The sequence below is a fragment of the Spermophilus citellus genome, assembly GCF_964194105.1.
Source record: "Spermophilus citellus genome assembly, chromosome: 2".
NCBI lineage: Eukaryota > Metazoa > Chordata > Mammalia > Rodentia > Sciuridae > Spermophilus > Spermophilus citellus.
The window spans coordinates 245,525,097-245,597,185 of NC_138183.1; the positions used below are offsets into that span (position 1 = coordinate 245,525,097).

The window sequence follows — 72,089 nt, forward strand, 5'->3', positions numbered from 1 at the left end:
ACTCCATGCAACGAACTTTCCTCTTAGAACTGCTTTCATAGTGTCCCAGAGATTTCAATATGTTGTATCTGTGCTCTCATTCACCTCTAATTTTTTTTTAAATCTCCTCCTTGATGTCTTCTGACTCATTGTTTATTCAGCAGCATATTATTTAGTTTCCAAGAGTTGGAATAGCTTTTATTTCTTATTTTATCATTGACTTCTAATTTCATTGCATTATGATCTGATAGAATGCAGGGTAGGACCTCTACTTTTTTATATTTGCCAAGAGTTGCTTTGTGGCATAGTATATGGTCTATTTTAGAGAAGGATCCATGTGCTGCTGAGAAGAAAGTGTATTCTCTCATTGAAGGATGAAATATTCTACATATGTCAGTTAAGTCTAAGTTATTGATTGTATAATTGAGTTCTATAATTTCTTTGTTCAGCTTTTGTTTGGAAGATCTATCTAGTGATGAAAGATATGTGTTAAAGTCACCCAAAATTATTGTGTTGTGGTCTATTTGACTCTTGAACTTGAGAAGAGTTTGTTTGATGGACATAGATGCTCCATTGTTTGGGGCATATATATTTATAATTGTTAAGTCTTATTGGTATATGGTTACCTTGAGCAGTAGGTAGAGTCCTTCTTTATCCTTTTTGATTGACTTAGCTTGAAGTCTACTTTATTTGATATGAGAATAGAAACCCCTGCTTGCTTCTGCAGTCCATATGAGTGGTATGATTTTCCCAACCCTTCACCTTCAGTCTGTGGATGTCTTTTCCTATGAGATGAGTCTCTTAGAGGCAGCATATTATTGGCTCTTTTTTTATTATTCAATCTGCTAGTCTTTGTCTTTTGATTGGTTAGTTTAGGCCATAAACATTCAGGGTTATATTATTGAGATGTGATTTGTATTCCCAGCCATTGTTGTTTATTTTTGGTATCTAATGTAACTTGGTTTCTCCTCTGATTAAATTTTCTTTTAGTGTAATACCTCCCTCTGCTGATATTCATCATTGTTTTTTATTTCCTCTTCTTGGAATATTTTGCTGAGGATGTTCTGTAGTGCAGGCTTTCTAGTTGTAAATTCTTTTAACTTTGTTTATCATGGAAGGTTTTTATTTTATCATAAAATCTAAAGCTTAGTTTTGCTGGATATAAGACTCTTGATTGGCATCCATTTTCTTCCAGAGCTTGGTATATGTTGTTCCCTGATCTCCTGGCTTTTAGGATATGGGTTGAAAAATCTGCTGAGATACAAAATGGTCTCCCCCTATATGTGATATGATTCCTCTCTTGTGGCTTTTAAAATTCTATCCTTATTCTATATGCTAGGCATTTTCATTATAATGTGCCTTGGTGTATATCTGTTGTAATTTTGTACATTTGGTATCCTGTAAGCCTCTTGTACTTGGTTTTCCAATTCATTCTTCATGCTTGGGAATTTTTTGATATTATCTCATTGAAGAGATTGTGCATTCCTTTGAAGAGACTGTGCATTCCTTTGGTTTGAAACTCTGTGCCTTCCTCTATCCCAATAACTCTTATATTTGGTCTTTTGATGCTATCCCATAATTCTTGGATGTTCTGTTCATGGTTTCTTACTATCTTCACTGTGTGATCCACTTCATTTTCCAGATTGTATACTTTGTCTTCATTATCTGATGTTCTTTCTTCCAAGTGGTCTAGTCTGTTGGTTATGCTTTCTATTGAGTTTTTTATTTGATTTATTGTATCCTTCATTTCAAGGATTTCTGCTTTTTTTTCAGAGTCTCTATATCTCTCTTGAAGTAATCTTTTGCTACCTGTATTTGCTCTCTTATCTCTTTGTTAGAGTGATCAATTTTTGCCTGTAGTTGCTCATTTAGGTCATTCTTTAATTCACAGATCATTTTAATTATGAACCTTCTGAACTCCTTCTCTGACATTTCATCAACTTCACTGTCCATAGGTTCTGTTATTAGCATGTCCTGGATTGTTTGGGGCACTTTCTTCCCTTGTTTTTTTATGTTTTCTATGTGTCTTCCTTTCTTGCAGTGTGGATCTGAGATATTACAGTTTTTTCCCTATATTCTTATAGTACCCATTCAGATTGTCTGTACCTCTTCTTGATGTTGGGTTTCTAGACCCTGCTGGTGTCCCTCAATGTGTGCTACTACAACTAAAGGTGGCAATAGCCAAGGTAACTCAAGATAATAGTTAAGGTGCCCCAAGATGGAAGCAATGTCTTACAGAGATGGGGCTGAAAGGGTGGGCCTCACACTCTCTTTAGACTTGTAAATTCTGAGATGCACCTGCTTCTATGCCCTGTCTGTTGTCACAAAGTTAGGGGCTACTGTGTGGGGAAGGCTATGGCAATGACTACAGTGTCCCAAGATGGAAGTGGGTTAGGCTTAGGCTCCCAGGTGGGGTGGGGGGAGCAAACTAGGATCTACCCTGGACCTGGGTCCAGCACAAATCGCTGTGGGTGGATCTGGGCTGGGCCGGGCTCCCTCAGTAGTCTGCTGGTTGGAAGGGGTAGCCCTGTGCCAGAGGCTGGGTTCAGGCATGTGCCCATCAGTAGAGGGAAGGACCCAGGCCTACTGTGAGCCTGGGTCCTGCACAGGCCAGTGTGTGAGGATCTAGGCCTCCTGGCTTGACCTCCCCAGTAGTCTGCTGGTCAGAAGGGGTGGTCCAGTGTGGGAGGGTCAGGCCTACTGTAGCCTGGGTTCTGTGGTGTGGGCACATCTGAGCCGCCAGGCTTGACCTCTTGCCTAGTTACCCTGTTTTAGAAAGATATGAAACCTATTGAGAGATTTCCATCCAAAAATGTTGACAGGAAAAAATGTTTGTATGCTTAAAGGATTAATGCTCACTTTTTCTACAGAGCGTAACTCAGTTTTGCAATAAGGGTATGAAAGGTGTCACAACCTATATAAAAGTGGTCTTTGTGGTACTTTATTCTTCAGCACTAACTAAATGTATGATCCTGGGAAAGTTACTTTTTTGTAACCCGCTTTAAGAAAGTTAATTGAGAACTAGGTCTGTCAACTTATATTTCCTTAATAAATGTTAGCTGTGTTACAATAACACAGTAGTAATAATAACAGCAACATGATTCCACACCCCTTCTTCGGTTGGAGGTTCCTTACCTGAAGCATCATTTTCATGTATCTCTAGAGATCTTTTCCAGTCATACAAATAGAACTCCATAGGATGTACCCAAAGGTATCACTTTTACCAGCTAGTTAGTGATATCACTAAAGGTTAAAAAAAAATTCTAAAACATTTATAAATCCTGGTAGCCCATGTCTCAGAATTCTGAATAATGAGTTCCATACTTGTTTAGAAGAGTTTTCTCTCATTTTTTTTTATAAAAAGAAAGTAAACATTTTGTTTAAAATTTAATGTCAAATACCCTTGGTCACTTTTCATTAACATTTAATTCAGTTTTACAAGTAGGCTCCTATGCTAGTGATACAAAAAGAGATTGTGGAATGATGCTATGTCTCCTGCCCTTTTGGAAGCCAGAAGATGGCTGAAGAAATAAGAGTCAGTAAGGCAAAAGAGACCTTCAAGTCTAGAATGGGTTTACCTCTCCAGCCTATAGAACAGAATGCAACAGGAACCCAAAAGCTAGACCAACCTCATTTTGATCTGGGTGCAGAGACAGGCAGAGCTGTATTAATGAACTTATTCCATTAATTTAGTATATGTTTATTGACATGAAAAGGTGTTATACATTAGGTTAAAACAGTATTTTATCTATATACAGATATACACATGCATATATGGTATAACCTAATTGGACAAAACCTTGTCTGTTAAATTCATATTTAAATACTAAATTTACAAGTCTAAATAGAATAATATTATTAATTATGTTTAGTGTTGGGATTGTAGGTCTTTTCCACACCCCCACCCCCTTCTTAAGTTTCGAAATTTTGCTGTTTTGTTTATTTACTTTAAAGGAATTAAAATGCAACATGATATTCCACTGAAGAGTGTCAGAAAGCCCGGGGGTGGGGGGCTGGAAAAACGAAGACTGACCTGTTGGAAGAGTCAAAACAGGCTTCTGGCATAAATAGGAAGAGAGGGTGACAGTGGAACATGTTCCAAAATGTAAAAAAAATGGGCCTGTGCATTCAGTTGGGGTGAAACAGTGGGCAATAAAAGGACTTTGGAATTTACACAAATATGTGAGACAGGATGATTAGAAGCAAGGAAGTAAAAGGTGCTTATAAAATCCAAGTAAATATCTTGTACTGGAACAGAGCGTGTGTCAGAGACCAAGCGAGAACACAGAGGGGCCAAGGGAACCGAGTTAGTCCTCTGAACAGCTCTGCCTGTCTCTGTGCCTCAGTCACATCACCTAAGGTAAGGAGCCTCTGCCCCGGGGGGTTCTCAGCTGCATGGTGTGCTGCAACTGCAGAGGGCCAATTCTCGACTCTCTGCTGAGTCCAATAGATTAAATGAGCAGGACAGAAACGATGAGGGAAATGGAACAGGACAGAGTGAAATGGGAGAGGAATAAAAAGGAAGTCAGTTACTGACAGATAAAAGGTATTTAAAGAAAAAAATGTCAAAGACTTGTCAAAAACACAGCAAGTTCAGAAGTATGCAATTCTGTGAATATTTACCAACAAGGGGAGGCATTTGATGGTAATGTGGCTATCACAGTAGAAATAAGGTAGCACTTGGGTTTTAACAAATTTTTTTAACTAAGATGCTGCTTCTTTCTGGAAAAAAAAATTAGGTGGAGAAAACCATTCTTTTTCACTAGGTCAGCCTGTTTACTTGTGGAAGTTCATAGACTTGTCTACTTTTGGATGTACTGAGTGACTCTGTGGGAACGATTTGGTGTGCTGTTTCACCATATACTGTAATATATTCTAAAAGATAGGAATCCTTTTCAGTGTGTTAAAAGTAAAGTTAATACAGAAGGGGGGTCAAAAAAAGCTAGAAAAAAGTAAAATTTTGCAATTTTGTTTGAAATTATTTAGACATAAAACAAATTGGCAAGTTTTTCTCCTCTTGCTGTGGCTGTGAACTTTAATTTCATTAGACCTTATAGTTGTATGTTCCCTGTGCTTAAAAACAACTGCAGTTGTTCTCATATTAGAAGAGAGATAACTGGAGGCAAGTATCTTGACTTGTCAAGAGAAAAATCATGCTAAATCAGTGGCTGAAATACACAAAAAGAGTCTCTTCGTTGGCTTCCCTTTTCTTTTCATCATTTACGGGATTACCCTCATTTCAATTCCCCGAGCATTTAGCTATTTGCACAGTAAGTCGTTAGGACATAAAACAAAGGTATCAAAACAGGCTTTTTAATCTTTTATCTAAAACCATAACTTGGCCTGGCAAAAACACATTTTGAGACTAACAATAATCTTTATAGAGCCAGGTGTTAATAATATAGGTCTAAACAAAATGTATAGGTCTTTGTCCAGAAACTAAATAGCAGATAAAAAATGAGAAGTGGCTGATAAATGAAAGTCTTAAATTTTTCTTATCAATTTTCAGAAAGAAACAAAATAAAAATGGTCAACAGCAAACAGGAAGGTAATAAGATCCCATACACAGGGAAACACAGGAAAACCACTTAATTGTACATTTATTAAAAGCTCAAGATCATTCTGATTCTGGTTAACTACTGTACCCCCAACACCATCTCCAATCTCTTTCCTCCTAGCATTGACCTTCTGAAGTTCAATCGCTTAGGAAAACTTTTCATATGCACAATCCTCTTCTTCAAACAAGAAAGAAGATTGTAGATTCTAATAATAAAATAATAGCTTAATACCCTTAATCAAACACTTCTTCTATGTCTGCACTGCTGCAATGGTTTTATGAAAAGTGTGATTATTTGATCTTTGCACAAGTCTTTTCAAATAGCATCATCTGTCTTTATACAACAGAGACACGAGAACAAGGATTTAGTTAAGAAAATCTCTCACAGCCCCAGAGTTAGTGAAGTAGCAGATTGCAGATAAGAAAAGAAAGAGTTGGAGCAACATTTATCCACAGACTCCAGAACATCAGGATTCATAACTCGTATTCTCAGCTGTTATGTGAGAGTTAGAGAGACTCCAAGAATCACAGTGTGGAACTCTTTTTTTTCCTTGTTTAATACATTTTTTTTGTGTATTATAATTTGTTCCCATTTTCAAAAAGTAATCTTTTTATAATCAGACATTTCAGAAGTGTGTTTGTTTTCTCCCTTTCCACTGATTTTTCAACTTTTTTTTTCAATTTTTTCTACCATATGAACAGCTTATAATAAGGACTGTGAAAGGAAGCAACAGGTAATTATAAAATCCAGATAAATTTCTGAGATGGGAATAGAGCTTGGAGCAGAGGAAAGGAAGAAAGGGAGGGGGTAGGAGAGAAGGAGGGAGGAAAGAAGACAGACAGACGTGGAGATGCCAAGGGAATGGATAAGTCCATTATATTCTCTCATTGTGAAATAGGAATAATATTATTATCTACCTATGGGGTTTCATAAAGAAAGAGAGAATAAACTGTATGCACATGACATAGCAACAATAATGCAGCAGCCCATGTAGCTGTGATTCTATGAGTCCATCGTCTGAGTAAGTGACCCTGTTCAAATGCCAGTGGTGACGTGCTTGAATAGGGCATAATAGGGATTCCTTCAATTCCTACCTCATGCCAAGGACAAAGACATTCCTTTCTCCTGTTTTCTTGAATCCATGAAGTACAAGAAAAAAGTTTGCAGAGAAGGTCTCTGAAAAGGAATCTAAGGCTACCGAAGAAGAGTTTTTGGGTGTCGTGATTGTTTTCAAGAATTTTTAATCATGACTTTTGTCCCTGTCTAATTATGTTGATTTATTTTCAACAAAATTTCCCTCAGCTACATAGGGACTGAGATGCTCTAGGCTTTATTTCTTGAAGAACAGAAAAGAAGAAAGAATCTCAAGAATATTTTCCTTAAAGAAAAGGAAAATCAACATGAGCGTCCATAAATGAGTTATCTACTTTTCCAGTTATGGATCATTTTAACCCTAGACTGCCTCCCTTACCATACAGCTGCATACCATACAACTGGCCCTGTATAGTTTTCTAATTGTTAGTGTAACAAATTATCACAAAGTTGGTGGCCTAAAACAACGTAAAATTTTATCTGGCCTTTCTGTAAGTCACTGGGTTATCAGCAAAGTGTCTGCAGATCTAAGGTTTGTTCTGGGGGCTCTCGGGAACAATCTGCTTCCTTGTTATCCACCTTCTGGAGGGATCCATCTTCCTTGTCTCATGATCTCTTCACCATCTTCAGAGTCAGCCTATCACATCCTGCCAACCCTACCTGCATCATTGCTCTGTCTTTTATTTTTTTATTTTCTTCTGCCTCTCTCAATTTTAAGGGTCCTTAAGACTGGGCCCATCCAATCTTCCTATTGCATGGTCAACTGAACAGCCCTACTTCTATTTGCCACCTTACTTCTCCTGTGCCAAGCAGACTAACATATTCCCAGATTCCCACATTAGGATGTGGACATCTCTAGAGTGGAGAAGGGACATTACTCTATCGACCCCAGTCCCTCCCCTCCTGCTATTCTTCAGAAGCAAGGAACTCAGGAAAAGCGCACGCGTGCACGCACAACTAAATAGAAAGAAGTACAAAATATATCCCTCTCTTCTTCACTTCCTCCAAACCACAGGACATACAAGATTCCAAAGTCAAATGAGAATCTCATTTATGTGAGCCTCGTTGCTTGTTTTCTGCTGATAACTTGCCCTCTTCCATTTAGATAGACAATTGACATTTGACAAGGTGTCCTTCAATTTCTTTTCTGCATTAATGTATTACTTATGTGTGTTTTGTAATACTTAGGACATAACGATGTCATTCCAGGTAACAATGTACCCTGGAGCACGTGAAACCAACCCCAATCCTTACCCATCAAGCAGCTATGGGGCTCCTGGGTCTCAGCAACATCAGAGTCCAATAAACCCAGGAAACCAAGCTCAAGGTGGGCAGCCTTACTTCGTTGCATCTCCGGGAATCATCCCTAGCAATCAGCTGGGTCAAGGAAACGTACAAATGATAAGTCCAGCTACAGGAACAGCACCAACAAACTTCAAAGAAGCAAAGACACTGGGGGTGAGTCTATTTGCTACCAGAATTCTAATTTTGCATTTGCAAGGGTTGGTTTGTTTTTATACCTGTACGCTGTAGATGACTTACCATTCATTATTAAGGAACTCTAAACAGTATTCTGGAAACTGTGTCCCCTTCAGGTAGAAATAATCAATCTGCAAACAGACTTTACCCCAAGTCCACTTTATTCCAGATTCAAGCAAGAATCTAATGGTTGACAGAGGACCCTCCCTCCCTAGCAGGGGCACTCTGTAATATTGATACAATGGGAGCATCACTACTTCTAACTTGATCTCACTTTGTTAAAAAACTTTTTAGACAATCTCACTCTGACTTCTGGAATGATTACAAGCCTGGTGTTTGCATACAGGTGAATTCACTGATGGTAGCTGCCCCAAAACGAGTGGAGTTACTAACAGGAAGTCCGGGGAAAGCTCAGGGTGAAAGAATTAGGAGGCGTATCATCTGCAGTGCTTCCCTCACAGTACCCTTGAAAACGCTATGGCTTAACTGATGCCTTATTTCTACAAAGGTTACTTTGAACTGAACACCCACAGTCTTATTTCCATAGACTTCAGAAAACATGCCCTACTTGGAGGTGAAGATTCCACCTGCTTAGGTAAAATTGCTAGTCTTTTTGCCAAGCATTCCAGAGACCTCTTTCAGACCCTAACACAATCCCACCAAACCGCATGGAATCTCCCGCTGTGTGCAGCTCCAACCTCTACAGCTGGAGTTGTCCATAAATAAAATTAAATCACCATGGCGTGCCAGAACTCCTCTAGCCATCTTACTACCTAGTTTAAGTCTCAGCCATTTTAAGAAATTAATAATGAGCCTCAGTCTCCCTCCGGCAGCCAATCTAAGCTGAGGAGGTGGCCCCTCTAATGCTCCTCCTGCCAGATGGAGGAAATTCCCTTTTCCTGCTGAACAGATGGGACAAACCAGCACCCCACAGAGGAGTTGGGATTATCATCCTCATGGAACCTACCACCTAGTGGGGGAAATCCGCTGCACACCTAATAAGGAAGTGGAGCATGGAGTGTGCTGGAAAGAGATGAAGGAAACACAGAGAATAAAGTGCAAAAGGGGTCAGAAGTACCAGGAAATGAGGGAGGAGCTATTTCAAGCTGGCCAGCCTGGGCTTTCCCTAGAACATGATATCTGAGCACAGACGTGAAGTTAGGGGTGAGCCGTGCAGATATCAGGGCAAGAGGGAAACCAGTATAAAGGTCTTTAGAGGAAAACGTGTGTGATGAATTTGATGGACAGGGAGGAGGCCAATAAAGTAGAAGAGAATGCAAGGGAGGGAGCGGTCAGAAGGAGAGGCAGAGACACGGTAGGGGCCAGACCTGGTGGGACCTGGAGGGCAGAGGCTTGGGCTTTTACTGAATGGAATGAAGTACCACTGCCTGGTACCAAAGAGGTGTGAAATAAAAGTACTTTTTAAAAGCGACGGCACTTGGCAGAAGCTACATCTCCATGAAGATTACACATCTGTGTCACTCGCAGCTCCATTCATGACAACTATTCAGGGGCCATGGCTGGTGGGATGAACAGCATCCACACCAATCAGCTCAGAACTTTAGGTGGTCCTGTGGCCAAAAATGCAAAGTGAATTGAAAGCACAAAGGTGGTTAAGTTTAAGGCGATTCTGATCAGTACGTGGTACAATTAGGATGAAGATGGGAAATTTGTAGACTATTGGACTGATGAGAAGAACTTGTGGAAATCAAAGATAAAATCTCATGCAGGAGTTCTTCAACTGAGATGTATCATTCACTAAAAGAGGCTTATCATCTCCCTGAGCTATGGGTAAAAGTGTGGCATACGTACATAGACGGGCAAGACTGAAAGGTTCATAGTTTTTATGAGAATCTCAAAGAAATTCATTATTCAAAAGTATTATCAATCTCTTAGCTTTGCTTATGAAACGTTCCAATTTTAATTTAACTTAATTATATGCACTATTTATTGAAGACATAAACACAGAAGTGTCTGTGTTTGCAGTCTTCCTGGTTAGATAAGACATGCACATTGGGAAGAAAAGAATCATAGTATTCCATTGACTTTTGCACCAATCTAGCAATTGTCATTTCTCAGAAGTATATGCTTACTCAGGACAAAGAAAGGTGTGACAAGAGGTACAAAAAAGTACAAGAGGTGTCCCTTGCCTTTGTATATATGTCTCTTGTCTGATAAGAAAATGGTTGCACACCTGAAATTTTTAAAAAAAAGATATAACTGACTAGAAAGCCAAGTGAAAAGGTGTGTTTATATCTTAACATGCAACAAAAATGTTTGGGGGAGTTGAATTTATTTATTGCTTTAGATTCACATGACAGTAGGGTGTATTCTGACATATCATACATACATGGAGTGCAATCCATTCCAATTTAGATACCATTCTTGTGGTTGTACATGATGTGGAGTTACACTGATCATGTATTCTTCTATGAGCATAGGAAAGCTCCACCCAATTCATTCTATTGTCTTTCTTAGTCTCATCTCCCCTCCCTTTCCTTCATTCCCCTTTGTCTAGTCCAATGAGTGTCTTTCTATACTTCCTCCCTACCCTCCTTGTTATGGGTTAGCATCCATATATTAGAGGGAACATTCGGTCTTCAGTTTTATGAGATTAGCATATTTCACTTAGCATGATAGTCTCCAGTTCCATCCATTTACTGCATATGCCAGAACTTCATTCTTCTTTATGGATGAGTAATATTCCATTGTATATATTTTCCACATTTTCTTTATCCATTAATCTGTTGAAGGATACCTATATTGGTTCCATAGCTTAAGTATTGTGAATTGAACTACTATAAACAATGATGTGGCTGTGCTGATTTTAAGTCCTTCCGGTATATGCCAATAAGTGGGATAACTAGGTCAAACAGTGGTTTCATTTTAAGTTTTCTAAGGAATCTCCATACTGTTTTCCAGAATGGTTGCACCAATTTGCAGTCCCACCAGCAATGTATGGGTGTACCTTTCCCCTCACATCCTAGCCAACATTGAATGTTACTTGTATTCTTCATAATTGCCATTCTAACTGGGGTGAGATGGGATCTCATTGCAGTTTTAGCAATTAGACAAAAGAAAGTAAAGGGATACGAATAGGAAAAGAAGAGCTCAAACTATCCCTATTTGCTGACTATAGGATTCTATACTTAGAACCAAAAAAAAAAAAAAAAACTCCACCAGAAAGCTTCTTGAACTCATAAATGAGTTCAGCAAAGCAGCAGGATATAAAACCAACACCCACACATCAATTGCATTCCTATATACCTATGATGAATCAGCTGAAAGACAAATCAGGAAACTATCCCATTCACCTCAAAAAATAAAATAAAATACTTAGGAATCCATCTAACAAAAGAGGTGAAAGATCTCTACAATGAAAACCACAGAACACTAAAAAAAAGAAATTAAAGAAGACCTTAGGAAATGAAAATATTTCCTATGTTCTTAGATAGGCAGAATTAATATTGTCAAAATGCCATACTATCAAAAGGGCTATACGGATCTAATGCAATTCCTATTAAAATTCCAATGATGCTCTTCATAGAAATAGAAAAAGCAATTATGAAATTCATTTTGAAAAATAAGAGACCCAGAATAGCCAAATTAATCCTCAGCGAGAAAATTGAAGCAGGAAGCATCACAATATCAGACATTAAATTATACTACAGAGCCATAGTAACAAAAATTGCATGGCATGGGCACCAAAACAGACATGTAGACCAATGGGTACAGAATAGAAGACCCAGAGACAAACCACATAAATACAGACAACTCATACTGGACAAAGGTAGAGAAAAGATAGCCTCTTCAACAAATGGTGCTGGGAAAACTGGAAATCCATATGTAGTATATTGAAATTGAACCCCTATCACCCACCCACCCTGAAAAAAAAATCAACTCAAATTGGATCAAGGATCCAGGCATTAGATTAGAGACACTGAACCTACTAGAAGAAAATGTAATCCCAACTCTCCATTATGTCAGCTCAGGAACAGACTTCCTCAATAAGACTCCTAGAGCACAAAAAGTAAAATCAAGAATCAATAAAAGGTATGGCATCAAACTAAACAGCTTCTTCAAAAACAAAGGAAACAACCAATGACATGAACAGAGAGCCTACAGAATGGGAGAAAAATCTTTACCACCTGCTCAGGTGAGCATTCATCTCCAGGTCATACAAAGAACTCAAAAAAACACCAACAGAACAAATACTCAATCACGAAATGGGCAAAGGAACTGAACAGGCACTTCACAGAAGAAGAAATACGAATGGTCAAACAATATATGAAAAAAATGTTCAATATCTTTAGCAATTAGAGAAATGCAACAGAAATTGAGAAAGAAAAGACAGTAAGTCAATTTGACAGGTGTAACCAAGAAGGCTTAGTGGAAGAGATAGACCTGCATTGAGCCTGGGGGTGGGAGGAGTCAGTGCCAAAGAGTTCAAATGTGAGCTCTGGAGTCAAATTGCTGCAGGAAATTCCCAAATATGTCCCTCACTAACTGCCTGACCTTGGACACCTAACTTATTTATATTTCTGTGTCTCTTTCAGCTGTTGGTGGGATTACAAGGAACAATAAGTATAAAGTGATTATAACATTATCAAGTAGAAAATTAATTACTCATAACTGATATTATCCAAGCAGAGAACTGTTCTATTTGCAAAAGAGAGCCACTAAAGTCACTTGTAATGGTATTATTTTGTTCTGAGTGTCTTTGGCTTCCAGAAGATGCTAATGGATGCATCAGTAGTTGCGCTCTCTGAAGTACTCTCCTACAGCCACCCTGCAAGCCACCTCCAAAACCTCAAGCAAGGCTTTACACTGATACTTTTGCTCCCATTATTCTCGAGTCTATCAAAACATTCACATCCAACCCCTGCTTTACCTACATGCCCAAGTGATGCCTATGGAACCTGGCAAAGTGGTGGGTAAATGAACAGGAGCAGCAATGACCATAAGGTCTCAAAGGCTGAAAATGAAGAAGTAATTGTAAAATTCCTATTTTCTCTTTCAGGGAATCCAGATTGTGATTGGATCAATGCACATTGGCTTTGGAATTATTTTGGGCCTTTTGAGCTACAGTACTACACAATATTGGGGTTTTGGCTCCTTCACTTTTATTAGTGGATATCCATTCTGGGGTGGAATCTGTGTGAGTAGATGGCTAGGACCCCTGTCCCTACCTGGGCATCTTCAGCCTACATGTAATATTAATATTATTAAGTTTTTAATAATCCAGGTATCTGAGGGTGGGAGGATTTAGAGAAATAACATCTCTGGGCTTAAAAAAGAAGGGGAACATTGTTCCCCATTTTTTATTTGAATCTTAAAGTTTACTGAGCTCAAGTAATCTAACCAAAGTTTTAGGTCCCTATGACATTTTAGACAGAAAACGGTGTGTTGGGTGGAGAGTGGCAAAAGGAGATAATTGGAAACATAATTTTTTTTAAAAAAAAGCAACATTTCAGGAAACAACATTAGGCAATAATCTCAGGAATCTTTTAATAAGGAAAGCTTTCAGGAAAATGAGTTCTTTATGTGCAAGAATCTTAGGGGTGGGGAAGAGTCAAATCATATCACTCATAGTTACTCAAGAAAATTTTGAAAAAAACAACAGGCAATTTTGAGAACAAAATTAGGTGAACATAGATGGACCAACCTTCCATGTAAGGAGAAGTTCCCAGGCACAATCAGAGAATCCACCATTTGACAAATAAATTTTTCTATTTCTACAGTTCATTATTTCTGGATCACTCTCTATAACAACATTCAAGGAATTTTCCCCTTGCCTGGTAAGTTAGAATGTTTCTACTTTTTAAACCCCTTTAAAGATGAGTGGAGAGGAACATTGAGGAGGCAGATTCAGAAAGTGTGAACAGGGGGCTGGGGATGTGGCTCAAGCGGTAGCGCGCTCGCCTGGCATGCGTGTGGCCCGGGTTCGATCCTCAGCACCACATACCAACAAAGATGTTGTGTCCGCCGAGAACTAAAAAATAAATATTAAAAATATTCTCTATCTCTCTCTCTCTCTCTCTCTCTCTCTCTCTCTCTCTCTTCTAAAAAAATGAAAAGAAAAAAGAAAAGAAAGTGTGAACAGATGCATTTTCTCAAAATATGTGGAAGAGTGGTCCACGCCATTTGCCAATTTAGGCAAATTGGAATGTGAGAGCTCCACTTCCTGACTCTTGAACTCACAAGGATGGGAAATGGGAAAGATAAGGGTGGCTTAAGTTTTAACCTAAAGACTTTTTGCTTCAGTTGAGTCAAACTTCACCAGCAGAAGGCCACCCCGACACACACAAAACTCCAGGAACCAGGAAATACCTACTTGCCCCTCAGTAAAAAGGTTTTGGATGTTTACTTGTCTATTCTCAGCTCTGCCTTATGGTTGTGTGTGTGTGTGTGTGCAGATGTGTGTGTGTGTGCATGTGTGTGTGTGTGTGTGTGTGTGCAGATGTGTGTGTGTGCATGTGTGTGTGTGTGTGTGTGTGCGCGCACACACACATATTTCTTCTTGAGATTGGGTTTTTATTGTAGAATTCTTTAAATCAGGATTAAAGTAATCTAGCTCAGAACATAAGAAAAACTTATAAAAAGATCAATGAGGCAGGGCTTTCAATTCCCTTGGTCACAGCATACCAATTTCCTGATTGAATTACCAACCAGAAGAAGGAGACTGACTTACCAAAAACCAAAGCAGAGATAGTTTCAAGATCACCTTAATTATGCAATTAGGCACAAAGAGAAAGAATGGGAAAGTGGGGACATAAAATCCATTGTTCATGTTCCTCTAGACAAAACCAAAACACTATAATACAATTGAAGCTAGCCTCAAACTGATCAAACACTCTTTTTGTAATCCAGAAACAAAATAAAGCATCTTTTACGTGCCTCCTTAGCAAGTCAGCTGAGCACTGGTTTCACAGTTATTATGTCACGTGTCATCATGCTATTGTTAAAGCTAGGGCAAGTTTTTCACTCTGTCCATGTGCCAGTACTCACAAAAATCTAACGGGTTTCTCCTTAAAAACTTGGAGTTCATCATCTAGTCACTAGACAACTGTTGAGGCTTTCATTAATCCTTAAATCTATCAGCAACAATTTTGGAGGTATATACTTTCCCTTCTATAGAACTAGATGCCATCGTACTACCTCATGACATGGCTGTAAGATTTCAATGTGACAACATGATTTTAAAAATTTAACACAGTGCCTGTCACAGAACAATGCCCATTTAAAGTTTATTTGTAGCTGGGTGCAATGGTGCACGTCTCTAATCCCAGCGGCTTGGGAGGCTGAGGCAGGAGGATTTCGGGTTCAAAGCCAGCCTCAGCAAAAGCAAAGAGCTAAGCAACTCAGTGAGACCCTGTCTCTCAATAAAATACAAAATGGGGCTGGGGAGGTGGCTCAGTGACCAATGCCGCTGAGTTCAATCCCCAGTACCCAAAAACGTTTATTTGTCCTTCTGTTTTTTTAAAGGGAAATAAAGTTGTTATTAAGCATGAGGTTTTTATACAAATAAAATATATCATTGACATTTTTTTACAGCTCTTTAGAAGGAACTGACAATGAGGCTGCAGAGTGATTTTGGTGTTAATCACCCGTAAATGCAGTAAAAAGAAACAATTCAACTTCAAAAATTGCCACAGATGTCAAAGATCAAGAACTATATAACTGAGATTATCATTTTGTTTAGTTTTATTTATCCTCTAATTTATTTTTTCTGTTGTCTCCATTAGATAAAAAGCAGCCTGGGAATGAACATTGTGAGTTCTATCTTTTCCCTAATTGGGGCGATTCTGTTGTTACTGGACCTGTGCATCAATGGCCTCGTTTCTCAGGCCTACTGGGCAGTGGTGAGTGTCCCGTGATCTCCACATTTATGCTTTCTGTTCCCACAGAATGAGTCTATGTCTTTGATCTCCTTGTCCTGTAGGAACACCAGTAGAAATCTCTTCTTCTATCCCAGCCCCATTCCTAGAAATGGCATTGCTGGGATGATAAAGTGGGAGAGGTAAGCCTCTGCAGACAGACTAGAGCAGAAAGAGCATTATTGGCCCATCCCACTGTTAATTCCAGGAACTCAGGGGAAGGACCTGGATGGGCCTACTTCTCAGAATACCCCCAAATTATTTTCCAACAATTTTAAATTCTGTATCAACAAGAATGTGAAGCTATTGACTGCTTCTTTATTTTAGGTTAAAATGAGGGACAGGAAAATAACAGTGACAAGGACATCCAAATTTTACTAAAAAAGCCCAGAAAGTGAAGCCATTTTGAAATGAAGCATATGTCTCTGAATGTGTTCAAATGCAATCATCCATTCATGATCTTTATACAGACCAAGCAAGGACTCTGACCCTAGGAGGAAACAGGTGGTCGGAGGGCCAGAATGGTTGCCATAGATAAGGAATGCAGCAACAGAGTAACACAATATATTTGTGTTTTGAATTCATTATTGTCTTTTGCAGTATAGAGAAAGGCATATAAGGCAAGAATAGGTAAGGTGATATCTTAGTCTGTTTTCTGTTGCTATAACTGAATAAATGAGGCTGGGTACCTTATAAAGAAAAGATGTTTCTTTAGTTGCTAATTCTGGAAGACCAAGAGCATGGTGTCAGTATTGGCTTCTGGTGAAGGCCTTTTGGAAGATAGCATGGGAGCATGCATCCCACGCATCCCGTGGAAAGAATGCACAAGAGACAGACAGGCAAAAGGGCCAGGCTCACTCTTTTATAACAATTTGCTCTTGTGAAAATTAACCTTCTCCTAGAAGACCTAATCCACTCAGGAGATGAGCATTAACACCCTCCTGAGCCAATCACCTCCCACTAGGCCCTACCTCTTCATGTCCCACCACCTTCCAGTGCTTACCCCTGCCATATAAGATTGGCCCATGCCTCCAGCATGTGAACCCTTGGGGTACAAGCCATATCCAAACCACAGGAGGGGACCTCTTGGTAAATAAGGTAGGCTTCAGCAAGGAAATGAATTTCATATTTTACAATGTCAAATGAAAGGAACAAAACATTACTGAAAATTCAGTTTCAAACCTGGAATCCATGTACAGAAATAAATCCAATGTGACTCGAGATGGTGGAGAAAGCACAGCTCCTAGTCCTGGTTCTTATCCACTCCCCAAGAATCCAAACTGAAGAAAGAACAGAAGCCAAGAAATACAAAGAAGCCTTACCAATGTGCTCCCATCTGGAGTTGGAAAGACTGAGGTGGACAGCCGTGAGTTCTGAGAAGGAAGAAAGCAAATGATTTATGGGAGAAGCCCTCCTACAGCACTCAGTAATCCACAGGATGGAATCCCCCTCTGGCCATGGGGCAGGCACTGGAACCAGTCATTTAGCAGAGTCTCAGAGGAGAGAAAGTGAAGTTCATGTCTTAGTACTAGCTCAGCTCTCTATTTCCCGGAAACAGCTGCCTGGTAGGCATTCAGGGGAAAAAAAAAAAAAAAACAATTGTGCCTAAAACAATTGTAGCCTTCAAGTCAAAGGCAGCAACAAGCAAAACAAATTGGATTCAAAGAGTGGAAATACAAATCAAGGAAAATTCACCCACTCTCCCTCTGAACAAATACAAGGCCCATATGGATCTGTTCACTTTAAGAATGAAAGGTTGAGAAAATGGCAGGAAATTAACCAAGCCCATTAGCGTGATTGAAGGAAGGAAGGAAGGAAGGAAGGAAGGAAGGAAGGAAGGGAGGGAAGGAGGGAGGGAGGGAGGAAAGAAGACCGAAAATTCGATCTGGCTGGTGAGTCAGTGGAAACCCACAGACACACATTATCCATTTTTAGTAAAGGCATAATCCAGCTCATTAGGACACTAAACACATCAGATGATAAGAGTGGATGTGAATTCAGATGTCTTCCTTCTTCCTCATAAGATGTACCTTGGTTTGATGAGGGTGTGGGTCACATAAACCACATGGAAAAAAAAACCACTGAGCTTCCTCATTCTTGTGGTTTAAATCCAGGAAAGCTATATCCACCATTTCTAATCCAATTGCCACTCCCAAGGAACAGCGAAAGTACTCGGTGACTATCACAGGACTCAGACCCAACATCTTGGTTTCCAGGCACCTGTGTTAGGTTTTTCAACTGAACATAGAAGCTATAAACAACAAAGTGGGATTTCCATGTGGCAGGCTGGGCTGCATCATGTCCTATCCCAGCATGCCCATGCTACCTCTTCCAACATGGAAGGAGAATCAGCCCACCCTCAGGATGATTTCCCCATGTACATTTTATGCTCTGGAAAATCTAACTGAAAATAAAACGACAGAATGAAGTCATGTACCCGATGTCAAATATCTACTAAAGACATGAGAAATGGCCTCAAATAAAAATGGTAGAGAAACAAAATGTGAGCACAGTAACTGGAAAGACGGCCAACGTGGAACACAGGCAAGTCTGGGCCAACCTCATCACAACTGGACTCTCTGAGGTAGAGAATCCAACACATAGTACAGGGGGGAAAAGTATTTATCAATCGTGAAAACATTCCTGAAATAAGAGAAAAAAAATTGAACATTATAAACAAATAAGAAAATTCTAGGAAAACAGGTGTAAAATAATTGAGATAGATAGCTATCCCCTTGTTAAGCTATAAGGTATAAAAAAAAAATAATTCCTTACAGCTTTAGGGAGAAAAATCAAATTGCCTACAAGATGAGGAAATCAGGTTGGCTCAGACTCTACCACAGTAACTTTCAAAGAGGGAAGACGGTGGGGCCATGTTTACAAGGTTTTGATGTAAACAAATTATGGACGCCAGAATACCATATCCAATCAAGGTCTTGTGGAGGTATAAAGGCAACAAGAAGATACTCCCAGTAAAGGGACAACACACGGACATTAGAGCTAAAAAAAATTAATGTAACATTGAATCACAGATGAGTTAACTTAAGAATTCAGAATGCAGCACTTAAGTGGTCAACTAAGACTCAACAACTGGGGAAATTTCAACTACAGAACTGATTATATATGCTTCACTGTTTCACCCAAGTTAAAAAAAATATATGCATATAATCACCAAAAACTGGGAAGTGAAAAGAAAAGAGGAAAAGATAAAATCGCCTTCATTCTTCGTACTAATTATTTTTTATTGATTTTTTTAAAAAATAAATGACAGCAGAATTCATTACAAATCTTATTACACAGATACAGCACAATATTTCATATCAGAATAATCATTTTAATCCTGTCTAAAATGGAAATGTGTAGGTTTCAAATGACTTCATCTCCTTTATAACTATCTTTTTAGTTTTACAGGTTTAACTTGACTTCTTTTTGTTCTCTGAAAGTTAAGTAGACTTAATACTTTAATTTCAAAGTAGAGAGTATGAATTCTTAGAGCCTCTCTCTGACTCTCCTTGCCTCTCTTACTCACTATTTTTCCTTTCTTGCTGTCTCTCCATGAATCCATTCTTCTCTTTGCCTTGTGCCTGTTCATACAGAGCCAGAATAATAGCCACCCGTGCTAACTTTGGTCACTTCTAAACAGCAGCATTTGAGATAATGGATTAGTTGCTATATTTCTGGCTTTTTGTGAATGACTGTCTTATTAAAAAAAAAGAAATAAGGAAACCATTGAAGGAAAAAAATATCTCTTTTCTAATATTTCTAAGTAAAGCAGTCTACTGGCCAAAAGAAGTCTTTTGGTATTGTAAAAAAAAAAAATCGAAATAAATCCATATTCCCCTGAAATAAGCACTTGCTGGTAATGGGAAAATCATTTTCAGTTAAGCATGAGCAATATTGCATTTAATGAGCAATAACTTGTCAAAGCCCATGTGAGGCCCTCCTGATTAGTATTTATTTGTGGTTTCAGATTTCTGGGAAAGGAATTTCAGCCATGCTGATGATTTTCTCCCTCTTGGAGTTCTGCATAACTTGTGCCACAGCCCATTTTACCAAGCGAATGGTCACCAACACCAGTGGGGTGAGTTGGGTCTCTTCTTTGTAAAATAGCCTGTAGACGTGCTGGAGAGACACAGACTTATTTACAAGGGCACTTTTTGTCCCTGAGTTGGACGGGGCTGGAGAAGGCTGAATAGGCTTTACTAACCGCACTGCTTGGTTTATACTCATTCTTTCTAGTCTGTCCTGGTCATTCCAGCTGTGTATGCAAACAACCCGTGACACAAGAGTCTTCCTCAACTCCTCCGAGAAATGATGGGTACCCAGTTTATGCCTCTGAATATTAAAGAAAATGGGGGCACTGGGCCGATATCATGGGGGTAAAACTACTCTGCAAAAACTGCTTGTGAAGCTGGTCTTTACTGTCTACGATAATTGTGAATCTTCAGAGACTGCATTTGAGATTTGTGCATCACTAATGACAAGCATATCTCCCCGTCACTGTCTTGTACTTACCAGTACCCCACACTGGCAAGGGTGAAGGACCAGAGAACTGAAAAAACAACCCTTCAACTCTGGAAGCCAGATATTTTCCTGTTGATGTTACCTTTTCTGCAATAAAATGCTATTATGAACATAATCCCTTGTTTGTTTGTTTTTAATTGTCTGATCTCGTACTGGTTGTATAGTCACTCTGACAAAACCCTGCAAGGCAGACTGGCAGCGCTTTTCTGATGATGCTCTGCAGTGTGTCCAAGTCACTGGAGATTCTTCACTCCTCCCTGCCTCCCCTTTCTGTTCAGAATGGACCAACAGCCGGGCAAGGCTGACGCATGGGGTTGGTGCTATTGTTTCTATTTTGGTCTTTTGGTTCTGAAGTAGAAGAAACATTCACACGTTTAAAAGCCAGTGGGAGCCAAGCACAGTGGCGCACACCTGTAATCCCAGCAGCTAGCTCAGGAGGCTGAGGCAGGAGGATATAGAGTTCAAAGCCAGCCTCAGCAACTTAGCAAGGCACTTGAGAACTCAATGAGACCCTGTGTCTAAATAAAAATTAAAAAAGGGCTGGGGATGTGGCTCAGTGGTTAAGCACCCCTGGGTTCAACCCCTGGGTTGTGAACAATTAAGGTAAGAGAGAAGGGATAAATGACCGTTTTAAGACATCAAAATCACAGGTGGAGTCCACCATGCGACCAGCGCACTGGTTTCATTAATGAGGTTCTTGGCATAAAAGTTAACTAGTGAGATCGAAATAAACACACAGACTCAGTTACCTTTTTCTATGACCAGGTCCGAGACGGCTCCCCCTCTGGCTCTCACCTTGAACCACCCGGTAGGGCAGCAAGGCTTATTCAGGGCTAGCAGGAGAGAGAGAGAGAGAGAGAGAGAGAGAGAGAGAGAGAGAGAGAGAGAGAGAGAGAGAACGCCAGGGAGTAGCCTTTTATTGGGGAACAAGAAATTCAGGGGAGAATTCCATCCAATGAAGGTTAAGGGGGGCCGCACTCCAAGGTCAGGGTCAGTGATAGGCCCCCGGGGTCAGTGGTCAGGCACACCCCCACACGGACAGGCTCTCTCACCAGGAGAGGGCCGGGAAAGCTCCGACACAGTTTAGCCAGAGCGCCTCAGACCCAAACCGGGAGTTGCCCAGTCACGTGTGAGAATGGCTCTCCACAGTGGAGGACATGACCTAAGCTGTAGAAGGAGGAAGGGAAGATGTGATTGTTGCAGAAAGCCACAGGTCTGCATGAGGTAGTGAGTACATGAGGAGCTTCCAATATCATGGCTCTTGTCTTCTCTGTCAAAGTAGAAGTGAGCTCATGTCCAAGTGGAGAGCATGAATAGAATCAGAATATCCAACAGAATGGGTAATGACAAAAAGTCATAGAAGTGAAGACTAAAATGGCAAGAGAAACAGGAGGATTGCCAGGCTGTGCTGAAGGCATGTTTCAGAGGATGATCACAAACTTAGAGTTCAAACAAACTGCCCCCCAGAGCTTGGGTGCCCAGACACAGATCCAGAAAAAGCACTTACCTAGCATTAGGATTTTTCTAGAGAGGATAATAAAATAGCAAAGAGACAAGAAAGCCAAAGACATCATTTAAAATATTATTAAAATAATTCCATGTGAAATCTAAACTTCATAAAAGTGAGAAAAATAGAAAAGAACAGATGAACTGATTTTTTAAAAAATGAGATATCTGCCTTTATCCTGTAGAGTTGTTATGAAGGACAAATTAGGCGTGAGGAGAAAATGGTTTGACAACAGCCAACTATTATCCATTTTTGAAATTCTAAATTCAAGAAGTCAGATGAGGAAAAAATATACAATGAATGAACAGGCCGAGAAATAAGAATCATTGGAGAAGCAGAAGAAAACAGACTTTTTGCATCTGAGAAAGCAAATATATTGTGTCAGGGGAGAGTCACACCATTTTGAGGTTCTAGCCCTGCCTGGATCGCCAGCAGCTCAGCAAAAGGGAAGGCATGTATTGTGGTCTTAGGGTCTAGAAACTAAACAGTTGCCTTCCCAAATGTCTGGGGGCATGGTATGTTGTATATCCAAGCACATAAAGCAAACAACTATAAAAGGAACACTTCCTTTAGGGACTATGTTTATTCACAGCAAAGTTATTTTTGAGATAAATTTCTAACAAATATATCCTATTTTTCAATTTGTTTAAGTAATATAGTCAACTATTTAGCTCGCTCTAGGTGCCAGTCACATTCCAAACACTTATCTACATTAACAAATTTAATACAGCAACCCTGTGTGGTAGATGCTATTATTAGCTTCATTTTCAGATGAGGGAATTTTGACAGGTTAAAAAACTTGACAGGAAGCTGTCAAAGAATACAGACAAGGATTTGAACCCCAAAAGTCTGATGACTAAGTCCAGGCATTTCCTACTGTCTCAGATATCATCAGAGATTTTTCAGCTTCCAAACAAAGACAAACAAAAACATATTTATCTATAGTAAACTTTCAGTCTGTTTGGAAAGAACTGCCTCACTCCATGATAGGTGGTAAAAGGGTTAGTAATATAACAATAACTGCTTTCAACACTTGCTTCCTGAAGGTTACCATTACCTTTGAATCACTCCTGGGAATCCCCTAACTGCACTTCCAGAGTGTCAAGTACTTCCTGCCAAGGACCCCCGCCAACTTCTCCTGTGACTAGATAGTCAAAAGATGCTGAGTTGGGCTCAAGCATCCAAAATTTTTATTTGAGGCTCTTTGGAATGCAAAAACTAAAATCACCTACTTTAGCAGTTTAAACAACACTATAAGCATAACATTTTTAAATAGTGGACTCATGTTAAGCAATGGAATCAACTAGATTTTTATCCAGATAAGAACAATATTCATGCATTATTCTGTAAATATTTGTTGTCTACTCTGGACAGGGCAGTGTTCTATGTTCTTGAGAAAAACAGATAAAGATTCTATTTCCTGGAAGCTTATATTATTTAAGTGTTAGACCTCCTATTAAAACATAAAATCCAATGTTTGACTTCAAAGTTTAAAACTTGTAAGTTTCCTGAAAATGTACCTATGATCTGACACCTGAGAAGGTGACTGAAATAGAAACACTAGCTCAACATAGAGGTCATGTGCCCACTATTGTTTGCGTTCTGACACATTTTTAGAAAGTGTTTATCTATTCATTAATTTCTCCAAAAAGTACAGTATACTACTCTTTGGTGACCAAACATTATTAGACTATTACATAAAATTTAGACTTTGAATATTTTCTGTTTGGAGTAATATAAGACATAATGGAGTAAATGTTAATGTACTTTTTTCTCCACACACAAGTAACTAAAGCTGGATTTGAATACAAAATCTTCACCCAAAAATTATGGCTTAACCTACATACACATGTACTCACATACATTCAGAATTCAAGTATCCTGTATTTAGTCTCTTCCTGCCTCAGAAAAGTATGGATTATTATCAGAATTCTAGGGTGTCTTCCAATTCTAAATTTTAAGACTTTAGTGAAGGTGAGTGATTCAGTATAGAGTGCATGAGTTCAAGAGATATCTTTCTAGAAATCATAAATATATCTCAGATACACGCATATCTTTGATTCATGCTTGGCCAGTACAACATTTATGAACACTCTCTTTCCAAAAGTACGTTTTGCGTTTGTCACACTCCTCTAATAATCAATTATTCACAACTTTTCACTTTTCCCAAAGAGCGGATGCTGACCAAACTTACCTTGAGTTTGGATGGTAGGGAGTGGGGTGCAGGGTCTTAGACATCTATTTGCAGGGGTTATTTACATCAGGGGAAAGATCCTGCAGAAATTTTAAGTTCAGGTATATGGAGCTCAAGCTGAAAGATCAAAAATGAAGACCAGTTTCTAGTCTGGCCTCAATGACCAGGTCAGATCCCTGTGGAGAAAGGGGAATACATTTGTGCATAGACTCCAAACAGTCCCCACTCTGTAATAAAACATGGAGAAAATGCAAGGCTGTTTGAAGACTTCCAAAGCTTTGGAGCTGGTGGACACAACCCTGGGGCAAGGCAGACTTTTCCCAGAGAAGCTGTAGCAAAGCCTGGGACAACTACTATAGGATGTACCTAGGTGAAAAGTGGTGGGCCCACATGCAGCAGGGGCTCAGCAGAAGCCTACCAGAGAACAAATGTGCACATTCTAGAAACCCTCGGAAACACTTTGGGATGTGGGGACTTGAGAGAACAGATCATTCTTCAGCACATATGGGTGCAAGCCAGGCAAATTGGCCGAACATCTTATATGTCTTTCTAATTTCCACAGGCTGAAAAGACCTTGGATGCCAGTGTTTTCCCACAACTGTCTGATTTCTACCTTTCCCCCTTCGTTTTGCACGTAAAACAAAGATTTCCTCTCTCTAGGCTATTCTCTTCATGACAATAATTTTTTACTATTTGTTCTTCTCTCTTAACTCCTCTTCTCCATTTCTCAGTACCTGGCTTCAGTTCTTAAAAACCAATGGTTGTTTATGAAATTCTTCTAGCTTGATAGTGCTTGGGTTCTTCATTCAATCTCCTTCTCCATACATGTACCCAGGGTGTCTCTATCCAGTTCAAGTTTTGCTTACCATTTGATTTTATAGTTCACAACTCTTTCCATTCCCCCAAGTATTCAGCAACCCTTTAGACGATGGCGTGGACTTTAAGGCCAAATGTCACTTCATATATTCATATAATGCTACAATGTGTAGTTCAACATCCTCACTTTACAATTGAGAAAATGAAGTCAAAGAGTTGTACAGTGGAGTGTATGCAGCCAGAACGGGAATTGGGAATCATCCCTAGACCTTTTGACTTTTTCAATAGCAGATATGTTGTAAAGTGGAAATAAACAATTTAAGGCACTCAAATGTTGCCTCAAGATAGTAAATTTAAAAAAGAGAAAAATATTTTTAAACTATTAAGTAGAATTTTATTAAGAACAGTATTCAAGTGATAATGGTAACTTTATGAAAACTAAAATCACTGTATATGCATATATGTCTTGATATGTATACATATACACACATACATTATACTCTGTACACACATGTATACACATACATTTTAACAATTGCATTTCTACAATAACCCTAGTCTACACGGATTAATTTCCATTTTTCTTACTAGAACACACTGGTGCTTACATGAAGGAAGTATCTGTTTTTACACATAAATAAAATGAAATTCCTCAGAGGGATTGGGACATGGTATTTATCAGGCTCAAAGCCAATGCTGATTACAGTATTGCCTTAATCATCTCCAACAATGGTTTTTAACAACATTATAAAAGGCATGGTATTTTCAGTACATTTCCTCTTACTGTCTCTTATATTCTGGGAACCAATTCAAAGAAAATCCATTCAAATAAAAAACATGATCCACATGGAGGATTACTGAAAATTAAAAAAGAATAAAAAGTGAGTCATACTGGATGCCAAACTCTGACTGGTTGCTTCATCATTACTAAAGGATGGACACCATAGAAAAACCAAATGAAAAAAAAAAGTTAAAAAGAAGGGAATTCTAAATTTTTCCAATCCAGTTTATAGGTATAGAGAAAAATCAGAGTTGGCTTTATCAGAGGAATGAAGAAGTACCAAGGAACTGTGCTTGTTGCAGTTTGACTTCACTATTTTATTCCTGTCTGTGCTCATATGGAATCCACATTTTGGCCTCTGTAAAGAAAATGATCAAATCCATGTTAATTTCCAGAGACTATTGGCTGACCCTTAACTGAAAGACAAAGATATCAGTCGTAGTGGCCAGTTAATACAAAGGGTTATCCCATTAGAATTGGCTATTTCCACTACAAATTCTATTATTATCCACAATCTTGGATTAATCTTGACCAGGCATTCAATGTTGTTCTTTCTACAGCACACAGAATGGCTAATATTGTCCTAAACTTCTCTGCTCATAGACAAATAAACAATACAAATATAGAAAACAAAGTGTAATGGTACTTAAGAATAAAGTTAATAACTGCAATGATACACTGACCAGTTTAAAATGTAAAGTCTATAAAGTGCCTGGGCATTTTTTGTTTTTTGTTTTTTGTTTTTTTTTTTTTTGTTTTTTTCCTTTAATTTGAAAGGACTTTGGAGTCCCAACATAAGGAAGTTAACTGTACAAAAAAAAAAAAAAATCCACTTTTGAGTTGACTTTTCAGGCTATAAAAAAGCTCACAAAATATCTTGACAGCTTTAAATACTACTCATTTCTTTTGGTAGATTTAGCTACTACAGATGTTGGAGTTACTTAGAAAATTTCTTTATAAGAGAAAATATTTCTTTCTGATTGTTTGACTCTCTAGCTTTCACTGAATATTTACATTGCAAGCCAAAATGTCAATTTAAAATTTCCAGGAACACAAATCAAAGTTCAAGGTATTTAGTAGCCTACAGAATGTCTGATCTCCAGATACACCTCATTAAGTCACCTGTAATTGCTTAACAAGATCTGTACTCAAGGGGGCTGGGGTTGTGGCTCAGTGGTAGAGGGCTCGCCTAGCATGTGTGGGGCCCTGGGTTCAATCCTCAGCACCACATATAAATAAATAAAATAAAGGTATTGTGTCCAACTACAACTAAAAAAAAAAAAAAAGATCTGTACTCACTAGAGTACATTGTTTGCTTGAACCCCAACCCCACTCCAACTTCCTAATCCACCCTTCCAGATCTGACTCTTTTCTCTTCTAGCTGTGACTTCTACTTGTCTTCATAAACATTGTTTTAACTACTGCCTACATCAAATAGAAAACTGACACTTTGTAGATGAGCTAAAATGCACCCAGCCCCTTCCCCAGCAGGTTGGTAAAAAAGCTATTCTGGCCTCTTGCTATTTTTTTTTTTTTTAATAAGGTATGGAGTGGGGGTAGGGGCATGGGAAAAATGGAAGAACTCTGAATGCTATTTCTTTTGTTACTCATGTTTGCCTGAATGGGAGGTGAAACGTAAACTCAGTGATTTGCCTTTTCCAAGTTTTACATCTCATAAAGTACATTTGTGATCAAACTTTTTGAGGACAGAATGGATGAAGAGCTGACTTTTCACCAACGACCTGGCCACTTTGCCGCGGACACGTTTATAAGTGACACCAGGAAGCAATACCTTGGAGCAGCCATTGCTGGAGATTCCCAGCAAAGGTTGGCAGGTGGACCGATCACGTGGCACCGGGCGCCTAGTGGGTCTGCGCACGCGTACTCCCTCCGCCCCGCCCGCACCCAAGTGTTCGCGCAGGCGCTCGAGGACAGCGCCAGTGCCGTTGGATACCCTAGCCACCAGAGGAGCCTGAGGACCGGCTCAGGGCTGGACTCCGGGCTACCTCTTGATGGCCACGCAGCGGCATCTGGGGACCTGGCGCTGAGGCCGCCCTCGGCCGGGATCTGCCTCTTCAGCGGACCCGGGCGCTGGAGTGAGGCCCCGGACCAGGGTGACGGCCCAGGGGGGGAAACCTTATCCTGGGCCTGGACCGGAGAGGGGGAAACTCGATCTTTGGGACTTTGAACAAGTAAAATGCGAGGTAATGATGTCGCTTGCTTTGCTTTCCGAAAGTGTCGGTAGCCATAAGGGGACAAGGAGTCTGAGGCCCGCGCCCCACTATGCCTCCCCGCTGCAGGTTGGGCCTCGTCGCCCTTTGTTTGTCACTTCCTCCAGCTACGGTCTCTGGGTCCTAGACCAGGGCATGCAAAAATGAATTCCTTGGCTTCTGGGAGTTCTTGCTGACTTAGGAGCCAGCCCTGAAAATCAAAAGTAGGAATTATGGGCAAAATATTAGGAAAACAAGAATATCTAACAGACCTGTCAGTCACCGCAGGCTTCCCAAAGATTCCTGCTGCAGCCCTTAGACTGAAACCAGGTAGTGGCCCCCCGGGAGGTAAGGGTGAGCTGGCTGGTGAAGGGTTTTTGAAAATTTTGGACATAAGTGGTGTTTCCCCACCCTGCCGCCCTCAATTTTTCTATTTATTTATTTGGGTTTTTTCCTAAAGACAATGAGGGTTTGCATCTCTACCGAAGATGTTTTACTGAAGATGCTAGAAGTGGATTCTAGTACAAGCTCTGTACTAGAAGAGAATTGTTGTAGAATTTCTGTATAAAGCAATCCTGGAGTAAGAGATTAGGGTTTGGAATATGGACTAGCAGACTTGTTCTTTGTCTCCTTTTGGGTTCATGATGGAGCCATCAGATAATAAAGACAAATAAATGATTATTTCCATCTAAATAAACATGATACATAAGTGGATTGTAGAGTAGCCAAATGTAGAATTTTTTTTATAAAGAATTCCAATCAGTTGTTCCATGAATGTTGGAGTATTTCTTTCTTCCATCAAATATGCTGAGGATTTTAAACACAAACACACATACACACATTCTTTTTTCTCATTAATATTTATTTGACTATTTCACTTGGGGTGGCTTAAGTGGGGGTCTGATAGAGATTATAGTGTTGCTAAATATTTTACACCCAGAGTCACTTCATGTCTCTTCCACTGTTTAGCAGTGAGTGTAAAAAGAATTCCTCTAAATATACAAAAGGATTTATTTTTATTTTCCTCTTATCTGAAAAGTAGCAAATAATGATTTTTCATCATTATTCTACGTGAATTCTATAATTCTGTGAATTTTATTTAATTGTGACACAGAGATTTAACTTGGTTTCCTATACATCCAAAGCCGCCTTTTTTACTTATCTCAAATTGAATGTATAAAGTTTGCTTCAATTACTAACATATTGTTTTTTATCTTTTGTTATCAGTAGCTCTTATAAGCATTAAGAGACATTGAGAAAATAAATTTCAGAAACAAGGATTAATGAAAACAATCAAGCCATTAAATTTTAAGGGTATGGGATCATTTAGTCAAAACTCCCTTCTTTCTGAAAAGATCAAGACTGAAATTTTAAAATCATCAGTCAGGTGTCATGACTCCTATGTGACATACTAGCAGATGCAGAATTTCACTTCTACAAAAGGATACAGTCCTACAAGGGAATGGAATTATTAGCCAAGTTTTTATCTTAATACAAAGATGATCTAAACACTAGGAAGACTAAAGGGGAAAAAAAGAACAGGAGCTACTGTTAGGATTGCAGAGCAACTTCAGTAAGTTGTGTGATAGAAGAAAAGATTATAAAGAGAGAAGAACTAGATAGGAAGTATGTGTCCAAAAAAAAAAAGCACAGTTGGCCAATTCAAGTATATGAAGTTATTTTTAAAAATGCAAACATGGCATTATGAATGATATTAAATTGATTATGAATTGCAAATGAATTGTTGAATGCTTTACCGTAAATTCTCTAATACTGTTCCTTAGATGTCCCTTCTATTAGGTCACCTATAGACACTACTTGCCACTAAAAGGTGATATCTGTAATATACCAGTATTTTTTAGTCACAAAGAGGCTTTTCAGTCATGGAGGCTGTCATTCGGAAGAGGTGGATAATGCTGATTCTAAGAATTGAAGCATAGAAAGTACAACTGTTACTTCTAACTTTAGGAAGATGATTAAAACTATAAAAAAGAATTAAACTTATGTATTTTTTTCTGAGGAAATCATGTGTGTGTGTTTTGTACTGTTTTGTAGAAGTTTGCTAATAAAGCTATCACCAAAGGTTAGAAACAAAATCAAGTAGAAGAAATGCTTATAGTATGGCATGTGGGAACACCTCTACAGCAGATAGTCTTGTGTTAGGGGTAAGTAATATTTCACTTTGACTAAATTCACAGTCGTAAATATTTCAGTTTTGAGAAGTATTCTTGGATCTGGAAAGGGATAGCTTTGGTTAAATCAAAGGATAAGAATTTAATATTTAAAAAAATGTTGATTGTCTTCTACAAATGTCGACTAATGTTACATTCCTAAACATTGACTAAACCAACACACACAGTATTAGAGAAACCCAAGGAATAAAGTTTTAAAAAGAGAGAGGGTATGTGTGTGTTTTAACTTTAAGAGAGACTATCATTGATTTTTTTAATTATTATACAGTAGGATATGGTAATTTTGTCTTATTAAATTATAAACCTGTGAGGTTAAAAACAGTTTACTCTTAATAAATACTAAAGATTATGAGGATCATGCACTTTTACATCTAAAAGGAAGAAAACTTTTCCATTGACTGATTCTTCCTCTGAATTTGAATACTGTGTATGCCATTGTTTTAAGTCTTCTATCAGATTGTTAGCAGAGATCTTTAACCTCTCTGGGGTCATAGACCACTTTGAGATAGAATGAAAGCCTGAGTCTTCTCCCCCAGAACCATGGATATATGGCTATTTTTGTACTTTTTTTTTTTTTTTTTAAGTTGGAGAGAGGGAGTTTGACCTCCTGGAACCCACTTTTTGGCTCTGAATTAAGAACTTAGTTTTTATTTTCTCAGTTCTGGGGATGAAACCCAGGGCCTTCCACACATACTGGACAAGTGCTGTACCACTAAGCTCTATCCCAAGCATTAAAAGCCATTTTTAAATAAGAAAACCTGCCTGTTGGCAGAGTTCTTTATAAGCTTTGACTATGTAGATATTTCCTAGTTTTCTATAGAAAAGCATCCAGTCATATACAAAGAGACATTATTTTTCAAGCCTACTCCTTTTATCCCTGGCAAAGTCACATGGAATTAGTATGCTTGATACCAGTATGCTTATACAGGCGGTATTCACTGGGTACCCACTCTGTGCTGGGCACCTAGAGACTGATGATGCAAGAAGGAAAAAAACAAAGTCCAGGCCCTCAGGAATTTTGCAATCTTAGTAGGTAATGTTTCTCCTCATTAAGTCCAAAAAACTCTGAAATGATATCATTCTTGTAAATATGATGCAGTTAGAAAGCTTAAATTCTAAACATAAAGAATAGATAGGATTGTTATCAAAAAGGAGGTATCTAAAAAAAGAAAAATACATTCTCTACTAGCTAAGTGCATTGTGTTCCATAGACTACTTGCTTTACAAAGTACAAAAACTCTTAAAACATTAAATAGCTTCCTATTAAAGTTTATATGAAAAATGAAAATAACACTCCATCATTTTTAAAGATTAATTATAAAAATGTATAGTATATGAATTATCAGCTCACATAAATTTGAAAATAAGTTTTCTGGGATAATAATTATATTTTTACAAGTTAAAGTTAAATAATAATTCTCTCCTGCTCTAACTTGTCATTTATCTAATGGAAGAATCTAATGCAAGAAGATCTGCCTGAGATATGCTTTATGTTATTGTATGGATTATGGTTTACTCTAGCATGCTTGTGAAAAAAAATCCATACATACCAAGTATTCCTTGAAGGAAAAGATAAACCTTTCTAAGATTCAAAAGAACAAGAAAATGTCAAATATATGGCTTCCTGCATCCAAGTAGATTAGGAACCACATTTTCCTACATACTGTCAGTATTCTTTCCTTATACCATAACTTGACAGGTGGTATAATTGAATTGTTAACTTTCTTATGGGAGAAGTGGTCAGAGCTACTATTTTTAAACAATCTTTTGGTCTAGTATGGCTGATTCCTAATTGAGAAACCTCAGTCCTTCCTGATCAGGGCCTTCTTTCTGTACTAACCAATTCAGGAAATACATGGGTAGGTGTATTGCTGTTTTACCATCATCTTTTGTATAGGTGTTGAATATTTCTTATAGTTAAAATTCATTGGAATTGTGTGTTAAATTACATTGTTTCAGTACTAACAACATTCTCTTTTTACAGGCTATCCAGATTATGATTGGCATTTTTCATATTTTCATGTGGTATTTCCTATTGGTTTTGTATATGGGACAAATTAAAGGAGTCTTTGGGACATATGAACCTATAACTTACAAAACAGGATGTGCTTTTTGGGGAATTTTTGTGAGTACAATACATTTATATTGATTTCATTATAATATTCATTTCAGTACTAGAAGATAGAAAAATAATGATAAAAACATTTAATTTTCATATAAAATCTAGATAATGATGCATGGTTGATAAGTGATGTACTGACTCATTAATAAATGATACACTACTTATATATACCAAAGCATTGCCTTGGAAAAAGAATAAGAGAAAAATAATGAATTTTCAAATTAAAAAGCTTCTGCACAGCAAAGAAAACTAGGGCATATGGAGAGAGCCTGCAAAATGGGAGAATATCTTTGCCAGCTACTCTCTGACAGGGGATTAATATCTAGAATATATAAAGCATTCAAAAAGCTTAACACACATGCACACATACATACAATTAATAAATGGGCAAATGAACAAAGCAGACTTTTTCAAAAGAAGTACAGATGACCAGCTAATAATGTAAAAATATGTTCAACATCCTTAGCAATTAGGGAAATGCAAATTAAAACTACATTAAGATTTTATCATACTCCAGTCAGAAATGGCAGTCATCAAGAATACAAATAATAAATGTTGGTGAGAATGTGTGGAAAATGGTACACTCATTCTTTGTTGGTGGGACTGCAAATTAATCCAACCACTTTGGCAGAGCTTATGGAGGGAGATTCCTCAAAAGACTAGGAATGGAACCACCATATGATCCAGCTATCCCACTATTTGATATTTATCCAAAAGAACTAAAATCAGCATACTGTAGTGGAAAAGCCACATCAGTGTTTATAACAGTGCAATTGAAATTCACAATAGCCAGGTTAGGAACCAGCCTAGGTGCCCATCAACACACGAATGGATCAAGAAAAGGTAATAAAACACATACAAGGGAGTTTTACTCAACCATAAAGAAGAATGAAATTATGGCATTTGCTGGTAAATGGATGGAAATACAGAACCTCTTCTAAGTGAAAATAAACCAGACACAGAAAGTCAAGGGTGTAATGTTTTCTCTCATCTGAGGAAGCTAGGATAAAATAAGGGAAAAAGGTGGTGTGAGGGGGAATCCCATGAAAATAAAAGGGAAATCATTAGAGTAGAGGAAGGGAATTCAGGGAAGGCAGGAAGAGGAAGGAGACTCCAAGTACATTTCACCTTTATGTCTATCTATAAAGTACCAATTTAAAAAACAAATAAATGGAAGATCAGTAGAGTAAAGGAAGGGCAAAAGATAGAGAGAGGAGGATAAGGAAAGAGGAAGTACTGGGAACTGAAATGGAGCAAATTAAGTTCCATGCATATGTGATTATGTGAGAGGGACATATTGCCTAAAAAAAAAACTTTTAAAAATAGCATATTAAACAATACATTTTCTAGAATTTCAATTAAATGTAATTCAGTAAAAAAATTTTCAGGTTGCAAATTTTGAAAGGCATTTTATTAAGCAAATGACTTAATAATCTAGTTGGAGAGCACTCTCGTTTAAAATTCACAAGATAGTTTCACTTTGATATCATGTTAGTTTTTCTCTTCACCGTCTACCTCCTTAGAAATCTCAGCTTTTGTTACAGAAGCAAGTGTAGAATGTGTGATTTAAATTTACTCTTGTGGGATTTATAAGTTTCAAATTTTGACCTTCTTAAATAAAGGGTGTTGCATGAATGCTGTTTTTTTCCTAAAATTAGCCTTTGCTAATAAAACTACTAAAACAGATAAGACAAGGAATATTTCAGGGGGTTGTACAGATCACTTTCGAACAATATGGTATTGTTTTCCTGTTCTTGGAAATAAATATTCTCTCATGAAATAATGGGATCTCTTTTTGAAAAGTCAAACAAAAGCTTAAATAGCATCTCTTACCCTAATAATTACTATAAGAGTTGTATTTTGTAAATGACAGTGTGAGATCAACTCACAAGCCATGTTTTCCATATCTGGACATTACTCAGCCAATGCATCATCTCATTAGAAGCAACAGCACTAGAAGAAATAACTGAGTTATATGTGAAATATTTTATGCACATATAATCAGACTTGATCCCAGATTCAGAACTGCCACAGTCCACATTCTGTCCACACTCCCTTATATATTTCTATTACTGGTGACCCTGTGGTTATTTTTTATAACCTTTGGATAGCATCATTACTTCATGATGGATACTTATCCTGACCCCTTTAAGTTTTTTTTTATTACTGTTTAGTATTCTAAAAATACTTGACTTAGAAATTTTTAAAAATACATTTTAAGTTGGCAATCATTATCAATAAATACTTATGTTTTTATGTTCAGTATATTGTGTCAGGAGCTTCCACAATAAGATCAACACAGAAATCGAGTCAATACCTGGTAAGTTGAAATGTTGGGATATCTCTAGAATTGACTATCATATGCTTAACAATAGGTCTTAATGAAAAGATGATTCACAATAATGAAGTAGTCTACACACCCTATAAAACAAATTAAGAAATTAAGTGAAAATCTAGGATCACATAAGTTAATGGAGACAAATATGTTGCAGTACTTAAAGTCATGATTACCTTATGTAAAAGCTTATAAATTATAGTTTTTAGGGTTTTTTGTTTGGTATTCTACCTTTTAACATTATATGAATATCATGATTAGAAAGCATTTAATAGAACCTAATGCCTTTATATATAGATATTATACTGCTCTAAAAAATCTCATTTTCTGAAAGTCAGATTGTAAACAGGATTGTATCAAAGTTGGGCATTTGTCCAGGAAAAAGATCTATCTGTGATATAGGATAAATAAATTTGATATCTGTTTAAAGTTATTGGTAAATATTTCCAGATGATTAAAACCTATGATTAAAACTTAACTCCTTTTGATTGTATTTCCACAAACAGTTTTCATTTTCCATTACTTTTTTTTCCTTCTCCTTTTTTAATTTTCCTTTCAGTGGAAACCCTTTGGTTCAAATCATGTTTTACAATCTTCTTACAACTGATTCACAAGATTGTAAAATACAATATTTTTGGTCCCCAATGGAATTGAAAGATTAATGCTTTTTATTTTTATTTTTTTTAAAGAGAGAGAGAGAAAGAGAATTTTAATATTTATTTTTTAGTTCTCGGCAGACACCACATCTTTGTTTGTATATGGTACTGAGGATCGAACCTGGGCCGCACACATGCCAGGCGAGCGTGCTACCGCTTGAGCCACATCCCCAGCCTAGATTAATGCTTTTTAGTTCGTTGATAATTTAATGTTTTGTCTACATTAACTGGGTTTTATGTAAACCAGAAATATATTTTGCATGAGCAACAAATGTACAAATACTTCTAAAGCCTCACAAACTAGATCAAAGTTTTTAATTAGATGACTTTGTTTTAGCAAGACAAACTGTTTAACCAAAGTATTTATTCTGAATATAATAAATTTACCTTATGTCTCCTTTTCAGACGATATGGGCTTTGATCATGAACATCTTCTCTGTAATTACTGCATTTATTGCACTATGTCTAACAGTATTTGAGTTGTCTACTTTTCATAGTGTGTCATATAGGAATTATGGACAAGCGGTAAGTGGCCTGTTGTATAGGAAAACCTTAATTTAAAAATTATTATTTTCAGTGATTTTGAAGACTTAGGATATAAAACGAGGCTTGTATTGTTCCTTTATATGGCAGTGAGGTCTTGATTGAAAGAGCTTAATTTTAAAAAATGATTCTAAGGTAATATTTTTAGTGCATATTAACAAGCCATTTGAATTCTTGATTTTCCCAATTAAAATAAAGCAAGTAAAAAATATAAAGACTTCAATGATAAGTGTCTTTGCGTTAGGAACAAGGTCTCTGATGATTCTTTTCATGTAAGAAAAGCATAATCCTGGACCATAAAACCATTCCCAAAATCAACAAAAGAATTCTGCTTATGTATGTATGCATAGTTCAAATTTTAAATGCCTAGTGATTTCTCATTACACAGAACTTTTCATAGCAACCTATCTTTGCATCTTATATGAATTTTGATTATATGAAATCACTATATTTCTTCCTAAGATATTAACTACATTTATTCCAGCTGTTCTGGCTTTAAATTTCAAATCACAAAATTAGTGCTGCAAAAGACTTTAGCAATGCTTATAAAAAAATCTCCCATTTAAAATGAGGAAAGGGGCTGGGGATGTGGCTCAAGCGGTAGCGCGCTCGCCTGGCATGCGTGCGGCCCGGGTTCGATCCTCAGCACCACATACCAACAAAGATGTTGTGTCCGCCGAGAACTAAAAAATAAATATTAAAAATTCTCTCTCTCTCTCTCTCTCTCTCTCTCTCTCTCTCTCTCTCTCTCTCTCCCCTCTCTCACTCTCTCTTTAAAAAAAAATAAAAAATAAAATAAAATAAAATGAGGAAAGGTTGTAGGAAGGGCTGGCCAACAGAACAAAAGAAATAACAATTAAAATAATGACTATAAGAGTTACTGTAGGAGAGGGATATGACTTTCTCTCCTTCCCTATAGACTTCCTCTCTTTACCTGCAATATAGTATGTAGAGGATCATCAGTGGAAATAATTCAGAGAATAGAAAACAAGACTGTCTGGCCGGGTCCAGTGACGCATGCCTGGAATCCCAGTGGCTCAGGAGGCTGATGCGGGAAGATCGTGATTTCAAAGCCACCCTCAGCAAAAGCAAGGTGCTGAGCAACTCAGTGAGACCCTGTCTCTAAATAAAATACAAAATAGGGCTGTGGATGTGGCTCAATGGTCAAGTGCTCCTGAGTACAATCCTCCGTACCCCTCTTCAAAGAGAAGAAAGAAGAAAGAAAGCAAGACCGTAGAATAATAAGAAAATAATTGAAAGTACAGTAATACCCCAAAATAGATGGTGTGTAATAAATGACTTAAATAAACATGCCCAGATTTTCCCTATAAATTCTAAGAAAAATCTCCAATATCTGGTGATTCAATATATAGATAACTTCAATTGTGATTTTGTTTGCAGAGAATAAGAAGGGTGTACTTAAGTACATTCTTATTCCCAAATTTATAATCATCAATTTAAGATAATATTGCATAATTGTCAAGACCTTCTATATTAGTCTGTTTTTTCAAAGCTATAACAAAATAACTGAGACTGTATACTTACAAGAAAGAAAGGCTGAAAGTCCCAAGATAGGTAGCCCTGTTTGACCTCTAGTAAGGGCCTAATGGCAGATAATATCAAGGGAGAAAGTACCTGACAGGGTCTACAGGTAAGACATGAAAATAAAGACTGGGAAAGGCTCAGTCTTGCTCCTTTATAACAATGCTTTCACAAGATTTAGCTAGAGTCTCATGAGAACTACATTAATTCCTTTTAAGAACAGCACCTCCAGTGACCTAACAATCCCTCCTCCCATGTCCATTTCTGAAAGTTCCCTGCCACTTCTTACAATTACCAAATGAGAACCAAGTTTCCATCACATGAACCCTTGAGGGGCACACTGAAACCTTGTCCAATCACAGCATCTGTCTTTTGCAATAAATATTAAGAACCACTGTTGACTGTACTTATCTGAACTCAGTACTAATGATTTTCCCCAAAACCACAAGTTTTATCTTTGTTTTCTGTGATTAGTTATACAAAATGAACTTGTACATTAGACATACATTTCTTACCCACTGGCTTTTCACGGTGGCATTGTTGAGTTATGTCTACATTTATTAAGATAGCCAACATTTTACAATATTTTCACATGCCCCTTTTATAGCATAAGAAAGGTGTTTGGCTACATAAGAAAGTCATCCAAGTAATCAGTGTTCCCAGGAACACTATCATCTGTCCCCCAAAGTGCATACCTCTGAAATATGTCTCCCATATAACAACATGGATAATGGTATAGACTCCAGAACCAGATTGCATTGTTCAAATACTATCCTTATACCTGCTAGCTATGTGTATGCTTTGATGAAGTTTAGCTTCCTGTTCCTTAGTATCATTATGTGTAAACAGGAAAATGTTCTAATTCATGCCTGTTAGCTAATTGTTTTGTTCTTTCTCTCAAACTCCAAGCCTATAATCTGGTGGCTAGCTTGACTTTTTTACTTGGCTATACTTTTATCATCATCTCAAACTCAAAAGATATAAAATAGAAATTGCTTACTTACTCGAAAGTACAGTACTGTAAGACCCCCTTGTTGAAATTTTCTAGACCCCAAATCTTAACCTTGGCTGCTCTCTTTCTACTGGCTTTCCAAATTACCAAATATCATTTATTCTTTATTTAACATTTTAAAATTAGATTTCTCTTAGGTTTAAGTCTAGGAAATATAATGCAAATTGACCTTAGCAAAAAAGAGCCCTTGCTGATTTAAGCCTGGTTCATAAGCATAGGTTATATTTCAAGAACTCATATTCTCTCTCTTACTTTGCTATTTGAGCTGCTCCATCAGACATCTTGCCGCTTTAAGGGAAGAGATTGACAACACCACCAACTTACAAATAAAGGATGTAGGCAGAGTGATTTTTTAACAGTCTTGCCAGTGAAGAGCCCACAAATAATTTCCACCTAAAATTTTATGATTTTGTATTGCTGCCAACAAACATAAATTAGAATTAAATCCTTCAATCTTCCTAATCTTCCTGTTCATGTCATACATGATCAAACACTGTTTCATTTAAAACTTCTTTATCATTCCTCAAACATGTTAGTTTCTTGTGTTGTTTGCTTATGTAAATACACTAGGTCATTGTGATACAACTCTATTATTCATTTTATTTTATTTCTCTGTTAATTATTTTGTCACACTTATTTGGGGGAGGCTATTTCTCTTTTTTCCCACATTTTTTAAATTGGTGCATTATGGTTGTACACACTGATGAAATCTGTTGTTACGTATACATACATGCACACAATACACAATATAACAATATAATTTAGCCAGTATCACTCCTCTGCACTCCCCACCCGCATCTCCCACCTCTTGGCTTCTTTCCTCTACTGATTTCCCTTAGATTTTCATGAGAGCCACCACATCTTTCTTTTCTTTTCTCTTCCATAGATTCCTCATGCGAGAAAACATGATGACCCTTAATCTTCTGAGTTTGACTTATTTTACTTAACATAATTGTGTCTGTTTCCATCCATTTTTCTACAGATGCCATAATTTCATTTTTCTTTCCGACTGAATAACACTCCATTGTGCATAAATGCCAACATTTTCTTTATCCATTCATCTGTTGACGAACACCTAGGCTGGTTCCATGGTTTGACTATTATGAATTGTGTTGCTAAACATGAGTATGCATATATCACTGTGGTACGATGACACTAATTCTTCAGGATGAATACTGAAGAGTAGTAGAAGAACTGGGTCATATGGTGGCTCCATACCTAGTCTTTTGAGGAGCTTCCATACTGATTTCCATATTGGTTGTACTAATTTACAGTCTCACCAACAGTGTAAAAGTGTTCCTTTTTCCCCACATCCTCTTCAGCATTTATTATTATCTGTATTCTTGATGACTACCATTCTGAGAGGTGTAAAATGAAATCTCAGTGTAGTTTTGACTTACATTTCCCTAATTGCTATGATATTGAACTTTTTTCATATACTTGTTGGCTATTTGTATTTTTTTCTTTTGAGAAGTGTTTGTTTAAATCATTAGCCCATTTATTAATTGGGTTATTTGATATTTTTGTTGTAAATTCTTTCTGAAAAAAGACAGGTTGCAATGAAACAAGTAAATAAAAATTGAAGCTGCCTAAAATTCTGCTTTCTCCTTCCTTTTTTTCTCAGCACTACCCTTATTTCAAAGATCCTATCTCTTTATGAAGCCTTTCTAGATACTAGTGGCTTTGAGTGAACCTCCTACTGCCTATAATTATTAAGCATATTTTTATCCATTTTGACATATTAACCTTACCATATGTGACTTATTCTCCGTCTTTTCTACTTGATTATAAACTCTGAGAAAGCAGAAAGTTTTTATTTGTCACTGTATTCTCATTATTTAATCCCTAACACTTAACATTTTTTCACATATAAAAGATATTAAATAGAACCAACAAAGAAAAAGGAGAAAGAAGAAGAGGAGGAGGAGGAGAAGAAATTGAAGGGAAAGTGAATTATGTTGCTATTTCTTTTAGGTTTGAATATCCTTATTTACATAGCCAGCACAAAGACTGCTTATTCAGGAAGAGCTCTGTTATGATTTGCATAGCTCACCCATAATGTATGTAGTTGAAAATATTTCCAGTAACATCAGAAGAGATCTGTTTTATTTATCCTGGAAGTCACAATCACTTGTGTTTTCAAGTAAAATGTTTGTTGAATTCTTTTTTAATTTGCTCATCATTCTATGCTATTACAGCAAGTATCTCTGAGAAATTTTTATCACCACAAATGTAAGTTTAAGTAAATTTGTAGTTACTAATAGCTGTCTTAATAAACAAAAATAGCTTGTTAAAAAACCTCTGGGTTGCCATCTAATCCTTAGAAATAGAAGGGCCAAATCTTACTAACTGGAGACCTTACATAGCAAGTTGTGCCAGGGACTCTGTAGTGAAGACATAAACATTAATAAAAAGTTATAAGAAGTGTAACAAGAATGCTAAGTGATGAAGATCAAGGACGAAAGCCACATACAATGAATTGGGAAGAAGTGTAGCATGAAAAATTAAGAAGAAAGCAAAATAATAAAAATGTCTAGGGAAATCACATTGGGAAAAGGTCCATTTATTGTTTTCCTTCTTTTCCTTGGTTCTTATACTACAAGCTCCTTCCATGACCTTGTTTGTGCTTACTAAAAATAATAATGTAAGATTTCTCCCTATTTCCTGATTACAGAAACTAGGGAGGGAAGTTTCACGTATTTTATTGGCCTCGTACCTCTTGGAAATTGGTATTGCACTTGCACATTCAATCTGCTGCTGTGCACGGTTGGTAAGTGTTTACTCAGGCAAATCAAGAGATGTTAAGTTTCTAGAAAGCATACTCTGTAAGGTGATAAAGCACACTATCCAGTGTTTAGAATTAATAAAATGGAATATATTATTTACTTTTCCCCCCTTCATTTAATAAATAGAAAACATAAAATGACAAAAGCAATACATGAAACTACATATCAAAAAGTATAGAGTGATTTTTTCACTTAATATAATCTGCATTATATCCACACATCCAAATCTACATAAAATTTTTTTTACTAATTGTATGATCATTTTCTCATCTTGTTACATGTCTTTTTTTGCAACTATCATAAGCATCTTTTCATTAAAAAACACATCTAAAGAAAGCCTTCTTATAACTTATTTTTTATATATTTTGCATTCCCTTATTTACTGTATATTTAACTTTGTTCCCAGTTTTCTTAAATTATAAACAATGATTCAATGAATATTTCAATACAAATATTTTTGCAAACAGACTTATTTCTGGAAGTGGTAGATTCCTAAAAATGTGGGTGTAGGGTCAAGTTTAATATTCCAAAATGCTGAAATAATTCATAATACCATAGAAATATATGAGAATGTCTGTTTTCTCATAAGCTTAAAATAACTAGATACCTAACATTCATTCATGGTTTTTGCAAATATTCATGAAGAATCTACTATTTGCTAGGCTTTTTAATAGGCACTAAGGATGACTAACGAGACACTGTCTCTGTCATCAGGGAATTTGCATTCAAGTGGAGAAGAAAGATACTTATATATAAAATGGTCATATATGTGTATATATACTATATATAATCATGATAGTAAAATGTTATGAAGTAAAGGCAGAATAAGGAGATTAGGCAAAGGTATTTTACATACGATGATCAGGTAAGACCTAGGGACTGACTGAAGTACACAAACTGAGACCAGAAAAAGGTTTTGGGCCGTGTGTGTGCGTGCACATGTGTGCACGTGTGTTGATATATGTCCACATTTATAGAGATAAAAAAAAAGAGGACTAAAATTTTTGAGAGAAAAATGTTAAGGAATAATATAATTAATGTAAAACCATATGTATATAATCCACATAGATATGTTTAATTGGTGTGTATTATATAGAACAGTGGGTTTCATCGTGGCATACCCATACATATATGTGACATAATTTGGTCAGTTTCACTCCTCAGTATGTCCCCTTGCCCTCTTCTCCCCAGGATCCTCTTTCTCTATTCTAATGGCCTCCCTACTTTCAAGAGATCTAGTTTTAAAAAAATACAGAATGAATAGGACTTACAGAATGACTAAGTAAGCACATAGCAAATATTTCTAAAAATATTCTGGAAGTTGATCAATGTATACAACAAATTATGAAGTGTTTGTGAATATATACTGGATCTAAATAAAAACTCGTTGTCTCTGATATGTTAGCTTGGGGCTCACTTTGATTCCTTCAACCTACTTGGTTTTGTTATGCAGAAATTTACCTTGGTGATTCACACTGTGAGGACCAACAGTTTGCTGCTTGAGAGTTAATTTTATTTGAGGCACAACACAGAAATTTCCATGACTAGCGTAATTAAACCAATAGAGATAACAGTCACTCCTAGATTGACTGAGATTACAATATTGTTGGTCAATAAATTGACTAGCAACCAGCCAGAAACTCAACACAGAGATTCAGAGAACAAGACAGCCAACATGGGATATTTACCTTGATAACATTATGTTTATCCCTTATGATCTGGAAGAATACAAATATGTGCAGGAAACTGGAAAGAGCTCTAATGAGCTACTCACCTCTAGCTAAAAAAAAAAAAAAAAAAAAAAAAAAGAAGCCATGCAAAGTAAAGTAAAAGCTGAGATAGACTTATAAGTAGCCTAAACTTTGGAAATATTCTTCAATTCAGAACGAAACAGAAGATCAGAGGATCCCACGTCGTAGCAGCTCCCTGAAACTGAACAAAAAAACCAGTTCTGCAAGGGCAAGTAAAGGTAGGAAGGCTGTAGAATAACATTTACCCCTTATTGTCTGGAAGAATATAAGTATGTGCAAGGGTATGCACACTATGGAAACTGGAGAGAGCTCTAGTGAGCTACTCACCTCTAGCTAAAAAAAAAAAAAAAAAAAAAAAAAAAAAAAAAGCCATGCAAAGTAAAGTAAAAGCTGCAATAGACTTATAAGAGGCCTAAACTTTGGAAATATTCTTCAATTCAGAACAAACAGAGGATCTGAGGAAACCACATTCTCGTAGCAGCTTCCTGAGTCTGAGCAAAAAATCCAGTTCTACAAGGGCGAGTCAAGGTAGGAAGGCTATAGAATAACATCTAACCCTTATGGTCTGGAAGAATATAAATATGTGCCTGGATATGCACACTATAGAAACTGGAGAAAGCTCTAGTGAGTTACCTCTAGCTAAAAACAGAAGCCATGCAAAGTAAAGTAAAAGCTGCAGTAGACTTATAAGAGGCCTAAACTTTGGAAATATTCTTCAATTCAGAACAAACAGAGGGTCTGAGGAAAACACATTCTCATAGCAGCTCCCTGAAACTGAACAAATAAACTAGTTCTACAAGGGCAAGTCAAGGTAGGAAGACTATAGAATAACATCTCTTATGGTCTGGAAGAAAATAAATATGTGCAAGGGTATACACACAAAGGAACTGGAGAAAGCTCTAGTGAGCCACTCACCTCTAGCTAAAAAAGAAGCCATGCCAAGTAAAGTAAAAGCTGAGATAGACAATTAAGTAGCCTAAGCTTTGGAAATACTTTTTGATTCAGAACAAAATGAGGATCAGAGGACACTAAAAACTCATAAGAGCTCCCGGAAAGTGATCTAAAAACCAGTTCTGCAATGGTAAATTAAGATAGAAAGACTGGGGAAACACTGGTAGACAATACAAAGCAACCAGATGAAAAACTGAAGTACTGGTTTCTAGACTATAAAAAGTTAATAAAAGGAGGCAGTACTGGTGGGCATGGTGGCTTGGTGGTGGAGGGAGCTCCCCTCCAATAAGCTGAAAGACATTCTCCCATCAGTTTTAGAGAGGCTGAGCTGGCATGGGAGAACCCTCAGCACTCTGCAGAACAAAGTTAGTGAAAACGGGGAAGTGGCAACAACTTTGGAGCCAGAGACTGGAAATCCCTGTAGTTTACCTTTATTTTCCATATTTCTCTATTTTTCCCTTTATTGCCTTGTTCTAGGCATACTTTCTTTATATTCAAGACCAATAAGTCACTTAAGCTTTATTTTTCACTGGATCATTGGGTACCCATGCACCGTGCTGTGAGTCAGTCTGGGCACAGGAAGGAGACTAATATCTGGGAGAAACAGTGATTGAAGGAGCCATGACTGCTTTTCTAGGGCACTTTAATTTGAAATTGACCCTCTGAACTCTGGATAATGAACATGGCTGACAAGGTGGAACTGGGACTGATCATGGTTAGGTAAAAAGCAGCAATTCCATGACATCCTATTTTGGACCCTGCACCACCGCCCCCATGTCCAGAAGGATATAGAGAATAAACTGGTACATTCCACAACTGCCTACACCCCCATCCACCCACCCTCTTCCCACAGACTGATGTTCTCAGACAAAAGGGTACAAAACAATACAGATTGGTCTACAGGTACATGGTTGAAAGGGTTAGCCAACAGAGCTTACAGATTTACATTCCCATCCCTGGTCACAATGGCAACCATTTTGAGAATGAGATCTGCTCTGAATCTTATGGTACTTCACTAATCGAAGCTATAGGCAAGGAGGGAGTAGACTTGAGTACATAATACTCTTAACAAGTTTAGCCATTTTGACTCAGAGCTGACAAAAACAGAACAATAAGTCTATCAACCTTCCTCATAGCTGGGAGAGTCTAAATTCAAAACTCTGAAAAGTCAGGTCTCCAAATTTAAAATCTCAACAAAAAGAAAAACAAATTCTTTGTCAATTAATTGGGTCCTCTCTCAGTACTTCTTTATTTTGCTCTTATCTCATTCTCTTCTCTCCTTCATCCTTTATTTATCTTTTGTTGCCCCAACATACTTTTCTCTTTTTTCTTTTTTCTATTTTTTATTCTTTCTTCCACTTCAATTTAGTACACTATCATTAATGCTTAATATTTCCAGAACATTCTATATTATTTCTCACTCTTCTCTTTGGTCAATACATTGTAGAGATCATTTAGAATAACATAGGATATGTTGATATAAAGTTTACTTTTAAATTTCCTCTGTTACTAGCAGTTATTCTCTCAAAGTTGTACTGGTGGTTGAACTTAACACTTTGATTATGCTGAAGCTAAGATATCCCCAGCCCAGGGATGATTATGAGATAACTACTCACTAAAGGACCCCCACACAAAAGGAGAAGAGGAATTCAACTCAATGGATGTACAAACATATGATCTCAGAAAACATAGTCACCTCTAATAGTTTATAACCTTCCGATAATTAAATTAAAAATACTGAAGTAGATGAAATTCTGAAGACATTTTTTTAAAAATATTTAAATGATCAAGGAACTATAAGAAAATCTTAAGTAATGAGCTAAGGAAATACAGAATATACAGTATGTGAAAGAGCATTTCAATAAAAATATAAAGAAACCGAAAAAGAAACAGAAATCCTGGAACTATGAGACTAAAAATCAAATGAAAAATCTAGTTGAAACTCTCATTAACAGATTAGATCATGTGTAAGACAGAATTTCAGACCTTGAAGACAAAATATGTTAACGTGAACTTTCAGTAAGAAAGAAAAAAAATATTAAAAAAAAAGAAAAAAAATAATCATGATCAGAATATATAACAACTCTGGGACAACATTAAGAGACCAAACATAAGAATCATTGGATTTAAGGAAGGAATGTAGATATAGACAAATAATAATTAAAACATTTTCAGTGAAATAATAGAAAAAAATTCTAAACATTGGGAATTAGATGGGGATCCACATACAGAGCATTTAAAACCCCACACAGAAAAGATTAAAAAAGAAGGTCTCCATGATACGTTATTCTTAAAATACCAAATATATAGGATAATGATAGAATTTTAAAAGGCTCAAGAGAAACACATCAGATTATATACAGAAGTAATCCAATCAAAACAACATCTGATACCTCAACAAAAACCCTAAAAATCACGAGGGCTTGGAACAATGTGTTTCAAACCCTGAAAGAAAAATCCTTTAAACCAAAAGTGCCATATCATGCACAACTACCTTCAGAATCAAAAGAGAATGAAAACCTTACAAGATAAGCATAAAGAATCCATGACTACTAAGCCATCATTATGGAAAATACATGAAGAAACCCTGACAGAGAAAGTTAAAATCAAATACCAGAGCTCAGGAAAGGGTGAATCTCACTGGAAGAGTAGTTAATTAAATGAGTAATAGGTTCAAATTAAACATATTTATAATAACACTGAATGTAAATAGTCTTAATTCTCCAGCCAAATAACAGACTGGCATATTGGGTTTTTAAAAACAAGGTCAAACTGTATGTTGTTGGGAAAAGACATACCTCTCTCAAGCAAAGACATCCACAGCTGAAAATGAAAATTTGAAAATTGATATTCCACGCAAATGCAGCCCATAAGCAAGCAGGAGTAGTGACTCTCATATCTAACAAAGATGACTTCAAATTAGAAGGGATAAAGAAGGTCACTTCATACTGGTGAAGGGATTCAAGTCAACAAGATGATATAAAAATAGCAAATATACCGGAAACGAATGAGAAAATGGCTCTCATAGACCCCAATAGAATGATACTAGGTGATTTTAAACGCTTTTCTTACCAACAGATTGGTCAGCCAGGTATAAGTTCAGTGAAGACACTTCAGAAATTAAAATATAAATATATATATATATATATATATATATATATATATATATATATATATATTACAAATTAAATGTACCCAACACATCTGTAGACTATTTCATCCAACAACAACTGGGTTTACTTTCTTCTCAGCTGCTCATGGAACTTCTCCAAAAAAAGACCACATTTTAGGTCACAAAGCAAGTCATAAGAAATATAAAAATATCAATATAACTAGGGTCTATTTTGAAAGCTTGTATTCCAATAAATTGGAAAGTCTAGAAGAAATAGACAAATTTCTAGACATGTATAATCTACCAAAATTGAAACAAAAGGGGACAGAAAACCCAGAATGGTGACAATCAGTGAGATTGAAGAAAAAATAAAAAGCCTTTCAACAAATGCCCAGGATTAGATGGATTCACATCTGTATTCTACCAGACCTTTAAAGAACTATTGCCAATGCTTCTAAAATTACTCCAGGAAATATAACAGGGGATAACACCTAATTCATTATATGAAGCCAGTGAGTTCTTGATATCAAAACCAGATAACTACACATTAAAGAAAGAAAAACTACAGGTCCCTAATCCTTAATAAAATACTAGAAAATAATATTCAAAAACACATTGAGAAGATTATACATGACTGAGTTGGTTTCATTCCAGGGATACAAAAATGGTTCAACAAAACAAATCAATAAATTTAGTTCACCACATAATAAAATTAAGCACAAAAGTGGGCTGGGTTGTGGCTCAGCGGTGGAGTGCTTACCTAGCACATGCGAGGCCCTGGGTTCGATCCTCAGCACCACATAAAAATAAATAAACAAAATAAAGGTACTGTGTACAACTAAAAAAATAAATATCTTTTTTAAAAAAGAACAAAAATCACATGATCATCTCAGTAGATATTTTTTAAACATCTTTGGCAAAATTCAGCACCCATTCTTGATAAAAACATTAAACTAGGAAGACAAAGATCTTACCTAAACATCTTAAAGACTACATGGGAGCCACTATAATACTAAATGGGGGGAAACAAAGCATTTTATCTAAGATAAGCATGTATATATACCTTTACCTCTCCTATTTAAGATGGTATATGAAATTTTAGCCAGATCAGTCAAAGCAAGAGAAGCTTAAAAATGGGGTACCAATAGGAAAGGTAGTTAAATTTTCACTGTTTGCAGATTATATGATCCTGCACTTAGAATATTTATATTACTCAATCAGAAAGCTTCTAGATCTGTTGAACAAATCCAGCAGTGTAGCAGGATATATAATCAACATATGAAAATCAATAGCTTTTCTATGTACCAATAGTGAATATGCTGAAAAAGAAACTAGGAATCAATTTCATTCCCAATAGCCTCAAAAAATAAAGTATCTAGGAATAAATCTAACCAAGGAGATGGAAACCCTCTACAATGAGAATTATAGAATATTAATGAAATAAACTGGAGAAGACACAGAAGATGGAAAGATCTCAAAATTCTTTTTAGGCAGAATTAATAGTTAAAATGGCCATGCTACCAAAAGCAAAACACAGATACAATGTAATCCCAATCAAAATACCAATGACATGTTTCACAGAACTAACTAGAAATGAACTTTCTTAAATTCATATGGAAGAATAAAAATACCCAGAATAGTCAAGACAATTCTGATCACAAAGAACAACCATAGAAGCATCACTATACCCAATTTCAAATTATGCTACAGAGCTTGAGTTATAATAACAGCATGGAACTGGCATAAAAATATGTGTGTAGACGAATGAAATAGGATAGAAAACACAGAGACAAACCCACACAGATGCAGTCATCTGATTCTTGACAAAAATGCCAAAAACACACATTGGAAAACAGGCAGGCTTTTTAACCAACAATGCTGTAAAACTGGATATCCATGTGTAGAAGAATGAAACTAAATTCTTATTTATCACCTCGAACAAAAGTCTATTCAAAATGGATCAAGAACCAGGGATTAGTACAGAAGCACTGCAACTGCTAGATAAAAACTTAGGGTCAACACCCCAACACCTTGGTGTAGGCATTAACTTCCTTAATAAGACTTGTCAAAGCTCAAGAAATAAAAACAAGAATCAATAAATGGAATAGCACATCAAAGGAAACAATAAGAATGTGGAGAGCCTACAGAATGGGAGAAAATCTCTTCCAACTGCTCAGAGAATTAATATCCAGAAATTTTTTTAAAACTCAAAAAACATCACCTAAAAAATAACCCATTCAGATGTATGCTTTTTATCATATGTGGAAGCTAGAGAGGAAAAAGGGTTGGGGCTTGGGGACATGTGGTTAGATCTCATGAAAATCAAAGGGAGATCAGTAAAGAAAAGGGAACAATAGGTGAGAACTGTGGAGGGAGGTGGAGAGTGCTGGGGAGTGATATTGGCCAAATTATATTGTTATATTGTGTGCATGTACAAATATGTAACAATAAATCCCACCATCATGTACATATATAATGCAACAATTTAAAATGTGGGGAAAAAATGAAACTTACACTCCACCAATCACAGAGGTCAATAGGACTTTAGTTTTATTATCTTCAACTACTCACTGAGATACTCCAAAGGCAACAGTTCAAACTTTAACCAATCAAATCATTTCTTTGTTCTATTTGGCATTCACCCTATAAAAGCCTTCCTCTGGGGCTCCTTTAGCAAAGCCAAAGCACTTTTGTATTGGAGCTGCCCAATTTATGTATCACTGACTGCTTAAATAAATGAACTAAATAACAACAACAATAATAATAATAATCCATTAAACAAGATGAGACAAATGGCCAACACATGCATGGAAAAAATATTCAACACCATTAGCAATTAGGAAAATGCAAATCAAAACTGTAATGTAATTTCTTCTCACTCCAGTTAAAATTACAGTCATCAAGAATACAAATAATAATAAATGCTGGCAAACATGCAGGGGAAAAGGAACATTTACACACCCCTGTTGTCATTGTAAATGGGTACAACTACTATGGAAATCAGTATGGCAATTATTTAAAAGAGTAGGAATGGAACCAACATATTACCCAGCTACACCACTTGTTGGTATTAGTCCAAAAGAAAGTCAGCATACTATAGCAAGCTATAGAATCAGCCTAGATGTTCATCAACAGGTAAATAAATTTTTAAATGAGCATGCAAACACACACACACACACACACACACACACACACACACACATACACACAATGAATTTAGTCATTTGCAGAAAAAAAATGGATGGAAATGGAGAACATATTGTTAAGTGAAATATGCCAGACCAAAATCACAAGTGATGTTTTCTGCATATTTGGAAGCTATTGAGAAAAAACTGGGATGGGGAATCTCATAAAAATAGAAGGGACACCAGTAGAATAGAGGATGAAGTTCAGGAGGAGGAAGAAGGGGAAGGAAAGGGCACATACTTGGGAGTGAAATTGAACAAATTATGTGCATGTACAAATATATCACAGTGAATCCCACTGTTATGCATAATTATAATGTACCAATTAAATTTTTAAGAAATAATAAAATTAAAAACTATATTTTTCAAGCTGAACTAGTTCCTCAGAAAAAGGTAGAAGTCTTTCTATCTTAAGGAGTATAATGCTTTGCTATTGCTGACATAGCAAAGTACCACAGACTATGTGGCTTGAACAACAGAAATTTATTTTTCTCACAACTCTAGAGGCAGAAGTTCAAAATGAAAGTGTTTATAATGTTAGTTTCTTAGTTTAAGGCCTCTTGCATAGCTTTGGATGACTGTCTTCTCCCTGTGTATTCACATGGTCTTCACTCTGTTTATGTCTGTGTCCTAATTCCTTACTGGATTAGGGTCCAACTAAGAACATATTGTAACTTCATTACACTTCAGAGACCTAATATCCAAGTATTGTCATATTCCAAGATACCGGGAGTTAGGACTGTAATGTATTAGAGCTTTGTGGACAAGTGCAGATCATAACAAGGTGTTTAAGTATACCCTCTGACTAGTCATTGGCTGAGTACTTAGGCTGACCCAGAGAGAAGCCTAGGAAGCTAGTCTTAAATATAAAAACCAAGAATAAAATAAAATGAAAAAGTGAATAGATATATTACAGGCCACACACTGCAAGGGAAATAGAATCCATACAATTAGTGCAAACAAGTTCCTAAAGCAATAACCACTGCTCTATAAGAAAATTAAGCCATTGGAATCCAAAGTTGCTTTACCATGTTATCTAAAATGTCCTATTTTCAGCAACAAGAAATACCTGAGAAGCAAAGTATAATGATTTGTACCCTGAAAAGACCACACAAGATCTATTCTCATCCTAGAAGGGGAGGGGAAATGGTAGAATTAATGAAGAATGATATAAAAACAAAAACAAAAAAAAACTAAATAAAATATGTTTGAGTTAAAAGATGACAGCATTGACTCAGCAAATAAGACTATCAACAAAAGACATAATAAAAAATGGACATTCTGGATTTTTAAGAACACAGTTACTGAAAAGAAAAATTCACTACAGAGCCTCAAGAGTATATTAGAGTGGATAACATAAAATCAGCAAACATGAAGAGAGTACAATGAAAATCATTCAGTCCTAAAAACAGAGGAGGAAAAGAAAGCCTCAGAAACCACTGGGACACCAGTAAGTGTATAATGGTGGTCCCTTAGAAATTGAAGAGAAAGAGGGGAAATGAAGAAATAATGGCCAAATATTTCACTAATTTGATGGCAAATATTATCCTATACATTCATGAATTTGCGACTACAATAAACACAAAGATCCATTCCTAGACATCTCAGTCATAATTATGAACAAAGGGAGACAGAAAATCTTGAAAGTAATAAGAAAAATATTATCCTTCATAAACAAGGGAATGACAATATGGTTAACAGTTGACTTCTCATCAAAAACAATGGAGGTCAGAATAGTGGGATGGCATATGAAAGTGCTGGGGGAAAGAACACTTAAGCAAGAATTCTGAATCCTTTAAACTTATTCTTCAAAACTGAAGATGAAATAAAGACATGCACAAATGACTGCAGAATGTGTTGCTAGCCGAAATACCTTATAAGAAACACTGAAGGAAGCTCTTCATATTAAAAGAAAGTGATGTCAGATGAAATTCAAATGCACATGAATGAATAAAGAGCACCTCGAACTTTTAGCATGAAAACATATGTGGATAATACATAAATAAATGGCTATACATTTTTTTTTCAATAAAGTTTTGTTCCCAAAAATAGGCAGTGGGCCAGATTTAATTTATATGTCATAGTTTTCCACCCATGATCAATAGGTATAAAATTTTATTTTATTTTTTTTTAAGGAGAGAGAGAGAGAGAGAGAGAATTTAATATTTATTTTTTAGTTTTCGGTGGACACAACATTTTTATTTTATGTGGTGCTGAGGATCGAACCCAGCGCCCCGTGCATGCCAGGCGAGAGCGCTACCGCTTGAGTCACATCCCCAGCCCAGGTATAAAATTTTAAAGATAACCTTATAAAAGCAATAATCGTACCATAATATTGTTGAGTATGTAATGTATGTGGAGGTAACATATTATGATAATAGCATAATGAAGGAGGAGGATAATAGAACTCTATGAGAACATGTTGCTATATCTTACTGGGATTGGCATTCATCCGAAATAGATTGTTGTAAATTAAGATGCATATTAGCAACTAACAAAACTCAAAAGTAGTTTAAAATAAAAGGTATTAAAGTATTTAAAATACTTTAATAAAGTATTTTTTTAAAAATAGGGAAAGGAGGAAAACAAAATGAGATCTATAGAAAAAAGTAAGATGTAAGACACATGTCCAACCACTTAAACAATAACATTATAATGAAAACTAAATGAGAGTAGATGTCAGAATAGAGAAGGTCACTTTCCTGGCTTCCCCATGGTATGAAACTAAGGAAGCACATAGACAGCTTCTCAGCAAGGTGGGTGAAGAAAAAAAGGCAGGAAGTACTTTACTAGAATTTAATACTGGATATTCAAAGCATTTTGGGGACTCAGGAGGTTGGATATAAAAAATAAGGAAGAAATCCCAAGTGCCACAGCCACTCCTGTGGCTGGAGGCACTGGCTAGAACAGTCCTTCCATGAGCAAAGTGGAGGGAAAAGAGAATTAAAGGAACCCACATTTTTAGGATGCCTGAGGCATGTGTGGGTACAGAGAGCTTAGAGATCAAAAATACTGTCTGACTACCATGAAAGGTGTGATGCACAATATTCTTGTGCAGGAAAGAAGCCACATCTCTCCCAGCTGGGACAGGTGGAAGGAACCATTTTGCAGTCCTGATAGGGGTGGCAGCAGCTGGGGAACTGATTCCTGGAAAACCTGAGTTTGGCCCAAAATACAGGCCTGAAAAACCAATACAGCATTACGTAGAGTAACCAGGAGAAAATAAAATGTGGAGAGAGGTTTACACAGGTATCTACTGGTTGTAGAAACCCACCTAGATCTCCCCCACCCCCTACAATCAGCTGCTTGCAAAATCACCTGGGAAAGACAAAATGGCTGAGAATTCGAAATGGCAGGTAGAGAGATTGAGATTGGAGACTGAACCAGAGACCAGGAAATGTGGAATCTGCAGGTGATATAGTGAACTAATAATTGGCTCCTCCACCACACAAGAGGAATCCAGCAGAAATCCTTGAGGAGCAGTCTCCAGTGTGGACCAGCAATTGCTAGATCCTGGAGAAGCACAGATTACCTCTCTCACTCTAGTGACCCCACCCTGAGGGTGGAGCAAGAATCACATTCCAGATGACCCCAGATAACACTACTGGGAAGGGAAGCTGAGAATCTTTTGAACTCCAACAGAAATAACTCTAACTTTTCATCAGACATTTTTATTTTCTTTATTCATTTGTGAACTTAATGATTCATAGAAATTAATACATATTCATATTTGTTTTTTTCTCATTTCTATCATTTTTGAAGCCAGTTATTTTTCATGGATCAGTATTTTGAGGATTAGTATGTTTGATTAGTATATTTCAGTTTTGCTTTTTATTCTTTTATTTTTATTTTTAATTTTTTAAATTATTACTTAATATATATTTTTTCTCTCACTAAAATGTTTCCCTTGATTCTCTTTCTTTTCTGCTAACAGCCAATCTCTATTTTCTCCCTTTCACTTTTCCTTTAACTTTTTACTTCTATCTTTGCTCCTCCTCCCTCAAAATCATCTTATATCACTTCTGTTCTCTCCCTGTCAACCATTTGAAAGTGTAAACCCTTTTGTAAAGCTACTATTTTTATTGTAGGCAATAACTGGTCATATCATTTGTTTATTGTGATAATTAATATTGTATACATAATAACAGAAACTATTTGATTAAATGCTGTATATGTTTGCATTTGTTGTTGTTATTATTTTTCTCCTTCCTAAACAGTGAAGAACTGGAAACCTTCAGGGACTCTATAAGTTCATGGGGTAGAAACTCTACTGACTCAGATCCATACTGTCAGAGAAGGAGTATAGATCCTAAGGTAAAGGATGATGTAAAGAGTGAAATCAGAGAGAAAATACAGGAGTGAAAGATTGCTTCAATAGAGATTGTGGGAAAAAAAACATCAAGCAGAAATCTTGAAATAAAGATATCAATAAACCAAAATAAAAATTCTGTAGCATCCCCTACAGACTAGACCACTTGGAAAATGGAATTTCAGGCAATTAAGACAAAATATATAATCTTGAAAATAAAGGGGACCATGGAGAAAAGATATTAAGATACCATGAACAGAATTTCCAAGAAATATGGGATAACCTGAAAAGATCTTATCTGGATAGATGAAGACTTGGAGATACAAACCAAAGGAATGCACAATTTTTCAATAAAATAATACCTGAAAATTTCCCAAACCTAAAGAAAGAAATGAAAAATCAAATACAGGAGGCTTACAGGACCCAGAATATACAAAATTACAACAGACCTACACCAATCCACATTAAAATACTTAACATACAGAATAAGGATAGAATATTAAAGGATGCCAGAGAAAAAATAGGTCACATTTAGAAGGAAACCAAACTGGATTTCAGCTGATTTCTCTACTCAGACCTCAAAGCTAGGGGGTCTTGAAATAATGTATACCAAGCTGTAAAAGAAAATGGATGCTAGCCAAGAATACTATACCCAGAAAAATTTGTGATGAAAAAGAAAAGATTATGACAGACACTACTGAAATACTGACAATAATAAGATATTCTTTTGAAAATTTATATTCTAATAAAATAGAAAATCTTGAAGACATCAGCAAATTTCTAGAGACATATGTCCTATCCAAATTGAATCAGGAGGAATACTTAAATGGATCAATTTTAAGCAAAGAAATTGAAGATGCCATCAAAAGCCTACCAACAAAGAAAGGCATAGGACGAGATAGCTTCTCAACTGAGTTCTACAAGACCTTCAAAGAAGAACTTACACCAATACCTCTCAAATTATTTCATGAAATAGAAAAGGAAGGAACCCTTCCAAACTCATTCTATGAAACCAGACAAAGATCCATCAAAGAAAGGAAACTTCAGGCCAATATCCCTGATGAACATAGATGCAAAAATTCTTAATAAAATTCTGGCAAATTGCCTACAAAAACATTTTTAAAAGATAGTGCACCATGATCAAGTGGTGGTTGGTTCAACATATGTAAATCAATAAATGTAATTCATCACATCAAACAGATATAAAGACAAGAATTACATGGTTATCTCAATAGATGCAGAAAAGGCATTTGACAAAATACAGCACCCATTCTTATTCAAAACACTAGCATAACTAGGAATGGTAGAAACATACTTCAACATTGTAAAAGCTAAATGTGTTAAACACAAGGCCAACATCATTCTAAATTGAGAAAAACTGAAAGCATTCCCTCTAAACATTCAAAGACAAGGATTCCTTCTTTCACCACTATTATTCATTATAGTCCTTGAAACTCTAAGCAGAGCAATTAGATGAAAGAAATTAAAGGTATAAGAATAGGAAAAGAAGAACTCAAACTCTCTTTGCTGGCAATGGTTTCCATATTCAGAAGACCCAAAAAACTCCACCAGAAAACTTCTGTATCTCATAAATGAATTCAGTGGGGGAAACAGGATGTAAAGTTAACATCTATAAATCAATTGCATTCCTATACATCAGTGATAAATCAACTAAAAGATAAATTAGGAAAACTATCCCATTAACCAGCAATGTATGGGTGTACCTAGTCCCCCACATCCTAGCCAACATTGAATGTTACTTGTATTCTTGCCATTCTGACAAGGAGTGAGATGGGATCTCAGTGTAGTTTTAGCAATTACACAAAAGAAAGAAATTAAAGGGATATAAATAGGAAAAAAAGAGCTCAAACTACCCCTATTTGCTGACTACAGGATTCTATCTTTAGAACAACAAAAAAAAACTCCACCAGAAAGCTTCTTGAACTCATAAATGAGTTCAGCAAAGCAGCAGGATATAAAACCAACACCCACACATCAATTGCATTCCTATATACCAATGATGAATCAGCTGAAAGACAAATCAGGAAACTATCCCATTCACCTCAAAAAATAAAATACTTAGGAATCCATCTAACAAAAGAGGTGAAAGATCTCTACAATGAAAACCACAGAACACTAAATAAAGAAATTGAAGAAGACCTTAGGAAATGAAAAGATCGTTCATGTTCTTGGGTAGCCAAAATTAATATTGTCAAAACGGCCATACTACCAAAAGTGCTATACAGATTTAATATAATTCCTATTAAAATTCCAATGATGCTCTTCATAGAAATAGAAAGAGCAGTCATTAAATTCATTTTGAAAAATAAAAGGCCCAGAATAGCCAAGCAATCCTTAGTGAGAAAGGAGAAGCAGGAGGCATTACAATATAGACATTAAATTATACTACAGAGCCCTAGTAACAAAAGTGGCATGGTATTTGCACCAAAACAGACATAAATGCCAATGGGTACAGAATAGAAGACACAGAGACAAACCCACATAAGTACAGTTATCTCGTACTTTACCAAGGTGCTGGAAACATACATTGGAGGAAAAAATAGCCTCTTGAACAAATGGTGTAGGGAAAACTGGAAATCCATATGTAGTATATTGAAATTTAACTCCTATCATCCACCCTGCACAAACCTCAAAGTGGATCAAGGACCTAGGCATTAGACCAGAGAAACTGTGCCTACTAGAAGAAAAAGTAGGCCCAAATCTCCATTATGTCTGCTTAGCAAAAGAATTCCTCAACTAGACTCCTAAGGCACAAGAAGTAAAATCAATGAGTAAATGGGATGGTTTCAAATGACAAAGCTTCTTCACAGAAAAGTAAATAATCAGAACATGAGGAAAAAACTTACAGAATGGGAGAAAATCTTTGCCACCTGAACCTCAGAGCATTAATCTCAAGGTTATATAAAGAACTCAAAAAACTTAACAACAACAACAACAACATAACCCAATCAATAATTGGGCAAAGAAACTGTACGGGTATTTCCCAGAAATGAAATATGATTATATAAGAAATATAAGAAAATATAAGAAAAAGTGTTCAACATTACTAGCAATTATAAAAAATTAAAACTACACTGAAATTTCATCTCACTCCAGACAGAATGGCAATTATCAAGAATACAAGTAACATTAAATGTTGGCGAGGATGTAAGGAAAAAGGTACACTCATACATTGCTGACAGGGCTGCAAATTGGTGCAACCACTCTGGAAATCTGTATGAAGATTCCTTAGAACACTTGGAATGAAACCACCATTTGACCTAATTATCCCACTCCTTGGCAAACTGCCAGCATACTATAGTGATATGGTCACATCAATATTTATAGCAGCTCAGTTCACAATAGCTAAGCTATGGAACCAACCAATATGTCCTTCAAGAGATGAATGGATAAAGAAACTGTGGTATATATACAAAAGGGAATATTATTCTGCTACAAAGAAGAATGAAATCATGGTATTGCCAGTAAATGGATGGAACTGGAGATTATCATGCTAAGTGAAATAAGTCAATTCAAAAAAAAAAAAAACACTAAAGGCTAAATGTTCTCTCTGATATGTGGATGCTAACATATAACCAGTGGGGCGTGGAGAATAAAAGTTCATTGGATTAGGCAAAGGGAATGAAGGCAAGGGATGGGGAATGGGAATAGGAAAAACAGTAGTGAATCAGCCATAAGTTTCCTATATTCATATATGAATACATGACTAGTGTAACTTCACATCCTGTACAATCACAAGAATGGAAAGTTATATTCCATATATAGTATATAAGTCAAAATACACTGTGTTGTCATGTATATCTAAAAAGAACAAATACATTTTTTTGAAAAGAAAACTAAATGAGACTTTATTAAACACCTAACAGAATAATTAAGTGCCCAAATATTGACAATTGTAAGTAATATTAAAGACTATAGATGAAAGAAATCTCATACTTCTGATTAGAGTATAAATTTTCACAACAAATTTTAAAAACCTTTTAGACATTACCTATGAAAAGTTAATATGTGCTTAATCATATGATCAGTAATCTAACTCCTTGGTATACACCCAGAGTTTGCACATATGTATTAAGATACATTTCCAAGAATAGACATAACAGTATTTTTTTTGCCAAAATGGAAACAACAAAAACGAGTGAGTGGTGAATAAACTGGGGCAAATTACTCTATTATAATTCTCTGTGACAATTAAAAGACAGACTCTACTATCAGGCAAAGATGAATTAAAAGAATTCATCTTTTTTTGTATTCCATTTATACGAAATTTGAAACCAGGAAAACTAAAGCTATATTGCTTAAGTAGGGATACAAGCTCAGTTGGTGAAACTAAAAAGGAAAAAAAAAATGGGATGAGGGATTGATTACCTAAAAGTCAAAATGACATTTACCTGGGAGGGAAGGAATGGCTAATAGTTGGGAAGTATCATGAGAAGTTCAGGCGAATTTGGAGGTCCTGCTAACTGACCATGAATATTTTAATTGAAAAACTCAGGACGTATACCAAAAGTTACAAACAATTCAATAGGAATTTAGAATGTGGACTGAGAATAATGAGACAAAAATAAGACAAAAGACACTTTAAGATCTTATTCCATAAATAGCAGCATTGTGTTTTGAAGAATTATCTATTTCTTATATGATTTTAAGAAACGTGATGTGACTTGTAATTGGTTAATTTTTTTTTCCAGTCTCTGAATCCTGAAGATATTTCAACTGAAACAGAAGAGAGCTCTGTTTGAAAACCTTAGAAATGTGAGATTTTTACTGGTGTTGATATCTGATATGGGTATAATGATGTTTCTGTAGAACAAACCTGGTACAAAGCCCACAGATTTCTGTGCAAAAGAAAATACAAAACAAGTTGGACTTTTCACCTTAGTATTCAAGAAATTTCTCTACGTAAATTTTTCTAGGCTCCATGGAGAAAGCAATTCCGTATATAAACATGAGATTATTACAAGAGAGGGTTTGTTATCTAGGTACTCCAAATAGCTCTCAAGTTTCCCTTACACAGATTTTGTAAAAGAGCATTGAAAAGTTTATTTCCAGAGTGCAGTCTATAAAGACTTAAAGTATGATGTATAATTCACAGGAAAGCCAATTTATGTTTGTAAGAGTAAAAAGCACATTTCATATTCTTGAGTTCTTCTACCTGAACTAGCTTCTACTTAACAAGTATGAATCAAAATGCCACCAATTCAGAGAGCCTTCATTGTTCCTTGACTTCTCCTCTTCTCATTAAAGTTCCTTTCTGCCCTGAAAGTTTCTGCTGTCTTTCTTCCCTTCTCATTCCCGCTTCATCTGCTTGTCATTGTTTGGGTCATCTGTTCACTTGCTTTTCAAAGCAAACTGCCTTTACCCAATAGGAAGTTCCCAGAAATCTGTTCTGAACTCAGTTATCCTCTTTTCCATTATGGAACATGACTTCAGAAAACTTGGTTCAGCAATATTAATCATGCCATTTAGTACAAGTAACTCTCTTTTAAATGTGACGTTGTTTTTGTTTGTTTTCTGCCCTCTCAAGGTGTTTCACAACTGTTATCTACTACTGTCAGTTAGAATCCCTTTTGTCTGGCCGAGAGAAGAAGGGAAGGAAGGTACTTGGTTTATAGACTGTCTCTTGTCAGCTAAGCTCACTCATGATCCTGTCAGTTTTCAATGAATTTCTCACTGGGAAGTAAATACAATGAATAGAGATAAACAGCTATGAACAATTTTAAAAGTGATAATGTTTCATGAGCTCAAAATATACCTAGAATTATAATTCATAATTATAAATTTTTAAATATCTGTTTAATTCAAATGAAGAAAAATGGGAAACAAATAATAAATAGTATGGCATCAGAATATAAACCAAATATATCACAATGGATTGCTAATCCTATGCTGCTAACAAGAGACAGAAATAAATGTGGCAAGTATATGTAAGACTTCTGGAAAAAATAACCCATAATATTGAACTGAGTGTAAACAAAGAAGACCCAAATAAATGAAGAGATATTCTATGTTTATGTATTTTATAGGATCAGTGTTGAAAGATGTCAGTTCTCTAGTTTTTGATGACAATAATGGGATTGGAATTGACATCAACACTTGAGTGACTGCACATGAGATAAGGGAGTATTGGGAAAGCACTGGAGTCTGACTCCAGAAATATTTTTTGTTTACTTTTTAGAATAATAAAAGAGAAAAAGAAATAGACTATACAGTGCCAGGCATGTGGCTACTTGGAGAGGGAAGGGAAACTCCTCTCTAGATGTTCAAAAAAAAAGGAATCCTATTGAATTCAAGAAAAACAGACTCTACTATTAGGCAAATAAGTAGTCCAAGCAGAGAATTAATATTGCATGGTGATAAGGTGAAAGAAGAGACTACTAGCACTCTGCATTTTCCTACACTTTCTATGCAGGAGATCAGAAATCTCTCTTTTTTCAGTGGACGCCAGATGCCTGGACCAAAATTTAGCCAGGGCTCAGGAGTGAGACTGTAGAATGAACCTGTGAGGAGCTCTGGGCTACAGCAGGCATAACAACAGGTCCTTGGAAACTGGCAATCTAAGGTTTAGAACAAGGTCTGAGAGCGGCAGGATTTGGATGTGGGAGTGGCCTGGGCACCAGAGCGCTGATCCTGGATTTAGTGGAAGCCCTACTCCTGCAGCACATCATCCTGCCATGGGCAAAGCGGGCCTGACTACCTGGCTCATGCTCGGAGGTGTTTGGAGGATTCAGTACTACGGCAACACGAATACTTCCCCACCCCACTCCAGTCTCCTGCCACATAGGTGCGCAACACATGGATTGACTCTTGGGGTGTAGGGCAAGAAATCATAAAAACTGAATCGGTCCCCAGACCCTGTAGGCAAGAGGGCTAAGCCAGTGGCCCCTACCATATCCACACCCATATCCCCAGGCATAAAATTCAGAAATACTGAGGTTAAAGTGGCTCTGCAATGGATGTTCCCACAGTATTCCTTGGGCAAGAAGGGGTACAGCTGAGCCTGTAAACTTCACTATCAGGTTTGGCCTGCGTGGACTAGAACTGAGAAGAAACAAACTGATCTGCAATTACACCCCACGAATTTACCATATCTGGTGTACGTTAAATCTAAAGCTCCAGAAGTGTGTCCATTTTTATCATCTCAGCAAGATGAGGATTTTCATTGTTGTTGTTATTACTTTTTGCTTATGCTTTTATAAGTTATTTTGTTTTCTTCATTTTCTTTCTGTCCTCTAATTATATGTATTTTTTTCAATTAATTGAATTTTTCTCAATATCTCTTTTTGCCTTTCTCATGTATATTCCATTCTATCTCATTTCTTCTATCTTCCCTCCCTCTTCTTTATTTTCCTTTCCATCTATATATTTCATTATTAAGTACATTATCATTAATGCCTAATTTTCAACCTAATCTATATTATTCATCCTCTTTTCTCTTTGGTTAGTGGAGTTGCAGAGATCAAATATGAGTTTTTATTATATTTTGACATATGGTTGAATCTTAAAATACCATTGCTCGTGGTGGTTATTCTCTCCTTTCACAGTGATGCTGGGAGATGAATTTAGTGCTTACATTATGCTAAGTGGGTGCTTTGACACTGAGGTATACCCACAGCCCAATGCATATTGTAAAGATACAATATCTCACTAAAAGACCACACACACACACAATAGTGAAAAAGCCATCCCAACAGATATGCAAACCTCAACAGAGAATGACAAGAAACATGAGAAAACAGGTCAGCGCGATGCCTCCAAAAATTTGTAACTCCCCAATAACTGAATCCATAGATAACAAAGTAGAAAAAAACTGGACAAAGTATTCAGAAAATTTAGAGACAAAATGATCAAGGAATTCATACAAATAACTGAATGAATTAAGGAAGACAAGAGATTGGGGCTGTAGCTCAGTGGTAGTGTGCTTGCCTAGCACAAGTGAGGCACTGGGTTCAATCCTCAGCACCACATAACGATAAATAAAATAAAGGTATTAAGTCCATCTACATCTAAAAACAGTATTTTAAAAAATAAGAATTAAAAAGGAAGACAATACAAGATATGAATGAAAAATTCTATAGAAATTCTGGAAAAGAACCAAACAGAAATGAAAAACACAATAAATCAAATGAAGAACTCAATTGAAAGTCTCACCAATAGACTAAGTGAAGAAGACAGAATTTCAGGACTGAAGACAAGGTTGTGGAACCTGAACACATGGTCACAATTAAAAGAAAAAAAAAGAATCAGAATACACAAGAACCCTGGGACAACATAAAGAGAAACAACTTAATACTCATTTAAAGCAAACCATTTGCAACAACAGAATATTTCTCAGTCCGGGCAGACTTGAAACAACTTAAAGTGTACCCCTGAGAGAAAATAATTGCAACCCTAGATTTCTATACACAGTGAAGCAGAAATAAAAACCTTCTAAGATAAAACAAAAGGACTTCAAGACCAAGAAGCCAGCATTACAGAAGATACTCAAAGGAATTCTACACGCAGAAGATAAACACAGTCAAGAGCACACATGAAATAATAAATCTCATTAGAAGAATAGATAAGTAAATGAGAATTAAGAATGAAATATTAAAGATAAAATGAAAATGACAGGAATTAATACATACCTCTCTATAATAACACTGAATGTAAATGGTTCTAATTCTCCAATTAAAAGACATTGACTGACAAACTGTATTATAAACCAAGTTCCAAATATATGTTGTCTTTAAGAAAAACACCTCATTGGCAAAGACATACACAAACTGAAAGTGAAGGAATGGAAAATTATATTCTATGCAAATGAAATCCAGAGCAAGAGTATCTATATTCATATATGACAAAGCTTATCAAGCCAAAATTTATCATAAGAGACAAAGATCATTAGATATTGGTTAAGGGAACAATCCAAGAAGCATATGTAATGATTGTGTGGAATGAATCTGACCTAACTTTCCTATGTACATATGTGAATATACCACAGTAAATCTCACTTTTACATATATCCATAAGGCACTAATTTAAAGATAAATAATAAATAGCAGAAAGGTCAGAAGATTAGAGGTAAGGGAATGTGAGAGAGAGAGAAAGAGAGGAAAAGGGGAAGTTCTCCGGACTGAATTAGAGCAAATTCTATTCCATGCTTTTATGTCAAAATGACATAACTACATAATGACATAACTACAAAGAACTAATAATTTTTTTAAAGAAAACATCATGATGGTAAATATTTATGCTCCAAATGCCAGTGCATCCAATTTCATAAAATGAACAATACTTGACTTACAGGAACACATAGACCCCAATACCATAGGAGTGGGTGATTTCAGTGTACCACTCTCACTAATGAATAAGTCATACTAACAAGAAAAACAATCAACAAAGATATTATAGAGTTAAAATAATTTTTAGATCAAATGGATTTAACAGACATCTGAAGAATATTTAACCCAATAGCAATTTCATATACTTTTCAGCTACCTACTGAACTTCCTCCAAAATATATCATACATTAGGCCGCAAACAAGCCATAGAAATACAAAAAAAAATTTGAAATAATTTCTTGTGTCTTATTAGAGCATTACAGAATAAATTAGACATGAACAGAAAAAAAATACAGAAACTATACAAACACATGGAGTTTAAAAAATATGCTTTTAGAAAAATGTTATTAGTGCATTTAATTACACATAATATTGGGATTCATATTGGCATAACCACACATGCATGAAATATAATTTGCTCCATTTCAGTCCCTAGTATTTTCTCTTTACCTTCCTTCTTCCCTCCCCCATCCTCTTCCTTGGCTTCACAGATCTTCCTTCCATATATTTATTATTTTATAAAAAGTGCTTTATACACATAAAGATATACATAAAGGTGAAATTCACTGTGGTATTTTGATATATGTACGTAGCATAATTTGGTCAATTTCTTTTTTTTAATTTTTTTAAATTTTTTTATTGGTTGTTCACAACATTACAAAGCTCTTGACATATCATATTTCATACATTAGATTCAAGTGGGTTATGAACTCCCAATTTTTACCCCAAATGCAGATTGCAGAATCACGTCGGTTACACATCCACAATTTTACATAATGCCCTATTAGTAACTGTTGTATTCTGCTACCTTTCCTATCCCCTACTATCCCCCTTCCCCTTCCCTCACATCTTCTCTCTCTACCCCATCTACTGTAATTCATTTCTCTCCTTGTTTATTTTCCCATTCCCCTCACAACCTCTTATATGTAATTTTGTATAGCAATGAGCTAGCCAATCCCTAAAAAACAAATACCAAATGTCTTCTTTGATATAATGAGAGCAACTATGAACAGAGCAGGGAGGAAGAGCAGGAAGAAAAGATTAACATTAAACAGAGTCATGAGATGGGAGGGAAAGGGAGAGAAAAGGGAAATTGCATGGAAATGAAGGGAGACCCTCATTGCTATAATTTGGTCAATTTCATTCCATGGTTCCTCCCTTTTCCCGTTCTTCCTCCCTTCCTCTTTGTCCCCTTCCTTTGCTCCAATATATCCCTTCTATTTTTGGTGATAGCCCCCTCTGCACTTTTTCCCCTTATTTTGCTTTAGCTTCTGCACATGAGAGAAAACACTGGACTCTTGATTTTCTGAATCGGGCTCATTTCACATGGCATTATGTTCTACAGTTCTATCCATTTACCAGCAAATGTCATAATTTCATTTTTCTTTATTGTTGAGTAAAACTCCATTTTGTGTATATGCCATATTTTCTTAATCCATTCATCTTTTAATGTGTACCTGGGATGGTTCCATAACTTGGTACTTGTGAATGGTGCTGCTATAAACACTGATGTGCCTGTATCACTATATTATGCTGATTTTAGTTCTTTTGGATAAATACCAACAAGAGGGACAGCTGGATATGGTTTCCTAGTTTTTTGAGGAATCTCCATGCTGTTTTTCAGAATGGTTGTACTAATTTGCAGTCCTACCAACAATATATGAGTGTACATTTTTGCCCAAATCCTCGCAATTCTGAATGATGAATGGTCATGAAAGAAATCAGGAAAATGAGCAAAACCATCCCAAAACTAGTGGAAGGAAAGAAATAATAATGACTGAGCTAAAATTAATGACATAAATATCAGAACATAACAAGGATGCCCCTTTCACCTGTGATATTCAACATCATACTCCAAGTTTTAACAAGAGTTATTAGACTTAAAAAGAAAAAAGTATCTAAATTGGAAAGGGGTAAACTCTCTCTGAACAGAAAATCCAAAAGAAACCACAAGAAAGCTAGCTACTAAAGCTAATAAAATAATTCTGCAAGATCAACACACAAAAATTCCTGAATTCCAAAGTTACTACATAGCTAAAGTTACTAAAATAATGACAGACACACAGACAAATCGGACAAAATATTGTTGTCTTGTCGTTGCTAACAAGTCCATACTCCCCAAAGTGATTTCCAGATTCAATGCAATTTCCATCAAAATGCCAACTACATTCTTTATAGAAATAAAAATCAATAGTAAAACTTATATGGAACTACCAAAGACTCCAAATAGCCAAAGCCATCTTGAACAAAATTGGAGGAATCAAAATACTTGCTCTCAAAACATACCATGAAGCTATAGTAAGTACAAAAAAAAAACCATGCTACTATAACAGTTGACACCAATGGAACAGAATGAGAACCCTGAAATAAATGCACACATCACCCAACTGAACTTTAACACCCCAAAACTACATTAGATAAAGGACAACCTCTTCCATTAATGGTGCTGGGAAAATTGAATATCTATATGCATAAAATAAAATGACTCTATCTCTCACCCGGTACAAAAAAATCAACACACAATGAATTAAAGACCTAACCACAAGACCTGAAACTATGAAACTACTAGCAGAAAACACAGGAGAAACACTTTGAGACATTAGTATATGCAATTTTTTTTTTAAATAAGATCCCCAAAATACAGGCAACGATACCAAAAGTATACTCAGCACAGGAAACAACCAGCAGAGTGACAAGACCACCTGTAAGACGGGAGAAAGTATTTGCAAACTATTCATCCAACATAAGATTAACATCTGGAATATAGAAGGGATCTACACAATCTAACAACAGCAATAAAATCAATTTTTAAAGTAGGCAAATGACTTGAAGACACATTTCTCAAAAAGGCCCACAAGTATATGAAAAGAAGTTCAATATCACTAGTCATCAGGAAAATCCAAATCCAAATGAGATACCATGTCACCCCAGTTAGAATAGCTGTTAGAAACACATCCTGGTGAAGATACAGAGCCCCCAGTCTCAAACCCCTGCCGCTGCGTGCGCGCGGGTCTCGCGCAGCGACCCTCCCAACTGCGCTCCTGGCCACAACCGTGGCATCAGAACCTTCAAGAAGGTTCATGAGCCCCGGGAGGAAGCAGCGCCCACCGCGCAGGTGCTGCTTCCAGGACTGCCTGAGATGGAATATCTGGAAGTAAAAGCGGCTCCTGCAGGATCCCTCCCCTGTAACCCTGCGATCAAGTCAGCGTAGGGATCCAGCTCGAACCACAGTGAAGGCAGGCTTTGTGTACATGAGTTCTTGGATTTCAGTTGTACGCCGGTTTCTGTTGTTTGCTACTCAGTACAATCCTGTGGGTGTTTTTGTTTGTGACTTTGTTTTCTGCTGAGAAAAGAACCTTTGAAAAAAGTAAATGAATAGACAACGTCACCTAAAAACTGGTAAGATTTGTGCTCAGTCTGACTTTTTCCCCTACACTTTTCTGTTTTCTCATTTTCAAGTGCCACTAGGCCATCCCACAGACAACTTAACCTTGAGACTTCATGGTTTATATAAGTAGAAGGAAAGTTTGTAAATGAAGAATTTGAAGACAGGTCTTTAGACTCCAGATATGGCTATAAATAAGTGCTGAAGAAAAAACACATAGCCACCAGACATTGGAGATTGAGGCGAGTGGATCCTAAAACCCATGTGAGAGAAGCTCGGGGAGAAGGCCATTAAAAAACAAAAAAGAAATAAAGCATACAAACAAACAACCCTCTGGTTAAAAAAAAAAATCAAATCATTGCTCAGTTTATCAAAATTAAGATTGATTTATTATAACATGTGAACAGGTATGTTTACCTAGTATAAGAGCAAGAAGTCAGGTTTCCAAAATAAATGGGAACTAAAAAATTGAAAGTCACAGAGACATAAGGAATTCTGCTCCTTCTCCATCTCTGCTTTTCCTCTTTATTATTCTCACTCCCAAAAGAGCGTGGCCTTACCACTGCTTCTAATTCTTACATTTAACCAACCCCGCCACCCAAAAATCTGGTAAAAAGTATATCCTGGCCCATCTTGAATTAGATCGTCACTTTTGTCTCAGTCAGTCAGGATCAAGAAATAATTCCTCTCCTTCTCCCTCCCTGCCTGCCCCCCTCTCTCTCAACCTTCCTCCCTCCATCACTCCTTCCCTTCCTTAGCCTGGTGGTGTTGGGGATTAAACCCAAGTTCTTGGGTAAATTAGGAAACCCTCTCCCTCTGAGCTACATCTCCAGCCCATAGTAAGTATGGAAGCTAGGAAGGACTGGTGTGAGTTATAGAGAATGACAAAGGTTAAAGATGGAAATATGTGGGTCATAATTTTTCCAATTGAACGTCTTCCCTATATTCTTTTATTGGCCCCTAACCTATAAAGCCCACCTTTCAAAAGTACAGTATGTGGCACTTTGTTTTCCAGCCTCTTCTGAAGCTGGTGTAGGCGTGCAATATGGATTCTTCCAGCCAGGCATTCCTGAACTATACTTCAATTTAAAAAGCAACAACACTGAGTAATAGAACAAACCAGAGTGACCCAAAGTCCAGTGTTTCTGATCCTGTAAATGTGGGGATATGGGTAATTTCTAGAGGGGTCGATGTGATCTGGGCAGCCACAATATAGTATTTGCTAAGACTGCATGGTCGAATTTGATAAGTAAGCAAGACATCTTTGAAAGATAAGTATTGGATTTTGTCAAAATAATAATATTGGTGATGTGATGAAAAATACCTTTCATGTGACTACAAAGTAGTGAAAATGAGTAGCTATCGGATTATATTTCCTCTCAAGTTTCTTGTGTATCTTACCCAAGAAAATAGTATTAACTTGTCTCCATATTTTCCTCAGAAAAGAAACATTTACCTTTTCGTTTCTCTGTTGTATCATAGTGAAAAAATGCCTCGAAGTCGTCTGTTGGTAAAAGAGGAAATGAGAATACTGGGGGTAAGATATCAATGCCACTTGAGTGAAAAAGTGACTGTGATGTTACCGTTTCTAAACATAAAATGGAAGAAGCTTTAACCACCTCTATGAATTCCCCAAATGTAGGAAAGTTCTCGAAAGTGTCCCTACGATGGTTATGTACTATCTCTGTTTTCCACATGCAGCCTGACACACAAGTGCTATGTTAGATGAAAGTTAGAGCAGAAATTTGGGACGTATTAGCCATGTTTAAATGACCCCACGCCATTCCAATCTGCCTCTAACCTCAGAAAATATGCCCTGAGTCTGGAAATGGGTAGAAGATCTCCTTTTGCAACTGTAAATTATTTCAACCCTAAACTGATGGCAGAATCCTAAATGTGATGGTCAAATTGTGGGAACTGCATTTAGAATAAACTGCAGGCCACAGAACTCTCTGGATGATGGTCATGAGAGCCCTGTTTTCCCTAGACCCGCCACTGTTCGCCTGGTCAACCCTATCCACTCGAGCAGGTATCCCTTTATTTCTGGGAGATTTAGTGGAGATTGTCCACTCATATTAGGAGTCAAATCAGCAGGGTTAAAGATTCAGGAAAATTCCCAACAATAAAAAAAAATTAAAAGTGGGGGAGGGCCTCCTCAAACTATGAAGTGAGTTGAGCAAAGTCACAGGATATGAGATCAATATAACAATAAATTGTGTGTCTGTATAATTGCAATGAACATATGGAACCCAAAATTTAAGATGCAATACTATTTACAATTACTCAAAAAATTAAAATACTTAGAAATCCAACAAACCATGTGGAGGACTTGAGTTCTGAAAATTACCAAATACTGATGAAAGAATTGAAAGACGTGATTGTAGGTTACAAAATTCAACATAATAAGATGTTTATTCTCCCCAAATGAACATATATATTTGGCAAAATTCCTATCAAAATCCCAGTGATATCTTTTGTAGAAGTATACATAAGATTATTTAAAATGTATATGGAAAGGCAGAGAAACTAAGACAAATAATTTTTATATATTAATGCATTACAGTCATACATAACAGTGGAGTTCATTTTGACATATTCATAAAGGCCTATAGCATAGTTTTCTCCATTGCAATCTCCAGTACATCTCCTTCCTTTTCTTCCCCCTTCCTCTGCTCTGCTGCTTTCCTTTTATTTACTTATTTGGTTTTAAATTGTTGTATTAGAGTCATCTATGAAAGTGGAATTAATTGTGATATATTCATACATGCATATAGTATAATTTGGTTAATTTCATTACCCAATTCTTCCCCTTTTCCTCTCCTCTTTCCTACCTCATGGTCCCTCATTCTACTCTATTGATCTCCAATCAATTTTTGTGAGATCCCTTCTTTTTTTCCTTCTAACATCCACAGATGAGAGAAAATAGTTGACCCTTGAATTTTTGAGTCTGGCTTATTTCACTTAGCATATTGTTTTTCAGTTCTATCGATTTACCATCAAATGTCATAATTTCATTCTTCTTTATGGCCGAGTGGAACTCCACTGGATATATGTACCTCATTTAACTTATCCATTTGTCTATTGACAGGCACCTAAACTGGTTCCGTAACTGGGTGTTGTGAATTGTGCTGCTATAAACATTGATGTGCCTGTATCTCTATAGTTTGAGGATTTGAGTTCTTTTGTATACCCCAAGGAGTAGGGTAGCAGGGTCATATGGTGTTCTATTCCTTGTCATTTAAGGAATCTCCATACTGTCTTCCAGAGTGGTTGTACCAATTTGCAGTCCCACCAACAATGCATAAATGTCTCTTTCCCCAACATCTTTGCCAAAATTATCATTACTTCTATTGTTCAACTATTGATTTTATTGTTTTTAAAATCAAGAATAACGTGGGAAGAATCACACTGCTTGATTTAAAATTGAGACTGTGCGATGGTGTTCTAGCAAGAAAAGCATTAATGAATGGAACAGAACACACGATCCAGAAATAGACTACAGAAGTACAACCAACTGGGTTTTGATAAAGCTAATTCAATGGAAGAAACATAGTTCCCTCAACAAATGGTGTTGGAAAAGTCATCAGTTAAAAACAAAAACAACTCAGCCTGTCTCCCACCTCATCAAATATAAAGCTATGACACTTAGAAGGAAGTGAAGGAGAAAATATTTGGTAACTAGAACACAATGAAAACTTCCAGATATGACAGCAAACGTATAATCAATGCATCAAAGAAAAAAATCAATAAAACTTCATCACAATTAAAATACTGTGTTTTGTGAAAGACTTTCTTGGAAGATGAAGTGACAAGCTACAGGTCTGTGAGAAAATACTTGCAAACTATATATCTGGCAAAAGATTTATATCCAGAATACGTTTTTTGACTCTCAAAACAGTAGAAAATATTACAAATGATCTATTTTAAAGTCAGCAAAAGATATAAAGAGACATTTCATTGAGGAAGATATAAAGATGGCAAATGAGCACATAGAAAAATCATTAGCCACCAAAGAAATGAAAACAGACTATGAAAAGCTATCACTACCTGTCTATTAAAAACAATTAAAAAAATAGTGACAATGTCAAATGCTGGAGACAATATAAAAAAATTAGATATATCTTAACATTGATGGTGAGAATACACATATGGTACAGCCACTCTGGAAAATAGTCTTTCTGAATACCAAACACATACTTGCCATTAAAGCCAGCAAACACATCCCTTGGCATTTCTCCCGGAAAACTGACAACTGATGTGTGCACAGCAACTTACTTACACATGACTATTCATAACATTTTAATTTATAATAGCACCAGAACTGGAAACTCAAATGCTGTTCAACAGGTTAATAGTTGAACAAACTACAGTCTTCACCCCATGGAATACTACTCAGAAATAAAAAAGGAATGGACTACATCAATACACACAACAACTTGATGGATCTCAAAGGTGTTATGCTAAATGAAAAAAAGCAAGTCCCAAAAGCACTTACTGAATGTTTCCACTATGTGACATTCTCTAAATGATAGAAGCTATAGATCTGGAAAACATATTAGTAACTACCAGGAGTTGGGGGGAGAGTGACAAGAAGTTGCGGCATGAGGGATACCTTTGTATTGATAGGAGAGTTATCGATTATGGCAGGTCATACAAAGACACACTGAGAGAATGGCACACAACCATACATACAACATCAAGAGCAACCTCTGCATTCTGATGTTGTATAATAGGTAAGATATGAGCATTCTGTGAGGCCATCATATTTCTTCTTCACCCCCACAGTTTCTTGATGTGTGTTTCTTTCCAATGTTGAACTGAAGTAGTAAGTGATTAAGGATGGTGGT

General features: G+C 36.5%; 2 protein-coding genes across 4 annotated transcripts; both read left to right on the plus strand.

Annotated features, from left to right (window-relative positions):
* Positions 1–7,844: 7,844 nt before the first annotated feature.
* Positions 7,845–20,266, plus strand: MS4A12 (membrane spanning 4-domains A12; the record flags this gene model as incomplete). Its single annotated transcript, XM_081280479.1, has 6 exons — positions 7,845–8,087; positions 13,129–13,266; positions 13,850–13,906; positions 15,854–15,970; positions 19,956–20,066; positions 20,225–20,266. 6 exons carry the CDS (start codon positions 7,845–7,847, stop codon positions 20,264–20,266), a joined length of 708 nt encoding a protein of 235 aa, XP_081136605.1.
* Positions 20,267–27,724: 7,458 nt separating this feature from the next.
* Positions 27,725–59,785, plus strand: MS4A13 (membrane spanning 4-domains A13). Of its 3 annotated transcripts, XM_081274066.1 has the most exons (9): positions 27,725–28,011; positions 30,073–30,182; positions 32,194–32,334; positions 34,595–34,651; positions 35,728–35,847; positions 41,094–41,189; positions 43,090–43,174; positions 43,398–43,484; positions 59,226–59,785. In XM_081274066.1, exons 2-9 carry the CDS (start codon positions 30,138–30,140, stop codon positions 59,237–59,239), a joined length of 645 nt encoding a protein of 214 aa, XP_081130192.1. In that variant the 5' UTR covers positions 27,725–28,011; positions 30,073–30,137; the 3' UTR covers positions 59,240–59,785. The 3 variants fall into 3 exon arrangements, with proteins under 3 accessions (XP_081130192.1, XP_081130194.1, XP_081130193.1); XM_081274068.1 differs by lacking the exon at positions 41,094–41,189; XM_081274067.1 differs by lacking the exon at positions 30,073–30,182.
* Positions 59,786–72,089: the final 12,304 nt, after the last annotated feature.

Excerpts from the sequence above, each read along its gene's own strand:
- MS4A13 (XM_081274066.1), top strand. The coding sequence starts at position 30,138 with ATGGCATGTGGGAACACCTCTACAGCAGATAGTCTTGTGTTAGGG. Across the intron at positions 30,183-32,193 it reads CAGATAGTCTTGTGTTAGGG|GCTATCCAGATTATGATTGG; the intron begins GTAAGTAATATT and ends CTCTTTTTACAG. Across the intron at positions 35,848-41,093 it reads ATAGGAATTATGGACAAGCG|AAACTAGGGAGGGAAGTTTC; the intron begins GTAAGTGGCCTG and ends TCCTGATTACAG.